The sequence below is a fragment of the Hyalella azteca genome, unplaced genomic scaffold, assembly GCF_000764305.2.
Source record: "Hyalella azteca isolate HAZT.00-mixed unplaced genomic scaffold, Hazt_2.0.2 contig10624, whole genome shotgun sequence".
NCBI lineage: Eukaryota > Metazoa > Arthropoda > Malacostraca > Amphipoda > Hyalellidae > Hyalella > Hyalella azteca.
Window position 1 is genome coordinate 1 of NW_025940656.1, and position 54,612 is coordinate 54,612.

General features: G+C 36.2%; 3 protein-coding genes and 1 long non-coding RNA gene across 4 annotated transcripts; 2 read left to right on the top strand and 2 right to left on the bottom strand.

Annotated features, from left to right (window-relative positions):
- The first annotated feature begins 5,628 nt into the window (after positions 1-5,628).
- On the top strand, positions 5,629-14,041 carry LOC108670163 (X-ray repair cross-complementing protein 6-like). Its single transcript, XM_018157617.2, has 15 exons — positions 5,629-5,860; positions 6,247-6,460; positions 6,618-6,714; positions 7,211-7,391; positions 7,815-7,932; positions 8,265-8,328; positions 9,059-9,140; positions 9,423-9,500; positions 9,913-10,048; positions 10,592-10,710; positions 11,087-11,159; positions 11,553-11,649; positions 12,333-12,439; positions 13,060-13,253; positions 13,456-14,041. The coding sequence occupies exons 1-15, from the start codon at positions 5,681-5,683 to the stop codon at positions 13,570-13,572; spliced, it is 1,857 nt and encodes a 618-aa protein (XP_018013106.1). The 5' UTR covers positions 5,629-5,680; the 3' UTR covers positions 13,573-14,041.
- LOC108670164 (thymidylate kinase) lies at positions 13,986-18,688 on the bottom strand. The gene is made up of 5 exons (XM_018157618.2): positions 18,369-18,688; positions 16,196-16,292; positions 15,764-15,863; positions 14,828-15,016; positions 13,986-14,594 (listed from the first exon to the last, which is right to left on the bottom strand). Exons 1-5 carry the CDS (start codon positions 18,505-18,507, stop codon positions 14,457-14,459), a joined length of 663 nt encoding a protein of 220 aa, XP_018013107.1. The 5' UTR covers positions 18,508-18,688; the 3' UTR covers positions 13,986-14,456.
- A 5,043-nt stretch (positions 18,689-23,731) lies between these two features.
- On the bottom strand, positions 23,732-25,785 carry LOC108670161 (putative nuclease HARBI1). The gene is made up of 3 exons (XM_018157616.2): positions 25,107-25,785; positions 24,422-24,583; positions 23,732-24,180 (listed from the first exon to the last, which is right to left on the bottom strand). The coding sequence occupies exons 1-3, from the start codon at positions 25,768-25,770 to the stop codon at positions 23,945-23,947; spliced, it is 1,062 nt and encodes a 353-aa protein (XP_018013105.1). The 5' UTR covers positions 25,771-25,785; the 3' UTR covers positions 23,732-23,944.
- Positions 25,786-47,374: 21,589 nt separating this feature from the next.
- LOC108670162 lies at positions 47,375-50,590 on the top strand. Its single transcript, XR_001930706.2, has 3 exons — positions 47,375-47,485; positions 47,925-48,038; positions 50,194-50,590. It is a non-coding gene; the product is annotated as an uncharacterized LOC108670162 (long non-coding RNA).
- Positions 50,591-54,612: the final 4,022 nt, after the last annotated feature.

The window sequence follows — 54,612 nt, forward strand, 5'->3', positions numbered from 1 at the left end:
AGTGTTTTTGCAGTATTTCGACACGCAAATGTATGACGTCACCATTTCAACCATCAATGAACGCATGGAACTAAAACAAAGCTTAATATAAAGGAAAAGCTGGAGAGGTGACGGAATTACCTACGATGTCGGAATATACCGCGTTTACCCTATGAGTGATGGGGTGAACCTAGCATGAGAACATAAATAACCAGCAGCCCAAACTGGTTTGAACAGTAAAGAATAAATAAGGATACAAGTGATAGACAGGCATGCATTAAAATTGAGTAATGGATGGAAGCAATCAAAAGAAGCCGAAGAGAATCATGGTGATCTATCAATCCATAGTTTGTGAAAAGTCACGGAGGTTGAGGTAGCTGATAGTGAGCTTGGCCTTGAAGAGATGCCAATATCTCAAGCTAAACTGCCTTACTTGAAAGTTGACACTGACAGCCTAGTTAAGGGGAGCATCTGGCCCCTGGGTGGTGAAAAAACTTTTTTATTTACGAACGGATCACTTTGAAACTTGGTACACCTATGTAAAACAGAATTCTAAGACTTTTATTTGTGTCAATTTTTTGAAGAAAAAAAAGAAAACGCAAAATTCTTAGAAAACAGTAAAAAAGTGAGCACTATAGAAATCTATCTCCTCCTAGGATTTTGAAGCTACAACATCAAGGCGCATATCATTCGATGCGTACAGACCATATCCATATCTATCAATTTGTCTTCACTTTTTTCAATTTTGAGTTTTTGTGGTTGGGGGAGCATTTTTTGAAATTTTTTTGATTTTCCCCTCCCCCCCCCTTCCCCCCCTTTTTCAAAATATTTTCAAATCTATAACAAAATTGAAAAACACAAAGACCAAGCTCTAGATATTTTAATTGCGAATCAAATGGTATATGTCTAATCATGACAATAAGTGTGAATGTTCAGTAGAGCCTGACAATGTCTCGCGCGCATCGGAATAGGCACTCAAGGTAGTAAGGATACGAAACTAAACGTTCCTGGAGCTTGATTCCAGTCAAGGATGGTGGGAATGACTGCATGCACAACACCATACGACGCCAGGCGGGTAGCTGAACTGCAGCTCAAGCAGACACTCTATTTAAGTGCTCAGCATCTAATTTCAGTTTTCACATATCTAAAATGTCAACTCCCCCACCCCCCTCCCTTTTGGAATTGATCATGAATGCATAAATAAATGTACAGAGATGGTTTTTGTAACGTTGGATAGCTCAGAATATCAGCTTTAAGATGAGGCTAAAAACTGGAAAAGCCAATATTGTTAATTTTGCTTGCTTTAACACCAGTCAAGCTTTGGGCTGGTGAGGTGCTCCTGGCACCACTAGTCTTCAACCCCATTATGAAAAGAAACTGGCTAGGAGCCTGGGAGATCAACCAAATGATTCTTTCCTGTCCTGGGGTAGTGGGGTTGCATGGACTTGTCTTTAAAGCTCCATTAAAAACCATTAGAAGTAGAAGATTGAGCAATTTGGAAGTAATAAGACATATTTTGTCAGGTGTATTTGTTCTTGCGATAAATACTGAGTCTCATAAAATACTGAGTTGGGACACATCTCTCCTACAGGCTAGCAATATTGTTTTGATTTTTCACCTTTCCATTCTACAGTAACTGCCCCTCAACTTTTGAATCAGATTGTAACAAACTTTAATGCTAGATAGTTTCTGCCTGCACTCTGGCTGCCACAAATACAATGGACTTTACCAGAAGCTTGCTTAAGAGGAGCGTCTGGAAATAAAATAAAAAACGTAGACTTTTCCTGTTTTTATGCTCATCTTAAAGCTGACATTCTGACCTATTCAATGGTACCAAAACCATCTCTGTACGTTGATTTATGCATTCACAAATGATTGCAAAATGGTTAGGGGTGGAAGAGTTCTTTCACATTTAACATAGGCAAAAATTTGCACTTATAGATGGTCTGAAGATGCAGCTCTTCAGTTACCTGGTTGCTGTTGTGCAGGATGGTTCTCATGCAGTCGTTCCCACGATCCTTGACAGAATTTGAGCTCCAGTAATGTCTAGTTTTGCATCCTTGCCACCTTGAATGCCTATTTCAAGGTGCTCGGGACTTTGTTGCGCTCTACAGAACATTCACACCCGTCACTGCAAACCTATCTCCTAGAGATTTTAAGCTACAGCAATGAGAGATATATCATTCAATTTGCAAATAAAAGATCTGGAGATTGGTCATTCATTTTTTTTAATTTTGTTATAGTTTTGATTCTATTTAGAAAAAATCAGGGTTAGCGATTTTTTTGATTTAAAAAAAATCAAAAAAAAATCAAAAATCAATGATTTATTTGATTTTTTCATGATTTTTTTATTTATTTGATTTTTTGATTTTTTCAACTTTTTTGTCTATTTGGAGTGTTATTTTTTTATGTTGCAGTTAGCCCACTAACAATAACAGTATATGGATCATAATGGATGGCTAAAAAGGGCACTTATTGCCTTCAATAATGGCCAACAGGCCATGGTGGTGTTTACCACTTAGGGATTTTTGGGTAAACCATTATTGGTAAGTCTATTCATTAGCTTTGTAAAGTTTGTATGGAGCAAGGTAATGAGTTAAATATTGACCAATTAACTGGCTTCAATATACAAAAACCCTTCAGGAATGCAGATCTTCTAAACATTGAAGAGTCACATAACAGATAGGTAGCTGATAACACAGTGCACAGCACTATCAATAGATCTTCTAGTTTTATGTCCTATAAATCTACCAGACTCTACCCTCTACAGCAATCCCTTGATTAGCACGGTTTTGAATACCGCGGTTTTGATTAACGCGGAAAAAAATTTGCGACCTACCCTTAATCTACGCGGTGACAGTTTTGATTAGCGCGACTTTTTTTTCACAACGCATCATTTTCCCGCCTCTAGCCAGAGGTGTTACGTTCGTAACAAAAGTGTTACTTTTTGCTTATTAGATCTTATGTTGTTACTTTTGTAACGACTTTTGGAAAAATTCGCCAAATGTTGTTACTTTATGAATTTCAGCCAATGATTCTTTAAATAAGGTCCCGTTCCGTAGGCACTCGTGCCGACTACAGAGTCGGTTTAAACGCGCCTTGTCTCGTTCGTAACTCGAATGGTCGAGTTCGGCAACGTTCGCCGGTGAGTGCGCCATGCCGGTGCTCTAGTTACTCGTTAGCCTTCAACTGGTCAAGATNCCAAAAACATTCAATTTATTTGAACCTAATACACACTAAAGGCAACAAGTTTATATACCAATTTGTCATTCATAGTACATTTATGCTAAACCATGAATAACAATACCTCAATATAAATTAAAGACTGCTACTCAATATATTTACATATATGAAAAAATCGAAAAAATAAAAAAAAATCATGATTTTTTTATAAAAAAATCAAGTGATTTAATCACATGATTTAATCATTTTGATTTAATCATTGCCAACCCTGGAAAAAATATAACTCAATACTCACTGCAGTGAGTGACAGAGCGCACATTTTCTTGTCAACAAAAACGTGAAGTCATGATGAGCTCAACAGCGCCTTTTTTTCCATAAATGAGAAAATTTGCTAAAAAGGAGGGGGGCAGGGGGTGAAAATCAAGAAATTTGCAAAAAATGCCCCCCACCCACAAAAATTAGAATTTAAAAAAAAATATTGACCAATCAATAGATATGGTCTTTACGCATCAAATGATATGCACCTCAATGTTGTAGCTTCAAAATCGTAGGAGGAGATAGTTTTCTATTGTACCTCCGTTTTGGCTGTTTTCTAAGAATTTCACATTTGCTTTCATTTTGTTAAAAAAATTGACATGAATAAAAGACATATATTTTCCCATTTTACATATGTGAACCAAGATTCAAAGTGATCCGTCTGTAAATAAGCGAAATAAAATTTGACCCAGATGCTCCCCTAATTAAACAATGGACTAGGCTGCCTAGTGTGCTATTGCTTAAGGAACCTCAGGCATTCCTGGGTTTTTAAGAAACATCATCATAGTGGCAAAGCAGAGAGTTTTTAGACTTGATTTCAAGTTCAGTTTTAAGTCCTATAAGTAGACCAGCAAACATCATGGACAGAGCTGGACAACAATTAACAATTTTAAAATAGGCTCGTTTTACAGGTATAAGGATACCCTACCTGTTCTTATGCGATCGTCACTAGTTTACAGATAGAGTTGTGCGCAGTGCGCATCAGCGTACGCTGGTATGACGGCACGCAATTTCTACATTAGGCTGGCTGAGCATAAGGGCAGGAGTTATAGAACGGGGAACCTACTTGCACATCCACTTCATTCTGCTGTACGTGTTCATGCTGAGCAGTGCAACACTTCTGTATCTGATAGTGATTTCAAAATTCTAGCTTCCGCATCTGGTGTTAGTGATCTCCAAATTTTAGAATCCGTGTATATATTCAAACAGAAGCCTAGTCTGAATGCTGCTTTTGGCTCCTTTCCTCTTGAAATAGTGAATAGATAGGCCATTTACTAGTGTTAATTTCATGTCTTATTTATTTATTTTCTGTTTTGAAACCTGACAGTGCATTTTACTTTACTAATTGATTTATTTGTGTTTCTAGGACTGGCCTTTTTTTTGAACAGAATTTTGTGTTATGAACTGACAATGGAACTGGACTCCAAATCATTTTCTTTTATAAAGATATGGTGAATTTTTGTGGTATTTTCTTTGCTTTTAAATTCCTGGTTAAATTGTGATTCAAGCAAACAAGTGATTTTAATACTTATATACAATCAAAATACGATGTAAGAAGAAGCTTCACTTTTTCATCCATTATCTGTAGCTTTTACTTTCTTTCTTACGGTTGTCCTACTTATTGCAACAAGAGAAGTCTTTATAAGACTTCCATATTCAAGAAAATGTGAGATTATCAATTTCAACATGACTGGCTTACACGTTTACATCTCTTCATCTTGTCTATGGCAGCTATTATCTTATGTTGACATGATATATCTTATTTTTATATACACTGAGGCAAGTGGTTTTCTGTTGTGGTCTGGCCATGTCTACAGGTTGCAACTAGTTAGGCCAACAAAAAATGAAAAACATACTAGGAAATATTTATTTGTTCAACTTTCTCATTTGCAGATTGGCTTGTACATACTGAAAGGCATGCCTTGACCTGAAAAAAAAATGTTGATCAAATAGGTGTTAAACTTCCAAATTTGTTATTGGATTTTTAATTTTGTAATTGGAATTATTTGAATACTGATTTTTTCAAATGGTAATGTATGGTATATGAGAACTAAGACCACTACCACGGCAATTATGTAATTCTCACTAATTCTCTCTCACTGTAATTCTTGCTAAAAGCATAAATCTCACTCATGTGCTGGAATTAAAATTATAAAAAATGTTTGTGCAATAATTCTAGCTTGATATAGTTGTATGAATTTAAAAATATTTTGCAGAGTTCCAACAATAAACTGTTAACAACAGTTCATATTGCTAAAAGTGGGTTTAATAGGATCAAGGATACAAGGAATTCTAAATGTTGGGGATTATCTATCATGAACAGTACGGAGTCATGCTGCTAATTTATCAGTATAAATAAAAGATAGTGCAAATCTTTCTCTTGATGTCTGTATCTATGCTTTTTAGTACTGATAATATTTACAGCTTCCTGATACCATTTCATATATGCTAAATTTTATTTCTCTTCAGATAAATCAGTCAAATGGAAAACATAGATTTTAACTTTGGTCTTGATGGTGAAAATGGTGAAGAAGATGCTGAAGAGCAATGGCAATGGGAAGGACGTAATGCCACAGTATTTCTCATTGATGTTGCTCCAGCCATGTTTGAAAAAGATGCTGCTGAAGAGGAATCAGATATCCCATTTATTGTGGCCATGAAGGTTAATTATTTCTTCACTTCTTAATTATTGCTTCTATTATAAAATATGATATATGTTGTACAGGAGAGGTTAATTTCGGGCTAAATGTGATAAGTTGTTCTATTTCTATATTTGTTTATTTGAAAAATACATTATAAAAGTTTGAGGGTATTTATCATTGGTAATAGTATACCGTAGTTCAGACATTATTCGTTGATTGAAATGCAGGTGGCCATTTCTATAAGATATAATAACCTTAATCAATAAACAGAAGGTAGTCATAAATTTTTGGTGTTTACTTTTATGTGTACTTGTTTGATTTGAGTTTACTCATCAAACTATCAAATTTGATAGTTTGATGTGAGTATAAATTACCATCAATTGCCTGAATAAAGCTTGTTTTTCAGTGTGTACATGCAAGTGTGTGCCGTCAAGTGGTGTCCAGCGATCAAGACCTGACAGCTGTTGTTTTCTTCAATACGCTGAACTGTACAAGTGCTTCACAGCAACCCAGCACCAGCAGCACCGCCCTTCTGGCCACATTCCCACACGTTGCCATACCTCTTCCACTTGATCGGCCAAGTGCAGACCGAGTTCTGACCCTTGAATCCTACTTACAAGGTTACTTTCTGCTGACAATATCTCATAACTAATATCATTAATATTCTGTCTCGTGCTGTACGTTTGTACTCAATCAAATGTCAGAGCATAAGTTTGTGAATAACATATGGAACTTCATTTCAAGCGTCATTGAACATTGATCAATGTTTATTTTTAGACGGACGTTCAAAAGTTACACGAGAGTTTGGTGGCATTTGTGAGGATGCCAGCCTTGGGGATGCATTATGGGCCTCCAGCAACCTCATAACACAATGGTAGGCACATGACTGTATTAATTTATAAATCTACTCCTGGAAAGAAAGTTTAAGTGAGTGCTAAGTACCTAGTCCCTCTTGATTTCAGTGCTGGCGAAATGGTTTTCATTATAGGATATTCTAGTTTTGTATTTGATATTACCACCTTGTATTTATATGCTTTTTTATTCAGAGGTCACATATAATTATTTGATATTACCATCTTATTTTCAAATACTTTTTTATTCGGAGGTCACTTACAATTGTTTTATATTACCCTTTTGTATGTATATGCTATTTTATTTGGAGGTCACATACAATTATTTTGTATTACCATATTGTATTTATATGCTATTTTATTTGGAGGTCACATACAATTATTTTGTATTACCATATTGTATTTATATGCTTTTTTATTCAGAGGTCACATAAAATTATTTGATATTACCGTCTTATTTTCAAATACTTTTTTATTCGGAGGTCACATGCAATTTTGAAGTATTTTTCTGTGTTGCAGCAAGAGCTCACTGTCAGGTCAGAATGTGCTGCTGTTCACATGTCGCGATGAGCCTCACTCCAGCAATGCGGTCGACCTTGCCAAGAAAGCCAAATGCAAAGCCCGTGACCTGGACGATGCTGGCATTGACTTAGAACTCCTTGGCTTAGGTGCCAATTTTGATGCCAGCAAATTTTATAAGGTGTGCAAGAATTTTAACTTGACAGAATTAAATTACATTTTTTGTCAATCTTGATAGTTGATAGTAGAATGATTAGCTTTTAATAAAGTGCTTCACTGCAACATTTGTTTGTATGGCTAAAAGGATGTTTGTAAAATGTTTTGTTAAACTTTTAATGTTATTCAACCAACCTGATCTCTTTGAATAGTCCTTTTCTATTTCTTCAATCTTCATGGTTGCAGTACCTACTATCAATTTTTTTTACAATTCTGAATAATGCCAATATAAATTTTTTGCTGTTTGAGTTTATGCTCACTTGATCTCCTGAGCTTTGTTGTTTTGTAGACTTTTTTTCTACTATTTTTCAGATAAATTTAGTTATTTTACACCCTGTATTTTAAGATGAATCTATCAGAATTTGGTTACATTAAAAATGCATTGCAGGCTCTGATTACTCTGGATGGCCAAGCACCAGACCGCAGCATTGCTGGTGCCAGCAGCGCAAGGCTGGAGCAGCTGCAAGAGCGGGTGCGCAGGCTGGAGCACAAGCAGCGAGCTACTGGTCTGTATGAAGCCTATTTCTTCCTATTCATTATTGAATTGACCAAATTTTGTGACATCGCCAAAAGATTGAACAAAATAGCAAGTTTTATGTACATAAAGGTGCACAGTTTTTCAAACTATTACGTTAGAATTGCTCAACAAGGTAAAGATGTAATTGGATTTAGAAATGAGGCCTTGAAGCCTCGTTAGTTATTATCATCATGACAAGCTTCCTTTTCATACAATTTAATAAATTGCCTTGCTGGCTCGTGAGATAAGGATGTTAATTTTATGATCACCCAGGCTACTGAAATTTTCCTGCTATTAAGCCCCATTTAATGTTTTCTACAGGCCGCGTACCATTCACTTTGGCTACGGGCTTGGAAATATCTGTTGGCTTCTACACAAGTATCAGGTACAGGACAATGCATTTGGATTCGTTTTTCTGTAATTTTTTATTAAATACATAAAATTAGATACATCTTGGTTTTCTGAGCCTGTTTCAAATACCCTGCGCTACAAAGGAGAGGGGTTCTGACGCGTGTGTCCTGTCAGAAATCACAGTCATTGAGTTCTTTAAGCCATCATTTATTGGCACATCACCACGAACTCGGTGTATCTGACTGCGGGTGTCAGGTGTAGGGTTAAGTTGTTCTGTAGGAAGAACCCACTCTGCTACCTTTCTTTTCTCATGAAGACGAAAATGGCGTCTGGTCTAAGTGACATGTTGTACGATTGTCTTCACTTCTGCTGTTATTCACTTTTCTATTTTTAGTTTTTTGTCTCTGAGATTCTCATTCTGTTACTTTCTCGTATGCTCTGAAGCGCTCGTCATTTGAGATCTTGCTGCTCTTGTGGTGATTTTATGACTTGAGCTTTGCTTCATAGTTGCTCTACACTGTTAGAAAAAACGGTCCCACTGGCGTTCTAGTGGCCGGTCGCCCCGTGAAAATAAACTGTTTCGCCGTTTTTATCAGATGTTTTATAGATTTCTAGTGTTAAATTATAATAAAAACGGCGACACAGTGTTTCTTTTCACGTGCCGACCGGCCACTGAAACGCCGGTTATACCGTTTACGGGAATTTTTTTAACAATGCACCTATGAGTCTTGTTCCCGTTACCTTCATTTTTGTCCAATGCCCAGCACTGCCCGCAAGCCTGCCTCCGTGAAGCTGCACCGCTCAGGCAATGACCTCATCAAGACCATCACCAAAGAGTACCGCGAGGTTTGTACTTTATTTCTCAAGCGATGATCTTGAGTGTGAGTGTGGCTGACTGAACATCCTAAATATCTAAGCGTCATCTCGAAGAATTGAGTTCAAATCAGTACTCGATGATGGAATATGAAATCGAGTGAGTTCATTTGAATTATAAACTAATGTAACTGGTATTAGTCTGAAATTTGGTTGCTGGAAATACTAGCAAAAAGAGCTAATTTTACTGTGCCTTTGCTTGGTTGTCTTAGAATATTAAGATAACGTTTGTATAATTTTACATTTGCGTTTCAGGATACCGGCGAGTTGCTTATGACGTCTGACTTCTGCAAGTACCAAGAATACGGAAAACGCAAAATCAAGTTCACTGTCGTACGTTGTGGGCCGTAATGTTTTACCCCTTTTAATCATTTGTCGTTTCACATTAGGAAAGTGGAAATTTAAAAAGTTTACATCTTAAGGTTTATTGATTTTTTGAAATAATTTAATTTGAAGTTTGTATATGTTTGTTATTTGAACATTTGAACATGTTCATGAAATTTGTATATGTTAATTTGTACGTTATAGTAGTAGATGCATCAGTTATTATAAGAACTATACATTTAAATCCCTCTCTTGTGTACGTATGTATTTGTTTGTCCGTTCTGTAGTCACTCAATGACAAATCGGGTGAAAGGATTCTGCGAAATCGGACGCCTAGATTACCTGATAATGAAATTTCAGGAAAAGTTATGAATTAACTATGCTGTGTTATCATGCTGTATTTATGTTTCCATTTTTCCAGGAAGAGAGCCGAGAACTGAACAAAGTATACCCAACCGGCATCGAATTGCTGGGCTTCAAGCCGTCTTCTGCCATCAAAGCATTCCACTACGTGAAACCTGCCAGCTTCCTGTACCCTGACGACAAGAATATCAAAGGTGGGCCTTATTGTGCAAAGGTGGGTGCAGTAGTAACAAAATTTTTCAAGGTGGGCCTTACTGACCGAATCCAGGGCTTTCTTAAGGTGCTGAGGTGACAAAATCAGTCAAGGTGGGCCTTGTTGAGCCGAATCCAGGGCTTTCTTAAGGTGAAGAGGTGACAAAATCATTCAAGGTGGGCCTTGTTGAGCCGAATCCAGGGCTTTCTTAAGGTGAAGAGGTGACAAAATCATTCAAGGTGGGCCTTACTGACCGAATCCAGGGCTTTCTTAAGGTGCTGAGGTGACAAAATCAGTCAAGGTGGGCCTTATTGAGCCTAATTCAGGGCTGTGTTAAGGTGCAGAGGTGACAAAATCAGTCAATGTGGGCCATACTGAGCTAAATCCAAGCTGTGTTAAAATTCCGGGACGATTGAGCTGTTCTGTTCACAGAGCGCTGGACAATAACTACATGATTGAGATTGAGTACTACCCTGTTTGATGTTCCCTGAGATGTACCGCCTGCTGGTGTTGATGCTTGGCACTGACGAGGTGCTGTGTGCAGGAAGCACAGCGGCGTTCGCAGCGCTGCTGACGCGGTGCGTTGCACGCGACGTCGTCCCCATCGTGAGGGTCGTGCCCCGCACCAACGCCAGCCCTTCTTGGGCTGCGCTCCTGCCGCAGGTTTTGTGTCACTAATAACACTTGCACCCGTGCTAGTCCATAGTGCAACTTGCACCTGTTTCTAGGATATTATTAACTGGTTGCGCTCAACAGTGAAGTTGCCATGTTAGCTTTTTGGGATCAATTAATCATTACTGAATAACGCTGGACTGAATCGGAAATTCCAGCAGTTTTTTTTGTAAACTCACTGCAAAGTTGACCGCTAAAGTTAATTTAGAATTTTTTTCAAAATTTGAAAGAACATGCAATTCCACTGCATTGTGTTAAGCCTATGTAAAAAATCCTTCGATCTTAGATCTAGTAATTGTTTGAGCATAAATTTTTATGTCGTACAGCGGTGTGAAATAATACTAACGAACAATTCTTGCTGGTGCAGGAGGAGGTGCTGGACGACGATGGCTGCCAGCTCAGGGCGCCGGGATTCCATGTTTGCTACTTGCCATTTGCTGGTGAGTCTTTTTTAAAGCGGAAGACGGATGAAATGCCTCAAAATCGGCATGTTCTATGCCATTTATATGTATTTGAAGTCGCAGTAAAAGTTAATGTTGGCATTATATTCTCAATCATGAAATATCCTTATTGTTCTGCGAGCACCCCCATCATTTATTTTTACGCTCTCTTAGCTATTCTTCTTGTGACTTGAGGTACAGATTTACGATTTCAGGTGTATCGAAGTCACAAGCTCTAATTTCCGCGTTAGAAGTGTGTTACATAACCGACTGAGAAAAGATAGAACTAGTACAATTTTTCATTCGTTCCTCAATTATATTTTGTGTTCTTCCATTAACTTCATTCGTTCCCAGTACTGCTGATAGTTTTACACCTCCGTCTTGATCGTGCAGACGACTTCCGGCAGCTGGACATGACAGTGGGGCGAGCTCGTGCCAGCAACGAGCAGGTTGATGCCGCTAAGTCATTCATCAAGAAGCTGCACTTCAGGTCGCTGTATTTGCAGTCAATTCTCCATTGTATTCAAAAGCATGGCAAATTTTGCACAATTTATGCTGTGCGTTTGATGGCTATACAGCATCATTGCCCGGAAAATACGAATCAAATACTTCTTTAAAGTGACGCAGCTATTGTCCTCCATGCATTCATAGATCTGTAACTTGTACTGTTGGGCAGAGCCATTGATGAGATGCAAGAAGTTCTGTAATAGCAAATATTTCTTTTTCAAACGAGCCTGAGTATGAAAGTGCCCGCTCGTGAATGAGCTAGCAGCTGCTCTTCTTCATCGCTTTGAAGCTATAGAAATGTTGCAACTTGGCTTGAAGGATTATATTTTATCTTAAAGCATTATATTTTTGATACGGGACCTGCTGCCTGTCCAGGATTATTTTTTGAACATTGTTCACTATTACATACCTTATCCATTATTTTTTTAACTAAGACTATCCTGAAACTTTGTAAACTCATTAAATTTCTCGCGGTATTTATTTTCTGTCAAAATGGCAGAAGGAGCGTCATGTTGTTCGTTGAATCGCCCATTACTCCTGATACTCTTCACTAAACAAACATACCTCCTCCATAACGTCGGCATTATGACATCACCATATATTACGGGAATCATGTAAGCAGAAGAATAGCCTTGTGTGTGCGTCATCGCTGCTTACATATTGCAGGTACGATCCTTCGAGTTTCGAGAACCCAGACCTGCAGACGCACTGGCGCAACATCGAGGCACTCGCCCTCAACAGGCGCGACCTGGAGCCCGTCACCGACTACACCGGTGCGTGCAAAGCTGAAGCCGCGCCAGTCGGTGGCAGTGAATAGAAACTTTATCAATCGTGGTAACTTAATTAAGACTAGATATTCCTAGTAGGATTAGATAGAAACTTTATTAATCTTGAAAATTTAATAAAAAAATATTCCTAGTAGGATTAGAAGATTTTTACTGTGTTTTTATCTCACAAGAACACAAGAGTTTGAATTTTGACCGTTATTGTTTTTGTATTCATTTGTACTTCATTTGCTGTGGCTACTTTTGTATCAGAGGCGGTAGCTGACAATGTAAATCTAAGTACCAAGCTACTAATAGTCTTCAAGTGTCTTGGAATTGGCGACAAGATTCCCTAAAATTTATTTTATAGTGCGGTTGACCTGAAAAGTTTATTATCATGCTCAAGTCGTCCGTTTTCAAAATGAGGCGAAATTTTCATGACGTGTCCACTGTCCAGTTCTTCAGCGTGCGTCAAAGATAATGATGGCCGATTTTATCTTCGATGTGCAGTTGCATTATACCAAATCATTTCAACTACTGCCTAGGAAATACAGCTTGCTGCCGATTTCATGTATCAGCTTATCTATAGCTACTAAATAATGTGATCATTTTAACTGCAATTTTTCCAGTGCCGGACTACGCGCGTATCCGTAAGAAGACGCAGGAGCTTGTGTCCGCTTTCAAGGATCTGGTTTGGCCGAGCGGATACGATGCGACCGCCGCGGCGGCCAAGCGGCCTCCGCCCAAGCCTAGAGCGACAGCTGGCATAGCTCCCGCTGCTGCCGGCACTCCTTCAGTAGAAGACATGGCGCGAAACAATACTGTGAGTCTCAACGTCATAACGCAAATCCATCTTTATGCATGTTAATCTGATTTGTTTAATATTTCATTTGGCTCCAGTAAAATAAAATAATCGTTAACAATAGAATTTGACCATTTATTACAAAAAGTCTCATGATGACATTTCAACACGGAATTAATTCATTGAGTTCTTCACTGATGATAATTGAGTAATCTGCATGCAGGTCGAGAAGCTGAACGTAGCCACTCTGAAGGAGTGGCTCTCAGCGCGCAACATCAAAGTGACGGGCAAGAAGAAGCCGCAGCTCGTCCAGGACGTCTACGATGTCTTGTCAGCGTAGCGCAGAGGCTTTCCAGTCATTTTATTTGAAATAGTTCCATTTGATGCCTTTAAAAGTTTTTATGCCTCTCCTCTGGTTTGGCAAACTCTCACCTTGAATTCTCTTTGTGTGCCTTGTAGTGAGAACTCATTATAATTTTATTCTGCAAACTCTCTACTAAAATGATTGCGTCGTGATGATCGCATGTACATTGAGGGTTCTTGAGGATTGAAAAGCCTGTAAGAGCTAACAGGAAGTATTTTTTTCAAGACGTGCCGCACGGAAAGTTTGTGAATTGCTTTACAAATAGATGTGATAGTAGTTGTTATTGTGTCACGTTCAACGTTCAATTGATTGTTGAGCATGAAGCTTCGTTCGTACAAAGTTGCATAAGTTCTTCATACACAATTTTTAGTTAATAAAACTCAGATCCATATAGTTTTCGATGAATTTTGTTTACTGCATTAATAAAATAGCGAATAAGAACTGACTTGTGATCGTCCTTGCCTTGTGTGAAAAAAAGTTTAGAAATAATTATGAGCAATGTCTCAAGAAAGAATTAGAAGCATATTATTCGACGTGCTATGGACAATGTATTCCTCGAACCGATAATTGGAAATTAAGTGTTCATGTTAATACTGTATAAGAAAATTTTTTTACAAAAATTTAAATTATGAAAAAAACATCTTACGACGTTGTACTCTAATTGGTACATTTTGTAAACTACTAAGATGATAAGATGATAACTTTCTAGCGGTCATGATGTGCGTGTCGAATGATTCTTTGGGAAGACTCGCACCATTTTCTGGAGAACTTAAATTAGATTCTTACAATAAGTATGAGTCTTATGAAAATGGGCAATAAAAATAGAGTTAGGTCACGTAACAGACGGTACGTGATGAGAACTATGTCTCTGGGTTGTCAGCTTTGGGCCAGTCCAGCGTCAGTAGCGGTTTATCTTCAGCGGCCGCGACGGCGGACGTTACCAAGGGAAGGAGTTCCGAATGGAGCTGCTCCACGCTCTTCTCATCAGCATTAACGACCTGAACATATCATTCATTAGTATTACTTACAAATGTAAACCTTCTTCAAATATAGGCCATACTTTTTGAATTGGGTGCACGTACTTCCACTAAGACAATAGGACTAATAATAAGTACCGCTAATGGATAAGAATCTTCGTAAACAATTAATCCCAACGTTCATCTCTGGCAGGTGAAATATCTATAAATAAACATTGAAATTTACAATTTTTTATATCAATAGGACTACTCACGTTCCAGTAATCGCGCTTGAGTTCATTATAATTGCGCATGACACGCTGCTGGAAACTGTCCTCCTCGTATCGCTCCTGGCCATAGCCTCCTCTGGAGGAGAGCTCCGTGCCGCCTAGCGTGAGGAACAGCACGAGATCTGGTCGCGGCAGTCCGCTGTCACTGGCTGCACACCACGACACAGGCAAACCCTGGGGAAAATTACGAACATATCTACATTAGTGACGATGCTCACAAATCTTTAAAAATTAAGAAAACATTTTCTTGTAAATTATCGTTATGACTGAATCCATTTATCAAGGAAGAAAAGCTGAGATGGTGCGAGTTCACTGTTGTCATTCAAGCTTTATGTTTTAACTCGAGAGTTCACTTATCCTCTGTATTGATAATTTCTAAAAAAAAATTAGCACTGTAAGCACATGCAATTACTGAAGCAGTTTACAACAGATTTCAATGCAATGGTTAGAGGAAGCCTGTAGCTCCTGCAACTTATTACTGATGCCATGAGAGATGGGAAGAACCAGAGCAGGTATTAAAGATCAATCAGACAAACCATCTCATAAGTCAGGAAAGAGAGGAAGGTAAGCCTTAACACTGTACCCATACCATAAAGAAAATTTCCTGACAAGAATGGATTTCCAATTTATTTCATATCCATCTTTCTGTTCAAATGCCGTCGCAATAATGCGACAAGCTTGACCAATACTGAGCAGTTTTTAATTATCTTACTCTGCCTGTATATTGACCATTTTCAAATAAAAATCTCTCAATATTTTAAAAGTTGGAAACCAGATACCTCGACATCAACATTCAGCTATCACAACCTCCCTGTCGCAGGTGAATTTTTAGTTGAATAAAATAGATTTAAATTTGTATTAACCTAAAGAAGATAAAAAACTTATATTAATAATCATTAATATCATTAAACAAACTCTAACCTTTGCAGCACTAAATGCAATTCCTGAATCAGAATAGCGATCAACAACAAGGGTTGTCCCTTCTTGTAGGAGCTTTTCCATGCTACTCACGCACTCCCACCTGAACACAATCATGGCAGAAATTAAAAATAAGCAAAAGATGGCCCCATTATTAATCATGGCAGAAACAATGAAAGTAAAAGATGGCCCAAATCCCAATCACCATTCATTAAAATGAAAAATTTTATGAAACTGGCTGTTGAATGCTAATAGAGTTAAAAATTTATAGTTCATGCAAAAATATTTAATTTTAAAAAGTTTATAGTCAAAATCAATCAAACTATATCACAATTCAAATGAAAATCATGAGCAAGAAATATAATTACCAATCATTAGCATCATGAGTACAATAAACACTAAATACAGTGAAAAACAAGTGCATTGACACATTACCTATTTGCTGAGAAAAGTAAGTGAACCGCATGGTCATCTAATTCTTGACTCTGTTTGAGGTACTGGTCCAACATTTTTCCAATGGCAGTGGTACGATCTGCAAAAAAATGTACATTACATAAAACAATTTTATACCATCTTGCATGAAGATTCTTTATTATTTAATTTCTTATCTGATATTTAAAAGCATGAAGCACTGTTAATTGGCACTGGCAGCTGCAATCTTTTTAATAAATAACTCATTCTTAGCCTACCATTGGAATTAATGCCTCAAACTACATCACTTTATCATTAATGTTGCTCTCAAAATCAGGTTATAAGGTTAATTTTTGCAATTAAAATTGATCATATCCTGTTTAGCATAAATTAGGTTGCAACCCCTTTATCTAGATAAATACTATAGGTATATGTGGGTACAGAGTATAGGTATATGTAGGTTTGTGAATTTTCATTAAATAATCTCAACTTAACTTTTTAAGGGACTAGTCATGACCTAAAAATTGGAGCGACATGTTTAAAATTTGAGGATGCAGATAGCAAGTCCCAGTACAACAGAAGTGCCATTAACTTGTGAAAGGTTGGTTATATTGATTTCAAATAGTGCTATTTCTTTTAATAATCTATATACATTTCCATCTGAATAGAAACTATATACATAGCAATTTAATAATAAAAAAATTATCATATTATTACAATAAGTGTAGAGAGGAGTTATAGAATGCCTATAGAAAAACCAAGTTCTGCAATTTTGCATCTAGTCCTACATTTACCATATATTCTGAACTATTAAGAATTAAATAAAAAAGGAAAGTCAGTACAATTTCACTATCAAAATAATTCTACATTAATTTCAATGAGATATATTGTTACTGATTGGTTCAAAATTTAAACTCTGACTTGATAAAATAATATGGCACTTAACATATAATAAATAAAATATACAAATTATTATACAAGGCCTAAATTAATCAGAACTAATAATATATCATACTACATTATCAACAAGTGAAATAAAATTTCAATCCAAGGAAATTAAGAAGCTCAAAGGCTAAATTTTAATAATTATGTAAAGTTCCTGACTGCAAATGAAAGGCCCTAGGAAAGGTCAACTCAAATCCAGTGAGAGGATTTGTATTGTCTAACCCACACAATTTTTATGTGTCAAGAAATGCACAATTCTTGTCCAGTACACGGCATCCAAAGCAAACAGAAATGTTAACAGTACATAGTAACCAAAAATGTTTCCAGTTGTGATCAAATGAACTAAAGTTCAGCTTGGTTTTTGAGCGTTTTTTTGACGTTGAAATATAAGCAGCAAGGATTAAGTTATAATTTTTAATAGATTTTTCATCTCAGGATTCTCTTCTGGCAGCTTTAAATGGCATTTTTTTGGTAGCAAAGTATTAAAATTCAAGATTTTCCCTACTTATTTTCCTCTCAAGCATTTAAAAAATGAATTCCTTCTTTTTTAATCACAAAAATACAAGACACAAGTGCTCTTTAAAAAATACCAAAACCACTCTCACAAACTTGGATGCTGAAACTTACTGCATGCAACAAATGACTGAAGACATGTGCATCAACGACATATGAATGTAGAGATACTACACTTTCTCACAAGCCCAAAAAGACTAAATATCCATTTGCCAATCAGTGCATGACAGCAATTATGAGTGGCTATACAAGTCAAGAGTAAGTTAAACAATGCCAGTTAATGGTATAGGCATAGTGTTATGAACTTCTAGGCCAGGGCCAAGCATTGTGTTGCAATACTTATGGCCAATATTACATATATATTTATATTAACCAAATAGATTGTCATCCAGTGTCGTGAATTGTAAAATATAAACTACATTTATTACAAAGTATTTTTAGTAAAATCATGGTTATCATGAATTTCATCGGGAAAAGGAAGTCATTTTTTTGGAAACTAAATAAAATGTGAATTTCATTTTCATCATCTAAATTTGTCAATTGGAGAAAAATAGAACATTAGTTACAAGTTACAGCCTTGATAATGAATTGTTGAACCTATGTTGGTCACATGACAGATTCAACTGCATTTAGAAATGGAATAAAATTCAAATCAATCACTACAAATTTAAAACTTGATGACTATTGTGCCTGAAAATTTTGTATAGTCTTGTTAATGTTTATGGCACAGCAACCATACCTGGGAAATTCATGAGTTGGGCTGGCTTTCCATTATTTTTCAAGCTTTCAACAAGTAATTTAGCTTGTGTAGTTTTCCCCACACGATCACATCCTTCAAGAACAATAAGAGCTCCTCTGCAGGCTTTCTTCACTGACATTTTTTCAACAATTTGATTCAGTAATATTTGAAAAATTTTACAATACCAATCAAGAAAGAAAATTAAGTATTATAAATGTTTTGCACGTCACAAAATTGAGTTAAGAGCATCTTCTGCACAGAGTGCACACAACTTGCTGTTCTTCAGTGAAAAATACAATCACCGATACATTTATTTAAAAAAGAAATAAATTTAACATTTATTGTTAGTAACCAGTACTAATTATGTAACATAACTAACATTTACATGTAACTCTAGGGAAATGGAGTTAATTAAAAAAATTGGGTAGCTAATAACTGTAATGTATAGCTTTCATCACATATTCTCCACCTGTTCTTGCATCCAACTGAAAATATTTTACACTCAGAGAGTTGGATATCTTTTGCTGCAGAGTTGCAGTGCACTAACTAGTGCCTAACTCCCTATAGTGTAGATAGCAGAGGCAATGGCAGCAAATTTACATTACTAGCATCAAAAAGAGGACTTCCAGCCTCAAGGCAGCATGATATGCCTGAGGCCAGGACTAATAACTAAGCAAATAAGTAATTGGTTTGGTTGCTTGATAATCTCATTACAGCACCACTTAAAGTTACAGCCTTACAAGCAACTAGGGTCTACTGAAATAACATTATGTCTTGTTCAGCAAGACAGCAAGTCTTGGCCTCCTATTGTGGTATTGTTATCAGCTTATTGTATTGTTGTCAGCTCCTTTTGAAAGTTCAACATTTCTCTTTAGGCTCAGGATCTTTCAGAAGACACAGTAGCTTGCAACCCAGGCCAGGTGGGCTAGTTACAAGCTAGCATCTTCTTCTTCTTGTTTGATGTTCACAGGAGCTTTGGAGATGTGTCCATGTAGCTCCAAGTCTGCAAGGGGATTCAGTTGTTACAGCAGTTCCAACTGCTCGACATCTGCATGGCAATTCAGTCATTGCAGCAGTTCCAGCAGTTGTGTGCACATGGAGAATGTCATTTGCTTAAAGCATTGTAAACATTGTATCAATTGATAAAATAAAGCTCACAAAATTGGGGACTTGTGCATCAAGATCCTGTTCAGGGAAATATTTTGCTGACGGCAGATCAATGGCCAATATATTTAAAAATAAAATGACATTTATTAATGTTAAGAAATGCTAGTGATCTGCTCAAACTAAACAGAGAATAACATTATTAGAGCTAAGCTAAATTACCCCAGTCAGTAGCTAAAGGATGCCCAACCTTGTGAGAAACCAGACTCTAGAAACCTAAAAGACTCTAGATTTCTCACATATGAGAAATCAGACCCTATGTGAGGGTCCAGCCTGGGTGGTGCAACCTAGAGCCTCTTGCAGTCAAATATGGCTAGTACAAACAGCATTTGATGCAAATGTGCAAACAAGAGGAATCTCTTATGGGCAGGGCTTAGAAGGAGGCAAGGGAATATGTTTATCTGGTGTAAACAAATAGTGGCACTCTTCACATAAGCAGTCATTACAGTACTTAATTGATCTGCACCGAGCACCTCTACTTGAAGTCATAGATGCAGCAAAGGGTGCATTTGTTGAATATTTAGGATGAAGTTAGTTCCACCGAGTGTTTTTTGTGGTTAATATACTCACAATTGTTAGAGATTATATGCAGAATTCCAACAATACAAATTAGCAACATTAACATAGGCAAACATACTAGATTCTATTCACTAAAACTTTATTTGCTTCAGGGTATCAATTTCTATAAGGGAATCAGTAGGGGCTTTGATTATCTTCAGCTGTGTCTCAGGTGGGAAAGGGCCTCCTCCAGAAGCAAATTCTTTACAGATTGATAAACAGTCAGCTAGGTCAATATGTTTGATAGATCAGTTTGGGCCTAAGCATGCAGATGGCAGTGAAGCAGCAAGTGATTATTTATCCATGCTGGCTACAGATACACATGGGGTAATCAATCATCCTAAACTTAGCCAAGTGTACTTTCACAATGGCCTGACCCATATGAAGTCTAGCAAGCACCGTCTCTAGAAGTCTGTTTTGGTTCGGTACTCATTGCCAATTACCTACTCTCTTTTTCATTTCAGAGATGAAATCAAATGGCCCTTTCCTGAAGCTTCAGTCATATTAACCCATTCCCACTGCCATTACGCAAGAATAACTTTGACTTTGAAGGGTTGAGGTGTTGAAGGCCTTATTAAAGGCCTGTTCACCAATCATGGTGATATGTTGTATTTAGCAACGCGCATGGTGGGTCTAGTGATAGGGGTCCGAGTCTTACTTAGTGTCTAGGTTAGACCAGTGAGCGTCGAGGCAAGACTTGAATGAGTTGACACTAGGGGCAGAAACTACCAGCTCAAGAAGGCTATTCCACACTCCGACAGGGAATAGCATTCACCACTCTGACATCAACTTAGAGCTCATTGAGTATCCTTTTGAATTCGATAGATGTGTACATGAATCATATTATCATAATATAGAAAAAAAGTGCTTGCATGAGAAGAGATTGAAATTTTCAAAATATTTTAATATCTGTTGTTTTACTTGTCAAGTTGGAGAAGAAGAGCCCAAAGAGGCCAATGACACATGCCTTGAAATTGAGCGTTTGTAAGCAATAGTCTAAGATTTACTGGGGCTGTGACAGGCTGAAGATTTTGGCATCACTGATGCAGGTCTCTCAGCCATTGATGTCACAACTAATACCAAGGTTGTTGTTGTAATTGCCCATCCTGGTAGTGGCGACTAAAGAGGGGGGGTGATAGGTCAGATTTTCCAGGCACTCGGTACCACGGTAGTTCTACAACCATCACTGGCTCGCTGACCCCTCAGAGCCATTTTATTGCATTATGCAACACCCTGGACAAGCCCGGTACTCATTTATCAACCAGAGTTGGACTTGGATGAATGGCTGAGTTGACCATGAGCTGTGCTTCCTGGTAGAACTTTTCCTCAGTGGGATTCAAACCCGGGAGCTGGGTGCGAGAGACAGAGTCTCTCACCAGTCACCACCAAGGTCCTCAATTCTTGTGATCCATTTTCATTTGAGAGGAGGGTCACACCAACAGTGCTTCAAGCTATGAGCCATAAAAAGCCTATGACATTCGACCCTGAGGAACCAGTGACTTCCACCCCTACCAAACCTGGTACTAGAAGGGCCACTGACCTGAGTCATGTGAAACTCGTAAAAGAAAACAGCGCAGCAATGATGCTGCAAATCATACCACGGCTCATGAAGTGTTGAGTGTGCAAACGGAGATCCAAATTCGTGCAAGAAGCATGGCAGCATCACTTTTTGTTGCAGCAGCAGCTGTTGAGAAGATTGCCAGTGCTTTTGTAGTTACTGAGCCTCTCAAAAATCCACAAATGGATGGATGTACAACTTATTCTGTTCATTGTTCAATGACCTTGCATTTGCCAAATGTTTTCTTAGTTTGTGATCAAGTTAGCACAAACTATGGTATTTTCAACATATTCTAGAAGATTTTATTCAAGCCTAGCTCTTATTTCAATTGTGACCAGCAATACATTCATTGGTGTGCCAGAAGAACTATGAGTTTTGTTATTTTCACTCATGCTTTTTCAAATATTTTGTGTTAATATCTGATTGGTCTGCGCTGGTGTTGCCGAATGGTTGTGACGTCACGCTTGTTTGGTCGTGAGATGGCTTTGTACGTGCTGCGCTCTGATTGGTTCGGGGAACGCCGGTAGCCTGCGTGGCGTGGGCTGGCTGTAACGTGACGCAAGTTGGCGGCAATGCAGTTGGGGACAGGAGTCTAGCGTTAACCATGATATGGTGAGCATCTTGTGAGCGTGTGCTATTAACATTTTGTAAAGACAGGAAATATCAACTGCCTTATTGATACTGCTAGACTGCTAGAGTATTTGTATGTATAGGATCAGACTAGAATTGTATCGTTCTGTGCCATTGAGGACCAATCACTAATGACTCGTGATATTTCTAATCTTCTTTGCATCATATCACTATACATGTTCACTCATAGTCTACACTACACACAGTCACTTCTACAGAAATGCTCCTCAAGGCACCCAGTTTGTGTTTAAGACTGCTTTATGCTGCCCGTCAATCATCTGTCTGTTGTACCATTAAATCATCTATGCCACGTATCATCACTCTATGTTTTGGAAAAATAGGCTTTTGAAGAAAAGTGATGCAAATGGACAAGTGAACTTTTTTTTTCTCTAGCTTCTTCACAGAAGAAGCTAGAGACTACATGAAGAGCAGGAGCTTATTAATTAATATTAGTAGAACATGACAAGCCTTTATTCAATATATTATAAATATAACTTCAAACTTGTTCATCATTGCTAATGCTGTGACAGTAAATGAAAGGATCGAGATAAGGGATTCAATGATTTTCATAACCATTTTATTTTTATTTACTAGTACATCTGTTATGGAATATGGCATAGCTCAAAGACTCAAATTTATAGAATTTGGGACCGATTCGACACTTCAGCGAACTCGCGTGCGAACTCGCCTGCGAGCTCGAACTTCATTTTCAACTCTGGCACTCATAACTCCTTCAATTATGAACAGATTATATTCAAATTTGAAATATAAGTAGATAATATCAGTACGCTGCGGAGAGTATTTTTTTCAAATTTTTTCATTGATAATTTTTTTTAATACGGAAAACCTAACTTAATTTTCAACTCTGGCACGCATAACTCTGTCAATAATGGACGGATTTTCTTAAAATTTAAAATATAAGTAGATAATATGAGTACGCTGCGGAGGGTATTTTTTTCAAATTTTTACATTCATTACTTTTTTATTATCACCGAAAACCTAACTTCACGTTCACCTCGCAGGTTAGGTCCTAGTCAGGTCAAGTTTCAGTATTACTCCGCAGCGTACTGATATTATCTACTTATATTTCAAATTAGAATAAAATCCGTTCATAATTGAAGGAGTTATGCGTGCCAGAGTTGAAAATTAAGTTAGGTTTTCCATATTAAAAAAAATTATCGATGAAAAAATTTGAAAAAAATACTCTCCGCAGCGTACTGATATTATCTACTTATATTTCAAATTTGAATATAATCCGTTCATAATTGAAGGAGTTATGAGTGCCAGAGTTGAAAATGAAGTTCGAGCTCGCAGGCGAGTTCGCTGAAGTGTCGAATCGGTGAATTTGGGCATGTTCTGTGATATGTGATTTTTCAATTATGAAAGTTTTTTTTCAAATATTGTATGAAGTAAATAGGATTCAGTATTTTAATAAATACTGATTTGATGCATTTATAATGAATTTCCTTGCATCATAATAATATTCATTACATGCTTTTTCATGTTAACAATTAAAGTAACAATAATTCAGCACAAAGGTAATGAAGAAATGAGGTCAATCATGAAAGTAATTAACAAAATATATATGCCCAGTCAGAACAGAAAAAAGCAGAAAAAGCAATTTGTTGTGAAGTCATAACCTACAGTTTCCCTGATAATTCAATGATTAAAAGAAATTTTCAACCAATGCCCTGCGAACTTGCCCTCCAAGACCTCTTGCCGCTTCACTCTGATATTGTGTTTGGTGCATTTCATCATGATCTTGGTCCTCAAGCTCCACGTGGTCCTCAGCTTGCTCATCAGCAGGATTTGGGATATTTTTTTTAATGCATTGGTTGTGGAGTAGCAGACAGGCTGCAATTATCTTTGCACATTTAAGTGGCTCATACTGGAGGTTTCCACCTGGGGGGATAAGAATACTTTCTTGTTAGGTGCTCAAGATGTGTAGTATGTACTAATTTATATTTTACATTCAGGCATGAGTATTGAATGACTAATCTATACTTAGTACCAATAAATGAACTTATTTCATTCAAAAGTTTACATTTTTAGCAAAGGCAAACCTTGAATTTTACTAGACAATGAATAATTGTTATTAAAAATGTTATATTGTTATTATATGTTTAAATTCGTGAATTCTTACCCGATTTGTGTAAGCACCTGAATCTTGACTTCAGGACTCCTAAAGTTTGTCCAATAATAGCTCTAGTTCTGGTGTGGCATCTATTGAACTCTTCCTCTGCCGGCAGTCCAGGGTTGGCAATAGGTGTCATCAGGAATGGTTCAAGGGGATAACCTCCATCTCCTGGAAGGATATGATACAAATCATACTATATATATTTATATATAATAATCCAAGATGCCATTTAGTTTTTCATTGACAGGTAAAATATGTACACGTGTAATAATCCTCATATATTAGAATTTTGTTGTTCCAGAGTATACAGCATAGGATCATGATCAGATTAGTGTGCTTTTGCAAGTGCAAACTAAACCAAATTAGCCTTATTTAGGTTCATAATGGTTTATAGCGGGTCAGAAGACATTGGAGGTTTTGATAAGTTTTAATTTTTATAGTCAATACAGCTCTCTCAAGAAGGTCAGAAAAATTTGTAGTAATCTACAAGTAGTCACACACCCAAACAGCCATTAAACTTTTTTTTATAGATGCCCCTGCAGCACAGCAGTGTTCAGTATTATGCATAGAATCTTATCATAAATTGTCAACATTCAAAGTTATTAAATTAGAGCAACACTTCCCTGAACTAGCAAGTATTGAATTTAGAGATTATTCATTCAATTTATTACTGAAGGTGAATTTAACTCACCCAAGAGTATTCCATCTCTGAATTCTCCATGTTGAAATCTGGTGCGGAGAGTACTGTTGTTCCAGATGAAAGCATCACGAGTGGAGCCTGGGTAGTTGACAACATAGTTGATTATCACTCTCTTAGCATCACAGACCACTTGGATATTCAGGGAATGGTATTTTTTTCTGTTGACAAAAACTAGCTCATCCTCACTAGGTGCCTTGATTGGTATGTGTGAAGCATCTATGACTCCAATGACTCGTGGAAAACCTGCCACTGTATAGAAATCTCTCATGGTTTGCTGGAGTTGGAGTATGCCAGCAGGCATTTTAATTTCATTTCTGGCTTTTTCAGCTAGAATATTTGAAACAGATGTAATGATTTTGCTCACACTTTGTTGTGAGAGGCCACTGCTGTTTGCAACTACATTTTGGAATGAGCCGCTGGCATAAAATCGCAGTGCAACCAAAATTTGGGTGCTTACAGGTATAGCATGGGATCTTAGGGTGTTCCTCTTAAGCTGAGGCTCAAATTCCAGAATGAAATTGATGATTTCATTACGAGGGAACCGGTAGTTTCTAATTAGTTCCTCATCAGCAATATGTAAGAAATCTTGTGGGTCTTTGTACACCCTCTCTCTCCTTAATGCTCGCTGATACTCATATGCAAAAAGAAGTTCCATGATTTATAATATTGATCTGTAGGAAAGGAAGGCATCAGATTAAATATAAATAGTGTGCACACCTTCATAACAATGGTTTTGGCATAACAATAGTTTTGAAAGAAAGTCCATACTCTATACTGAAATATTGGCATACTATAACAGAATGCAGACTGATAATTCCCAACTCAAATTTTTATTTAATAACCAGGACATTACGAGTGAGATCCGCCTTTGCCTCAAGAAAGTAATTTTCAATTTAGTTACTTAGTATCAGCCAAAGGTTATATGCAAAAAAGGCATACATGGATACAAATTTGAAATATTGGGCAGCTTTGCCAGGACACAAACAAGTTACTTTTATTTGTATATATTAAAATTATGTGTGAAAATGGCCAAATTAGGCAAGGGCCACAATAATGTATGAAATTGCAAGCATTGAAGCAAGCAATCCTCAGTAAATTGGTAATTAAATTCACCAGCTGATATCAACTGATCTGTGACTCACTTTCCTGCCTTTTTGATGTGAGTAGAAATTATTTAATACCATATTTTACCGGCAATTTTCAGGAAAATCTACTCAGACTATCTATTAATTTGGTTTAATGAACACTTAGCCCTACAACCTATTTGATTTTGACTTGATCATTGGAATTTCATTCACGGAGCAAACTGGATTCATGAATCAAGATTTAACGTCAATGCCACATTAGTCGCCACTTTTGGAAAACCTGCTAGAATATATTAAATTTCGAAACACCAAGAAGCTAAAAATTAAACGTAACACTTGTGCAGGGTTGACTTATGTTTAGACTTTTGAGAAAAAAATTCACTATGTTTTTTTTATTGCTTGATCATATAATAAAATTGAAGTTCTTGAGACTTGTCAGGAGTGGCAAAGTATAGTACCTACTATTTAGTTGCCAACAATATTGACAAAAGGTACAATAAAGTCCCCATAGCCTGGCAAGGTTATTGCAGCCTTTGCGTGAAAGCGCCAAGATATTGCATGGTAGATATTTATTACTGTATGGGTGAAGATAAATATGCCAACACATTTATCTATTTTTAACTGATACAAGAAATTCAAATCAGTTTTCATTAAAATGTAAATTCGCGAGCTGAAGAGATCTAGACAGTAGACCCACAAATTGAAGATTTTCAGAGAGAATTTTTTTTGAATTCTAGAACAATAGTTGACACTTGAGAGGTAAATTTTAGTTCTTCTTCAGTATATTTCATTTTTTTCATTTTTTTAGTAAATTAAAAACATTACTACTTCATCATACTATCATGATATGACTTGACACTTTCAAACATCAAACATTTGCTTCCAATTTTTCACACATTATAGAACACAAATAACTGTCAAGAGTCAACACTAAAAAGTCAACACAAATCAAATTGAATCATTGATAGCACAACAACAGTTTACTTTGAAAGAAATAATTAAAAACTATTCACCATTCACTGTAGAGTATATAAACCACATGTTTTCAATAGCTTTACCATGAATTTACAGCCTAGGAGGTTGTGCTAACCCAACTTATGAGTGCTTCTAGCAATCGTTAAGTTACATTGATCTTCGCAGACATAACTTGGTGCAGAAATGCTTTGAAGGTACCATCTTTGGGCGTTATGCAAGCTTAGCAGACTTACGCTGGATTTAGGCCAGTATGAGCACTTAGCAAGGTTTTGAAAGTAACTGCCCTGAACAATTGCACCAGATTCCAGCAATGGAGTCACATTAATTGCTTGTTTGGCAGCAATGTTGGTTGATGGTTCATCTTCCCACTCACCAACCATTGCCAAAAATTCAAGGTCAGATGCCAATACTCCTTCTGGGTCATCCTTAGGTGCATCAACCATCAGATCTGAATTCAAGAATGAATGACGAAAATTGTCATCATCATGCCAATCCAAGGTCAATTTGTACAAATCAAATGATTGCCTAGCATCACTCGACATTATGGCCTCTACTTGCTGAACAATGGGACTCAACTCAATATGGGTATATGAAGCCATAGCTGTGGAAAGCCTGGGAACCTGGGTCTCATTGATTGTCTCAAAATGGCAACCTCAACATAGCCCATGTTGTAATGACTTGAATAATAAAGGGTTTAAAGGCCCACTAGACATAACTGACAAAACCCTCCACTCTGACTGCATATCAGCAGCATTTTCACTATCTGAATGACCACTAAAACCAGAGAATGATGAGCTCAAGTCAGCCTCAGCATCAGATACATGAGGATAGTTGCCATTGCAACTAGGCACACTTGTGACACTCGACCTACAACTTGAAACAGATGATAAATCATCACACATGGAGGCTATTGGTACTCTAGGGTCATGAGCCTCACTCTCCACTGCACCTTGTACAACATTGCCAATTGCCACCCCTCCATCAACCTGATCTCCATGCACTTTTTCTTTGTACACAGGATGATCAGATATATATTTAGGGGGCATCTTATAGCCATGAAGCTGAGTGTGGTGAGCTTGGATCACCTCTCCAAAAATTCTGCTAACTGCCATTAATACATCAAGGGATGGGAGCTGCCCAGCATGGTGCATTAATTAGCCTCAGCTGCTTCCATGAGTTTTGTGCAAGATTGATCTTATACTTTGCACTATTATTTAATAGATCATCAAACAGCAGGGCCCTCAACTTGACATCCCCCACTGGGTAACTTTGCTTTACAACTCATAGCTAGTAATACCCTGAGCAGGCTCAGAAACAGGGAATCCCCTCCTCCAGGTACAGGCGGCCTATTCAACATCAGACCTTGTCGTACAGACAAACCATCCAACACCGCAGGAGGAGATGGAGACCCCAATTGTGAGAGCGCATCAGCTGCAGAGTTAAAATGTCCCAGCATATAAACAATATCAAAAATAAAGTCAGACAATTCCTCTACTGTACGAGCTAACTGGGACATACAATTTTCTTATTATGTAAGGCACAAGAGGTTGATGGTCAGTGAACCGCAAAAATGATACTCCATACAAAAATGGCCTAAATGTCTCAACACCCCATCTTAATGCAGTCAATTCTTTTTCGAGTATGGAATAATTAAATTGAGTAGGTGTGAAGTTGTGAACGTCATGGAAGCAAATCCAATAACTTGGTGCATTTGGGCCAAATAGGCTCCAGCATCATACACAGAGGCATTGACATATAATTCAAGTTTTGCAGCACCACCACTATAATCTGGGTAAGCCAGCTCCAGATCATGTCTCATCTTGTCCTTGAACCTGTCAAATGATGCCAGCATTTCGGCAGTCCAGTTAAGTCGGCAAGATCTCTTAACATCTGTTAGGCATGATGGGGTTTCTTAATTTATGAGCAATTAGGTAAATATTTCCATTGAAAGTGTTCATCAAAGATGGTGCTCATTATCAAAAAGTCATCTATATGAGCAATGACCTTATTAGATGAAAATGAAGTGAGAACCGCTTGGATTTCACTCTGAAATGCAGCTGGGGCATTAAGCAGGCCACAACTTAAAATCTTAAATTGCTAGTGGTTCCTGGGAGTTGAAAAGGCTGTAAATGGTGGCTTTGATCATACATAGGAATCTGGTAATACCTGCGCACCAAATCTAAATGGGTAAAGAACTTAGTACCTTGCAGTCCAAAAATTAAATCAGCATGATTGGGAACCAGAAATTTATCTGGTACAGTTACACGGTTAAGCTGACGGTAGTCAATGCACATTCTTGTGGATCCATCTTTCATCCTAATCAGAACTACTGGGGATGACCATGGGCAATTACTCGGTTCAATAATATCAAGGCTATTCAGTTCATGACTCTGGCGCTTGATCTCATCAACAATTTGTGAAGGATATCTGTGTGGCCATTGGAAGATAAGGGTGTCATTTGTTAATTTATTATTATGCTCCGACACATGCCAGACCAATGTCAGTATCACCACCACTGAAAACACTTCCAAAATTACACAGCATAGAAAAAACTTGCCTTTGCTGATCTGAATTGAGTACAGCAATGCTTACTTCAGTTTTAAGTTGTTCAATATCAATTCCATCTGGCTGGGTTGCTTGATTGCTAGGTAACTGAACTACGGTCAAAACAGTGCCAATAAACTGTCCCTTCTTAATTGTCAAAGCCGAGCCTCCAGTGGTCATTTGTACATGTCAAGTATTGGGGCCAGCAATCCCACTAAATGCCTGAATGTCATTGGACAAAGAATGATCAATAGCATCATCAGAATAAAAGAGTAGATGGTCAGGTTCAATATTTGGTAACAGACAGTTTAAGGGGAGCATCTGCTGTAAAATTCAAAAGTTTTGGCTTTTCTGGTTTTATGCTCATCTTAAAGCTTACATTCTGCCGCATTGAACAGTACTGGAACCATCTCTGTACATTAAATTATGCATTCACGACAGATCCCAAAAGAGTGGAGGGGGGGGGAGCCCCTTCACAAAACCCAATGGCCATTAATTCAAGCTGGCACTATTAATGTGCTCTCAGTCGACCTGCAGCTCAGTTACCTCCCAACTATCATGAATGGAAAGTATTCATGCAGTCGTTCTATGCACCGCTGAGTGACTTAGAAGTAAGATGAAGCTTACTTTTGGTATCTAAGCTACATTACATGCCCTTACATAGCGCGCCCGTTGCCAGTGGGTAGTTTATTGACTCTCCTGAAAACCTCCAACTGCTCTAACGGCAAACCTATCTTCTCCCAGAGTTTTGAAGCTACAACAATGAGACATATATCAATTGATTTGCAGGGAAAATATCTACAAGCAGTAGTAAGCGTTTGTCCAATTTTGTTAAAGTTTGAATTTTATTTTTCAAAAAGGGGAGGTTGGTGGTGGGGTAAAATGAAAAAAATTTCAAAACAATTTATGAAAAATGCCTGCACATCTACAAAAATGAGAATTTAGAAAAATACCTACTAGCATTCATAGATATGATATTTATGCATCAAATGATATGTGTCTTTATGTTGTAGCATGAAAATCCTTGGAGGAGATAGATTTCTACAGTACCCCCTTATTTGGCAGTTTTCTAAGAATATCAAATTTTCTTTCATTTCTTTGGTAAAATTCATATGAACAAAAAAGGTTCAGATTTCTGTTTTACATGCGTGTATCAAGTTTCGTAGTGATCTGTCAGTTAATAACTGAGTTAGATTTTGGGGTAGACGCTCCCCTTAAGGGCACAGCTTCCACCTTACTCGGTTCAACATGCACATCAGAATTGGCAAAACACTTGAGTCCCACATTACCTGACAAGAATGACCCAAATCATCTAAATAGATCTCGGCAGTCCTGCCAGGGTACAATGTTTAACAATTAGCCATTTCTTAATACACAGTTCAATACCATTATTTTGCAGAAAATCAACCCCCAACAGCAATGCAAACTGCTCTGCATTAACATAATGTTTCTTCAATTAACACTTTTTCTGGTAGTAAATAAGTCAAGGTTATTCATAATGGATAATATGTAATTTACTTATTCATAATGTACAATAATGATGAAAAACCAATCATACATAAATATGCTAGAAAACAATCTAATCTTTAACATGGAATGATTCCATTCATTCAGAATGAATGGGAACATTGCCATTTTACAAGCTTGGAGGGTGCATTTCCCACATTGTTTGCTTCTGATGCTTCCACAGTGCTTCTTATGTCTCATTGCTGGCCGGATTACCCCGTTTCCAGGGGTAATTTGGGACGCTTTTATTTTGCGTCTGGCGCCTCACGTACAGCATGTAAAATTTTTTGGAAATGCTATTCAATAGCCCTTGCAAAGAGCTTTAAAATGAGCCCAAACTTGTTTCTGAAATGTTTCATGGTAAGAAGTTATCAACAAAAAACGCTCAAAACAGTCCCTTTTTACCCCATTTGACGGTGTCTCTCATTGCTGTAGCTTCAAAACTGTAGGAGATAGTTTTCCAGTGACAATAAGTGTGATTGTTCAGTAGAGCCTGACAAAGTCCTGGGCGCCTCGAAATCGGCTTTTACGGTTGCAAGGATGCAAGACCAGACGATGCTGGAGCTAAATCTCTGTCAAGGATAGTGGGAATGTCAGAGCAAGAACCATCCCTCACAACTGCTGAAGGGTTACTGGAGCGGAGAGTGTGAAGACTAGCTATTTAAGGTGCACTGAGACATTTACTCGCTATGTTAAATGTTAAAGAACTCCACCAACCATTGCCCTATCGCGATCTGTCATGAACGCATAAATCAAGGTTTATAGATGGTTTTGGTACCGTTGGATGGGCCAGAATGTCAGCTTTAAGACGAGACTAAAAACCGTAGAAGCCAAAATTGTCAATTTTGAACCCAGACGCTCCCCTTAAAACATTTGAAGCATGCAGAGTGTTCTCATTTATTACTAGCAATAATCTGAAGTCCTCTTTTTCCTTTGTAGATGATTGTAGATGTAGAATAAATGACATTTTTGCAATTTTTACTTGTTTTTTCCTATATTGATATGATATTATCATATCCATACATTACCATATCATTGATGTGTTATTGCCATATCCATGAACATGCCATTGAGCACTTACAATGACCTTGTCCACTGCAAGCTTAATATCAGCAGCCGTATAGCACTTTTCTGTATCTGCAAGCTAACAGGACGGCTTGTAATTTCACACCATTTATATTGGGTCAAGTGATTTCACTATAACAAAAAAAGATCACAAAACATACCTCACACAGAAAGGAATATTCTTGTGACAACAATCATTTTTTTGGAGAAATAAATCATAGTTTAGGTTAATTCCTTTTCATTTTATGTTGCCCAGTGCACAATTCTATCTATGACATTCTCTGCACAATTTTGTGATGACCAATGATGCATTAATTTTTTGACAAGGGAAATTTATTTCACTGAGCAAGGTAATATGATCAAAATTTTTGTTGTCAATTGATTTTTTCATTTACTGGATGAGCCTTTGCTAATTGAGGTTCTACTGTAAATGCATTTTTAGGGATGTACCTTAATACCCCATCCTGCGGAAATAGCCCCATTTTATTTTATTTTTTTTAAGGAAATATGAGAATTCTGACAATCATGGTTTTAAGCCAACACCTGTGTGCAACTTTTATGCAAGTAAAATTTTTCGACATGGCAAATTTTTTTTAGACCTTAGCAGAGGTATGTTTCCAAAATTTCACTTTTCACACTTTTTTCAGGGATTTTTTAGAGGTAGTAAATGTAAGATTTCTTAAATTACTTTGTGCTACATAGATAGGGAAAATGTTGAACTTTACACCACTATTTTTAGTTTAGGATATTTTGATTATTTTAGCTGCTACAGCATTCCAACAAAATGTGGGATGACTGTCCCAATTTACCCCACCCGTCCCTTATTACCACGTTTGATGGTTTTGCACTTCAAGGATCGAAGTAGAAGGGTGCAGTATAGACCCTGGTTGTTTTGTTCAGGGCCTCCTGCTATACTGCTTTTCCTAAACAATCTTCTTGAAAATTCATTGCAATAGCCATTATTTTTTTCACAAATTTTTGAGAAACCCAATAACGCCGAAATATTTATCACATATAATATGTTGGCCTGGGACCAATTGTATCCTATTTATGGGACCAATCCGTGTTCCAGCCCATGAATAGGTATCTTTTTCTATTAGATCCACTGATTGAGTTCAATTGTAGAAAAATATAATCTGATCTATCAGGTGCCCAAAGTTCACACCTAAATCTCACAGGCTAGCCAAGTAGGTATATGTCATAGCATATGGTGGCCATGTCAACCACAGTTGACTTACTCCACTGTCCATTGTTTTCACATAGGGTGATACTGGTGCTACAATGACCATTCTTGGTAGGCAAGCAGAATTGCTAGTGGCTGCATCATCTGAGCTATCTGAATCTCAGTGGGTTTCATCTGTTGCTGTTTCTTTGAAAGGTTCAATAGCAAAAATTTGGTCTTCATGCTATTCTTCTCTTGAAATCTCAATTATTTCAAGTGATGATCTGCCAAAAATACATTTAGAAAAAAGTGACTCAGGATGAAAAATTGTATAGTTTTCAATGTACTTACTTCCTGATATTACAAGCTCTAAAGATAGCTTACAAATTACAGCTCTTAACATAGTAGTTCTCAAATAAATAACAGAAAAACAGTAGATCTAAGATCTAAATAAATAATTTCTAATTCAAACAAGTTTTTGAAATACAATGCATAACTATATCACTAAGTAATCAACTTGGAAAATGAGATGAACGGGGGCCATACTTTCAAAACTCGCTAAATGAACATAAGTACTTACGCTCTATTTTCTTGTCTATGATTGGTGGATTTTGCTTGAAAGGCCGCCAATGATTGGCTGCTGAACTTATGATCTCTCAACTTTTTTTGAAAGTATAGGCCCAGAATGCTTACACTACTACCGAGCAGTTACACTTGGAACTGGGCAAAATATTTCACGATCTTAATGGCTTTAGAAACATTATATTACATAATACCATATACAGCAGTAAAAGTACTTTCTTTATTGATAAAATTCTGCATCTAACTTATAGATAATATAATTTTAGTACCAACTAGTTACCTTTCTCTGCAAGATATCAAGCCCTCCTGTCTGACACCCACTTCTTACAATCTTTCAATGTTAACTGAGCAAGGAGTAGTTGGCACAGCGGAACCAAACATTGCCAGAACCTGTACAATATGTGCATAAAATTTAGACATCTACTTATATATTTATTTGACCATACAATTTTATTAGGAATCAATTTTTCTCCACTGGTTCCAAAATGGACGGGTTAATGCACTTAGAAACCTGTCCCGGTACCGGGTAACTATCTAATTGCTAAAAATGTCTTAATCTGACTTACCTAGTAACTAGTATGCCCAATTAATTTTACTCCAGATTCTCTAGAAATGAATTCAATGCTGTGGTTCCATACCGGGCTAGAAAAGTCCTACTTTTTTCAAAATATTGCGGCTATATATATATATAGGTATGAAATCATGCAGCTCTAATATCATAGGTATAATTTAAGTAGGTATGAAATCTTGCATCTCTAAGACTCTATCATGTTTTGTTTGATTGATAAAAATTGTGGTTTGCACTTCGCAAAAGTGTCATTTTATAAAATTTTCAATTTCTGCAAGTTTTCTTGAATATCACGTAGTTGCGGTCACGTCAGAGCAATCAGCCTGCATTGTCAGATGTTCCAGGGTGCAAAAAGTGGATGAATATCACAAGATCTTTGGCAATGCATCAGCAGCAAAATGTATGCCTTCAGAAGATCTTGCAGACACATTTGGATTAAAATTGTTGCATTTTATATATTTGCTAGTCTTTGGCCAACTATTTAGAAAATATTTGAAAATCTGAAAGACCGCAAGTGGCAGATGCAGTGAATAATGAAAACTATAATAATTCAGTGTGGAATTCTAGAGGGATATTAAATTAACCAGTACACATAGCATATTGGAAAGCAGGACCTGAAAGGTTGGAAAGTCCAGGAACTTTCCACTTCCAGTCCATTTTATTATATACATTATACATATCCTATCACTTTTCAACTGTGATTGGTTTATGGGATTGTGATTTTAGCCCCTTCCAGCTTTCCAGCTGTGATTGGTTAATGGAGTTGTAATGTTATCTGCTTTCTAGCTGTGATTGGTTGCTGGGGATGCTTTCAAGCTGTGATTGGTTGATGGGGATGCTTTCCAGCTGTGATTGGTTGTGCCCATAAGCCCCGCCCCCAAATATGGTATATGTACTACGGTACTGGTTAACTAAATACTTAACTTAAACTTGATCATTACAACCAAAATGCCTGGAAAGTTTAAAAAAAAAATCCATTAAATAAAAGAAAAATAGAGAATATCTATCAAACAAGAGACATTGAAACAATTTTATAATAAATCTGAGGTACTATACAACTGAAACAGTTTGTCCACTTTTGATCCTCCTTTTCATTTATAGTCAGTCACCTGGCAGAGCACTGTATCTAAGGAAAGCATTCCACCTTGGGTGGAAAGCTTTTTTATAAGTGAACCTCCATTTCTAGAATTCCACCCTGATTCTAGTAGCTAATAAACAACAGTTGCTAGGATGTAAGGTTCACAATAGAAGTCTTGATATGAGCACAGCACCATCTCTTGGCAGTCTGGGCACAGGCTGAGTGCACAGTGGTTTGAAGTTAGCCTATGTTCCAGTTCATGAGTGTTATAATTTTTATTTAGTCTATTCTTTTATATCCCTCAACTCCTTAGATTAGAGATTGAGGGCAGAATTGGTTTATGTTTGGCCTGGTTGGTGGTTTGCAGGCTAATAAAAATCCAACTTTGCACTTTGCAGTGCAGTGTGCACTTTATCATTAGATGCATCCATCCCCTTGCTTGGCAACTGTTTCATCTTAACATCTTTCTGAGTTCTGACAGTAATAAGCTTGACTGCTTGACAGTCCAAAGGCACAAAACACAAAAAGTAAACAAATAAAATTTTTATTTTTAATACCTACAGATAAACAAAGAAGAGAAAAATATAAAAATAAGGTAGGTAAATAAAAAATTTCAGCAAAGCAGACTCGCAAACCTCTGTGTCTGAGGGAGAAAGCCAGTTGTGTTTAAAAGGAATCAAACTTTAAATTATGATTATTTTAAGTGCTTATCCTTCGACAATAAATTCACCGGTTCTTCGGAGAGCACAAATAACACACGTGACACGTGCTTTCGCCGCGAACGCAACTGCCTTTCTCCCGCCCTGCGGGGAATAATCACTGCTGAAGCTGATTCGAGCTGAGAAAGCCGAAATGACGAACGAATGATCCATAGAATGACGCGGCGGGACGAATTCCGCGAATGCGGGAGGATTTTTGTAACGTTTCTGACTATCATATTACATTCTATACGTGATTAGAAATATTTAGAATAGAAGTGTCGGCACTGAAAAAAAGCACATGGCCTGTTGCCGATTCTTGTACTTGATTCACAAGGGATCCGGCCTTTGGAAGACGATCTATCCATAACTGACGATTGATTGAGATAGCTGCTGGACGTATTGCCTGGTCCGTAAGTTGCTAGGCATTTCAAAACTGAACATATGCTCCTGCATAGCTTCGTCTAGTCTGTTCTTGAAGGCGTTCATACTCGGAGCGTCAACGATGCTATCAGGGAGGCTTCGACGAAAACTTCACAAAGAGACTCCATGTGCAGAAAGGTCCTGATGGTATATTAACAGTCAATACGGTGATCATAAACAGCGACGACAAAGATGAATTTCGTTATCATATCCAAATGCCCGGAAGACATGAGATAGTTCGAGAAATGATAAGGGAATGTCACCAAAATTGTCACGCAATATTGGATTTGACTTAACCGGACTAAATCAAACAACCAACGAGAGAGTAGACCCAACCAAAATAAAAATGGTTTAGAGGTCAAGATTTAGACGGCCTTTGGTTTCACATAATTTTATCTAATGAAATTATAATGCAGTTGTGGTGAATTATTCACGTAAAGTTCATAATTTGGCAGAAGGATGTGAAATTTTGTTGTGTTCGAATTTTCTTAGTTTGTAGGATTCAATTTGTGTTCGATAGTTTAGTATTCCAATATTTATTTGTGAGCTCTACATTTTTAATGCAACGCGTTTGCGTAGCTAGTTTACCGCCAGTAGCTTTTCTTTCGAATCGAAATAGATTTTCACGATGAAAAAATTTAACATTGAAAGCGATAATAATAAATTCAATCGTCAATTTCTGGGGAGCTGAAAGATTTGAGGGAAATAAAGGAAATAATTCGTGAAAATTCAATTTGTATACTTATCGACTGACAAATTATAATATTGAGATTTTTAGAGTCGGATCAAGTAGAAGAGGTCAACTTTTTGTGGACACCGGAATTGCGAACTTAGGCCGGGTAGATCTTGAAGAGTAATTCAAGATTTATCGCTGGTAGTGCTTAAGCAGCAATGACCGCGTCACTTCTCAGCGGTTCAATGCTTATATCCCCGGTAGTCGTACTTATATAAATGATCAGAATCTCCTTCGCAGCCCCCATCAGATACATTTACCTTGTAAATTTAATTACTCTCTTTTGCTAAAAATCATGTTGGATTCACGCAAATATTGCGTAGGGAATTTTCCTACGCTTGAGGCAAGCCTCTATTAGTATCCTCAGTTGACAAAGTTAGGAAGGGCTAAAACGATTAAAGGACGTCAAATCAGATAATTTTTTTCATCTCTGACGCTGCAGCTGCCATGTATTCGTAGGTCGAAAACAGAAATAAATTTTTCAAGCCGTTAATTTAGTTCACTCGTTGTGCCTCCTCCAAAACGCATGAATGACAGCATGATGCTTGTCCAAGAGTCGACCTTCAAGATGTATACTAGAAATAATAACATACTCTAAGAAAGGAATATTAATATCTCAAATAATAATATATCATAATAAACTTTGAATGGCTGTAACTCAAAAAGTAATTGAGTTAAAAAATTGGAAGGTCAGGATTTGTTCCCTATGTTTTTCTGCGTCTCTCCACCAAAAATCAAACGGATCGATGTAGCTATAAGCGTTTGAGAGAACTTTCAGTGACATGTGCTAAAATCGTGCTTGCGCAAAGTTTTAGTAAGATCATTTTGCATAATCATTACGTTGTCTTGACATGTTTTCTTTTCGTTGTTTTATTTTTTGTATCTTTGGTGAGACACAATCATTGCAATCTTTGGTGAGAGACAATCATGACAATCTTTGGTGAGACAAAAACATGGCAATCTTTAGTGAGAGGCAATTTTTGGTGAGAGGCAATATTTGGTTTTGAAATTCTCTCTCACCAAAGATTGCCCTGATTGTTTCTCACCAAATATTGCCATGATTGTCTGTCATCAAAGATTGCCATGATTGTCTCTCACCAAAGATTGCCATGATTGTCTCTCACCTAAGATTGCCATGATTGTCTCTCACCAANTGCTGAAGCTGTCTCTTATACACATCTAGATGTGTATAAGAGACAGGTCTGATTTTTGGTGGAGAGATGGAGAAAAACATAGGGAACAAATCCTGACCTTCCAAATTTTTTTAACTCTATTACTTTTCGAGTTACAGCCATTAAAAGTTGAATATATATTTTTTTTAAACACCCGGTATAGTAGCACTTTAGGTGGGCAATGGATTGGATAAACGTAAAATTTTAAGAAATTTAAACTGCTAAGTGGCAAGTTCAACGTCGCCAAGGTTAATTGAATACAATGGCACTTAGGGTTATGGTTTATCTTAATCATAGGTTAAGAGAGTAAGTTTAAGGCAGGAATCCGACTTAGTACCGCCAATTAAAGTCGCTGGATAGCGTTTACAAGACTAGTGAGAGGCAATTTTTGGTGAGAGGCAATCTTTGGTTTTGAAATTCTCTCTCACCAAAGATTGCCCTGATTGTTTCTCACCAAATATTGCCATGATTCGATTGCCATGATTGTCTGTCACCAAAGATTGCCATGATTGTCTGTCACCAAAGATTGCCATGATTGTCTGTCACCAAAGATTGCCATGATTGTCTGTCACCAAAGATTGCCATGATTGTCTGTCACCAAAGATTGCCATGATTGTCTGTCACCAAAGATTGCCATGATTGTCTGTCACCAAAGATTGCCATGATTGTCTGTCACCAAAGATTGCCATGATTGTCTGTCACCAAAGATTGCCATGATTGTCTGTCACCAAAGATTGCCATGATTGTCTGTCACCAAAGATTGCCATGATTGTCTGTCACCAAAGATTGCCATGATTGTCTGTCACCAAAGATTGCCATGATTGTCTGTCACCAAAGATTGCCATGATTGTCTGTCACCAAAGATTGCCATGATTGTCTGTCACCAAAGATTGCCATGATTGTCTGTCACCAAAGATTGCCATGATTGTCTGTCACCAAAGATTGCCATGATTGTCTGTCACCAAAGATTGCCATGATTGTCTGTCACCAAAGANTTAGATCTTCTGTGAACAAGGCACGAAAAGGAAAAGAATCGGCGACAGGCCACATCAGGCCTACACTTCAGCGCCGACATCACTATGTTATGTTATAATACAGTCGCCAGTGGCGACTGAGGTTTGACTGCTGTTGTGGAATAGCTTAGTCATAGCTAAAATACGCGCGTGCTCAGTCATGGCGGATCGGTCTGCACGAAGATCCCACGTGTTAACTAATTTCTTAATTTCTGAACGTAAATATTTTTGACGCTCCTAGAATGTATCTTTAAAATTATAAGTGCGGAGCGTAGATAGTATACACTTGTGCCCGAATTCATTCATACAATAACGTCAATTCGACAAATTACGGGAAATAAACCAAAAAAATAATTATCTTAAACTTTAAAGCAGATGTAAACCATTTATGAACCATAAAACATGTATTTAGCAACCAAAAAACATTATTTTTTTCAGTTTTGTAAAAAGATTCAAAGGAAACATGAAACTGACTCACGATCAAATTTATTCGTACCCTAAATCAATAGTTAATATCATGGCCTTTCTACTCGTGATAACATGTAAACGCTTTGGGTAATGTCAACAAGGTTCCTGCATGTATCGACGCTAAGTTTTGTCCACTCTTCCAAGGCATACTGTTCCAATTCTTTCAAATTTTTAGGTTGTCTCTTTTTCATCTCTATTGTCAGTACGCGCCGCAAATTCTCAATTGGATTGAGATGGGGAATTTGACTAGGCCATTCCATGACATTGATGTGAGAATCATCGAACCCCTTCTTGACTATTTTCTATGTGTGCTTCGAATTATTATCCTACTGAAGAATCCAATCAGGACAAAGAAAAAAACTTTCTGCATCCTGCCTGATGTTATTTTTGATAATATCAAAATATTGTTCTTTTTACATGATTCCGATTACTTTGATCAGACTTCCAGGTCCCCTGGCAGAAAATGAACCCCAATAGATAAGATTCCCACGGCCATGTGTAGCTGCATGTGAGGATTTTTTTCTTTGGAATATGAGCCTCCCCTTTTTTCGCAAAGCGTAAGCAGCATTCATATGCCCGAATAATTTTATTTTAGTCTCATCTCTTCACAAAATCTTGGAGAAAAATGAGGTTTGGGAATCGACAGGAGTTTTAGGAAACTTCTGAAGCGTTTTCACATGCTTTTTTGTTAGCAAAGGAGTTTTCCTGGGTAGACAACCCTTCAGTTCGTTACGAAGCATTGTTCTTTGCAATGTTTGTCTTGATACCTTCATATCAAAAGCATCCAAATTTGATAGAATTTCCTTACTAGTGATCCTATAATTGCCAAATGGAGCATATTATGTTTCTAGCACATCTACGGGAAATTTTTCCTTTCCTTCTTCGACCAACCAGGTTATCCACCGTCATAAATGATTTGAATTTTTTATAATGCTCTGTATTGTATACGTATAGGAACATCAAAATTCTTAGATATTGCTTTATATCTCATCTCTTCTTTGCGGGAATTTATAATTTTGCTTCCGAGATCATTACTTAGTTCTTTTTTCTTTGCCACCTTCAAACTTTTTAGCAAAATTAAGCTTTTTCCTAAATTGTGAAAAAATGATATTTTCAAACTTTGCAGAGGAAAATATTACAATGCTTAGTAACACCAAATTTTGAAATACAATTATTGAGTATCTAATACTATTTTCATTAATAGTTCTTCTTAAATATTATGATAAATGATCTGGAATAAGAGGGTACGATCAATTCTGAACGGTTAGTTACTCACAAAATTCAAAGTAATTACTATCGAAAGTTATTATGTACATATTTTAAAGCATTAAATTTGTTGTACATAATAATGATAACCCTTCCTAAAAGAATAAGTGGTAAATGATCTCTATTGTTCATTAAAATTGGAATTTTATTATATTTCTGAAAGGGTATGAATAATTTCGGGCACAAGTGTAATAAGAATTATGTTGTATTGTTTCAATATTGGTGGCAAAACCTGGTTTTGCCTGTGGAAAATAGTACATAAGATTTGAGAATTCCGCTATTTTGAATCCCACTATTCCTGCATCCCATGAATATTTATTAATTACGTTAAAAATTTTCAAACAATTTGATACTAATATGAGGAGACCTGGTAATGCCCACAATTAACATATCTTACTCATTTAACTCCGTTTTGAACATCTAAAGTAAAATTAATTTTTTAAAACGTAAATAAAACTGCCATAAATATGGAATTAAGATTTTCATCCCAAACATCATCCACGTTTCGTAACTAAAAAGGACGGTCCCTCCCTGTAGTTTGCCATGATCCCACCACTGTAACGCATGAATATTACGTAATTTATAGTGTTGAAATTTCATTCCTGTTGTCGTATTATGTTTTAAAAGTGGGAAGGCTTGAGGATGAATTTCATAATTACAATTTTAATTTCACCTGAGGGTGAACTTCTCAGGGGGTAAAATTTTTGTAAAATTGCGGAAATTAAAGTTCATCCACGAACCTGAGAAAGGTTCATGGGTGAACTTAGTAGCTCGGTAACTCGGTTTATCTCTAACTTTAAGTTTTGAGAAAGCTCTGATACTTTTAAGAAAATTAATCTTAGCAGATAATGTTGGTATTACTTCTGCCATTATTTCAATCATATGCCAGAATTAGCAATCATTTTTTAAACATTGCCATTGGGCAGGTGCGAAAAATTCCTTTGCATAAGATAAACGAATTGTAAAATAAAAATATTTTTTCCGTATATTGGTATATCTTCAAAATGTTTTCTTCTGACGATCAGAAACTTCTTTCTGTGGGCTACTTTTTTGTTTTATTTCATCAGTCCCGCAGTTTTATGGGACATTCGTGATGTATACCTAGGAAAGCAAGCATGTATAACAAGGAGGAATACGTAAATTTTAAATCGTTTACCAAAATGTAGGTAAATAATTTCAGAATAATACTTAATTTCCTTAAGAAATCCTTAGCTGAGCCTGAAATAAAGACGAAACGAATGATTCATCTCTTTTATAAGGACTTTAGAGCGCAAAAAAAAAATAGAGAATCAAAATACATTTTTTGCAAGTGCAGTCGAAGGTTTCATTGCCACATTAACTGTGTTGGGGACTAGTCAATAAATAAATAAGCATTCTCTGACCCAGAACACTTGGCCAATGATCGCAAATAAAGGATGAAGAAAACTGATCTTTCGGGCCCTTGCCTATCAAATCGTAAAAACGTCCTAAGTTCGGAGCCCCGCTGAAAAAGCACGAATAAATACAAATCAAGGACTTGAATTACCGGAACTCTAACAAATGAATATAACACACATAAATAAAACTAATATAAATAATAATATTAAATATCACAAAAAAGGCCACCATTATATCAACACGAAGATTAACACACGATAAACAATGCAAGTACTAACCTCTGTGGTGGATCACGTAGCAATGGCAAATAAGTAAACATTTATTTGCAAAGTCATCGGTGGTGAATCAAAACGGATATGACAAATTTAACGAACCTATTGTAATCCCTAACAACTGCTTAAAATGGTTTGAAGAAGGAAAGTAATAGGTCTATTTTGTCAGTCTTCCAAACTTCAATAGATTATTATAAGCTACTTTCAACTAATTATTATAAGCTACTTTTAACTAATTACTTGAATTTATGCTAAATTATAGTAAAATGAGCCCATAAAAATGTTAAAAAATTTCAGCTATTCAGGTGCCAAATCTCGCCCAACTCTATAATATCCACAAACAATAAACTAATAGTATTGATCTTTGGTGAATTAGTATTGATCTTGAACGTAAATTCTTCGTCATTAATCGATTTTCCACTACACTTGCGAAATAATACCTATTCATTCGTTGGATTTTCAAACGGAAGTCCATCGATTTTTTCCTAGTGAATACTTTGCGACAATCGCTGCTCAGGTGTTCGGAAGTTTTAGTTTTCAAATGAAGTTACGGCTTTCTGTATAGTTGAATAATAAAATATCAACGGTAATTAATCCTTTCATTTTAGCGAACCATAATAAATTAAGATAAATTTTCGTGAACCACGATATCGTAGTTCACGCTTGCGTCATTACTACTCCGAAAATTTTTACCAAACCAAAAAATTATTTGCTCCTTCTGTCTAAAAACTAATTTCGTTGTTAATGCAGTCGAATACATGTAAGTACATTAAAGCATGTACATCAGTATAAGTCATATGACGTTAGTTCAAATAAAAAGGCACACTTAATTTTCGCCTCAGTAATTATGCATCGAATTTAGAAAAAATTCCACGCAGTGTTGCAGGGTTTGAACTAATAATAATTTTTACAAAATTGGATTATGAAATGCGCTTGTTATAGTCAGAACCAAGTCCTGGCATGTGTTCGCGTAACAAAATAGAATTATCATCAATATACTAATGGTCATAACAAGAACTAACTCGGAGGAAAGTTCATGTTTATTTAACGATATGAAAATGAATCATAATATAAGACCAATTCAGTGATACAATATCTACGTTTTTCCTTCACATATTCGCAAGTCCTCTTCTATGAAGAATTATGCAGACAGCTCTTCTAAAAATGATTTTATTAATGTGACTTGGGGACACGGGTATTGATTTCATACACAAAATATGGTGAGAGCGAACACTTGCTGTACTTTAAATGATCTTTCTTTGATTCTCCAGCTATTGAAGATTCTTTAATTATAAAGACACGAGCACCGAGAATCGATACTTAGATCCAATGTAAAAAGTGAAGGCAGCGAAGTGGTTTTAATTTTAATAAACAAACATTATTAATTTTTATTTCAAGAGTAGCCAATGGTATCAATGTCAAGCAATTATTTTCACTTTTTACTTTTTGTTTAAAAAGCTCCTACATTTTATTATCTTTTCTGAAAAAATAAAATTTTTAACAGAAAAAGGTAATAACTCCTTCCATTCTGGAACTACAATATTGTGAGCAATACCATTCGATTTCGCTTTTTTTTTGGTTTGATTCATAGTAAAAATTAAGAGTGTTTTAGGAGGAGAGTCGAAAAGCATTAAAAGTCAATAAAATAATAACAATAAATAAAATAAGGTGCTCCACAGTAGATAGACGTATGTTCTATGAACAAAATAAAATTTTTGCGAAATTTAAATTCTAAATCTGTTCTTCTACCCTTTAATGCCCCTCGTTTTTTCTTATTTTTTGCAATTTTACATCTTCTACCCTATTTAAGCAAGAATTCAGAAGAAAGCGTTTGTATTAGTGTTTTACTCATGTGAACAAAATTTCAGAAATATCGGGCCATTAACTAAGGAGTTAGTTATTGACGAAGAACTTCCCATTAACTTTAATCAGGTAGACTGCAGAAAAATACAGCTAACATCATAATATCAGCTTATTTAATTAAACACACAGATATTGGCCAAACATTAATCGTTTCTGGCTTACATATAATGGTATTACAAGCGAGATTGGTTCTTAAAAGTTCATCTTATCCACTAAATTTCTAATGTATATACCGGTACTAAGTGTATGAATCGAACAATACGGGAGAACCACAAGAAAAGACACACGTGAAGCAAATGAACTCAACGATTTTTAAAGAATCGATATTTGGCTCATTAAAGCCATCCAGCTGTGCCATCCTGTACGTAACGTTTCATTACTCTCTAGTATATAAGCAATGGCAGGCCCTCAGACTGAAGATAAACGTACTTCAGTTAAAGTCTGTCCGAGCAAGTGACGACAACAGCTCTCAGTGAACTCGAGTGCCATTAACTGAAAATTTACAGTTTAAAATCGTATAAAAAATTTTTTCGTTCAAGCATAATGATTCACACGATATGCCAGTTTGTGCTGCCACCTAATCGCCAAGTCGCGGAAAAGCTTTCATTTGACATGGTTTCTGATCATCAACCTTGAGTCATAATGCACGTTAATCTCACTGTCGTTAGATGCATGCAGACAAGCGTGGCAGGACTAGCACCCTCCCATAAATATTTTGTTAAAGCACAGAGTTATTACTATAGTTGCTTTATAATCGGTGCCGCGCTATATATTTAGTCTCCCATTCACTATTGATCAGTTTGGCCGGATATTTGTTGAAGCCCAAATAGACTCGAATAAAAATATTCATTATATTCGTGGCGTACATTTAATATTTCAGTAGTCATAATCCAGTATTAGTTATAAATCAAACAGTATAATTTTAAGACTTCTGTTAATACAATCGAGGAGAATAGAACGCTACAAATTTTTTAAATGAAGTGATTGATGATTGCTGGCATTTCATTTGTTATGAATTATTATAACACCATAAATTTTATTCGGAGATGATATCATTAAAGCATTAATTGCTCCTGTTAACGTAATTTACAGTCACGTGCTACCATGGTAATGCATGCTGGAGTGCCGGTGCAGAACGGACGTCTGTATAGGGCGTCATCTGTAATAATTTAAATAATAATTGTAACAAATAAGCCTGAAATTCAATGCCAATAACAAACGAAATAAATCAGATCAAGTGAAATTTATTCATGGCAATTAGTATTGATTGCATTTGACATGAGATTCCATGAATGACATTCTCTAATTTTTCAGAAAATTGTTTTGATTTAATTAACAGTCGTTGAATTAGCGGAAATATCATCAGAAATGTTGAAGTTCGTGTTGTTGATCATGTGCTTGCTGAGCATTGCCGCGCATGCGCAAGTGGTGTACCCTGGAATTTGCCCCAACCCGTCCGTGGTGTCGAACCTCGACGCCAAAAAAGTAAGTAAACTGTTATTTATTTTATAATATTACTGATATATTAATTCAAATTTGTTAATCGGCTTATGTTCTTTTCCCTAAGGTGATTGGATCCACATCATTCGTAATTAAAAAACCCAATCATTCAGTTAGGTCTCATTGGCCTCACATTTAAATTTGAATTCTCCTTTAAGAAAGGGTGATACAAAAAGTATAATACAATTAGCTCATTTCCGCTTGACCTATGGGTCAAGCTCGAAATTTAAATAAATCGGTAATAAACCTCGGTAACCCAAGTCTTCCTCTAACTGTTTCCTAATTGTCGAGCAAGTATTTTTTGCATGAATCTTTTAAGCAAAATAATTGTAATTCAATACTGACTCTTAATTTGTTATGTAATATTCAATCACACATGATGGATAAATTACACTAGCAAGTAATTGGCTTTGATGTTGTTCTACAAATTATAGAGGCTAATACCAAACAGCCAGCAAATTATGAATTAATTCATCACACTGGAAGCTAAAATTAAACAAGAAGCTTCACTACACAAAAGGGATTTTTTTATTTTTAGGCTTTCTTTTCCTTCACTTCACCGGACTATTTCTTCTAACACGTCTCACAACCGACGGAACGTGAATCAATATGTAAAACAGAAAATAATAAACTGTAAATATTTCAATTCCACATTTAGAACCGAATGCTTAGTGCTCAATTAATTCACTGATATTTTACTCAAGTGCGAGTGCGTCAAGGCTGGTTTNATTTTTCGTCCGTTTTTATTGTTATTTTATTATAAATATTATCTATTTCCATTAGCTTAAATTTTCAAACTTAATTTTTGGTTCATGGCCTAAATTATTTCCCATGTGCTATTTTTTTTTTGTTTTACATTGTATCTTTAATATGTTTTCATTTTTAATTAACTTTGTGATTTGTTTTCATTTATCGCAGCTTCTAGCTGGACGCCCAGCGGCGTGGTAGGGCAGGCCAAGTTCGCCAACCCTAGCAACAAGGAAGGGAAGCTCTCAGTTGCCTTCTCCTCTCCGACGCCATGTCAGTATCTAGGAGCTCACATCAGCCTATAATTATAGTGTGATGGCTTTTTATGCGTTTATAATCTTGAACTTTATTCCCAACAAATGAACTTTATTCCCAATAATTTATAACAATTTAAATTATATATTAGCAGTTAAATTCTTTAGATTTTCCAATTTCAAAGCTTTACTTCGCATAGGCATATACTGGTTTATTCGACCGTGCAATAACCTCTCCTTCATGCATTCTCACAATCAGTCAGTCATATGCTGTTAATTCTCTCACTGCGTTCATCATTCTAAAATGGAAATTTTTAACTCAAGCTAAATCTTTGCATTGGGCCTAAATTACCATTATGTTTATCTTGGTTCAATGCGCTCCACAACAAGCAAGTTCAAATAATAACTTTTAACTTTCCAACATTAGATAATTGATTAAACTATTTGCGTGTATGCAGTTGCCAACAACTACAACGCAGTGACGGACTCTAACTACTGGGTGCTGGACACCGACTACAACTCCTACGCTGTCGTCTGAAGCTGCACCAACTTCCTCAACTTATTAAGTTATCGTACGTCTTTACTCAATCATAAATGAACGCCAGACTAATAACATCTTGCTTCCTTTTATATTATTATAGTCCACTTTATTATAGGTGTTCTCGCATTCGCTAAAAAACGTTTTTCTATTAACACGTTGACTCCAAAGAGGTACATAAGCGTACCACGAAATGTATTTCTCCAGCACGTAGTGGTTCATGATTCAAGGTTACAGGATGGCTCAAAAACGACCAAATCCGCGAACAAAAAAGGCCATAAAAGGACTTTAATTCAATATATACTGGTTTATTCCTAGTTTCCGTTGTAAAAATTTAATTTTTTATTTATTTAATTAGGAAGAACCCTTATCATAAATTTTAGCCGGCCAACGCAGTTGAAAAAAAACTAAAATCGCGGAATTTGTCCGGAAAAAAGACCTTATGGCAACCCTGTTTCCTAATAGTAAAAAAATGAAATAATAGTGCAAGATGAAGCAATCGGTGTCGATCTGTTAGCCCTTTACGCCCTGAATTTCTGGGACAAAAATCGTAAATTCACTTTTTCGGTTTTAAGTCTCACTTCGAAGCTGACATTCTGACCTATCCAATGGTACCAAAATCATCTCTGCACGTTGATTTATGCCTTGACGACAGTTCGTGAAAGTGCTAGGGGTGGGGGAGTTCTTTCACATTTAATATAGGCGAAAATTACTGGTTGGGCACATAAAGATGCAACCTGAAGACGCTGATCTTTAGTTACCCGGCTGCTGTCGTGTGGGATGGTGCTCATGCAGTCGTTCCCACTATCCTTGACTGAATTTCGGCTCCAGTAATGTCTAGTCTTGCATCCATGTCACCTTGAATGCCTATTTCGAGGCGCTCGGGACTTTATCGCGCTCTACTGAACATTCACACTTATTGTCACTGCAAACCTATTTCCTCCCAGAGTTTTTAAGCTACAGCAATGAGTAATAAACCGTTCGATTCGCAAATAAAAGATCTAGAGATTGGTCGAAGCTTTTTTTCAATTTCGATAAAGTTTTGAAAATATTTTGAAAAAAGGGGAGGGGAAATTCGAAAGGGTGGGGGGAGAAATAATTTTTTTCGAAAAATGCCCACCCCACCCACAAAAATCAGAATTTTGAAAAACAGCAAGGACCAATCGATAGATATGGTCCTTACGCATCGAATGATATGCGTCTCGATGTTGTAGCTTAAAAATCATAGGAGGAGATAGATTTCTACAGTACCCCCTTTTTGGAGGTTTTCTAAGAATTTCACCTTTTCTTTCACTTTTTTCGAAAAATTCCTATGAACAAAAAAGTCTTAGATTTATCTTTTACATATGTGTACCAAGTTTCAAAGTTATCTGTTAGTAAATAACCGAAATAGAATTTCCATCAGAAATTGGACATTGCCATTGGAAATTGGAAATTATATATCGGTTATTTACTGACAGATAACTTTGAAACTTGGTACACATATGTAAAAAATGAATCTAAGACTTTTTTTATTCATGTGAATTTTTCGAAACAATGACAGAAAACGTGAAATTGTTGGAAAAAGTAGCTAGTCCCTGGTGTGACGAATTCGTCACGCCAGGGCGTAAAGGGTTAATATCGTGGTTTATTTAATATGAGAGTTGATTTAATTGTTCACTTTATCATTATTGTTCTGTCATTGATTTATAAAGTCTCACTAATCTTGTTTTATTTTATGTGCCAGTTAACTGTAGTTTCTACTAAACTCTACGTGTTCTCGTATTCAGTTTTGAGCGCCTCATTATTTAGAAAGTGGTCATTTTAAACGTCTTATCAGTGGAGTTTAGTGATGATGATAAGTTAGCCTTATTGTTTGGTTGCATTAAGAGGTTTCATTTAATTGTGGATCTGTGTTTAGAGATGAATTTAAAAATAATTGATATCAGTCCGGTATAATTAATATTAAAAACTACCAAACATATAAATATTAATCTCAGGTTTTGTTAAAAACAGATGTCCTTCAATTTCTCCCACAATTTGTCCAATCATATTGGTATCAATTCAAAATTATGGGTAGAAATAATTTGCAATAATCTTTCTAAGCGTACTCGAATGGGAATTTCAATCAATATACCACACTCGAAAACTATTTATGAATCAACATGACATTTTTATTTGATGAATTGAATTGGCATGTCCTCCCGCAGAGTTTATGTGGGTGCTCACGCGCGACCGGCAGCCGTCAGAGGAGCTGGTGAAGAAAACTCTCACCATCATCAGGAACAAAGGCTTGGACCCAACACCTCTCTTGACCACCGAACAGAATAACTGCAAATAGTGATGGCGCACCGGAACTGTAGGGAATAGCAACCAACTTCATCACTACTAGCATCAGTAACTGTAAGCAGTGACGCGACGAAACTGAAGGAAGTAACGACTTATCGCGTTGTTGTACCGTAGTATCATAGGAAGCATAAAGCTGAGATACACATTGACGTGACCGCGACGCGTAGTTGTTTTCCTAAGTAACGGCTCTTCTTGTGTTGGCCTCTAACTGAAATAAATGTGTTCCCCTGATCTAGTTTCACTACCACGAAGAGTCATACAGTTGTACCAGAAGTGAAAACTGTGATGGTAACGTGAAAACGTAATGAGTAATGCTGAATTTTCAAAAGAGATAAAAAATTTCGAGAGATAAAATTTTTAGAACAAAATTAAACGAAATCTAATATAATGATAGGAAACAAAAAAACAAGAACTGACAATAATTCAATAATTTACTACCTCAATGCTGCATCTTCCGTTCCAGCTGGAGCTGAAAACAACCTAGACTTCAATAATGAGATATAAATAGGAGAAAATAATTCGAATGATCTCAGAATAATAATGGAAACCTGAATAAAACGTCAAACAACCTACGCCAATCAACACGAAACTGCGAACAGTGTCAATAAATCTATTAACTGACGTTATTTTGATCACTACTCTAATTATGAACAATAATTTGAGAGCGAAACTACAATTCCCAAATATTTCTGCTCACGGCCCTTTTACATTTTTCTGGATAAATAATATCCATGTATCTATAATATTAATGAGCTACTAGCCATCCAAAATGTAATCTTCTAGATAACATTTTATATCTATTCAGTAGAACTAGCACCATTTAAAGCTAGAACTACGTATATTCGGATGCGAGTGATGAAAATTTCATGGCGACATTAAAACAACAAATTATTCGATTATATCGGTAAAATGGAATTAATGCTTGTAAGCACACCACGTTCCACTTAAGCCACATTTTTTCAATGCTAAAATTTAATAATTAGTGGTTGACTTTCGATAACCAGGTTTAAACCGTAACCTAAAATCTCATTTTAATCAGCATACAAAAACTCCTACAAGGTCTAACAAAGTTTCGCTGGTGTTGTGGATTACTGATTCAGTAATTACTTGAGCCTGCTTCTTCGCTGTGCTATCCAGGATTTTACCTCGTTAGAATAATTCTTCAAGTTTCCGTTGAATCGTAGAGTTTGGTGTAATTTCAAAAATATTTCATCGATGTTGAATAACAAGTTCAATAAGAGGTCCGAACTTTTTAAATTTTTAATTACAATTTTTAAAATTCATGGTTATGGCCGCTACAATGTCAAACGCATTTTTGATACCTTCATCCAACTTTCACTTCTCGTCATTAGTCGCATTTAAATGCAGGTAAACAAAATACGCTCATCAACTTGTCGCCTGGGAAAAACTTAAATTTTTTTCAAATTTTAAAATGCGGTGCTAGGCTATGGATAAATTGTATATTTTTATGCTTTGTTTAAATTTGGTAACGTAACTTTTTGGGCTCGACATTGTCAATTTTAAAAGTCTATGTATTTTCATATTCTTTGTCTTTGTAAAGTCATTGTATTTGTAAAATCATTATCTTTGTATAGTCTTTGTCTTTGAGAAATCTTTGTCTATGTGAAGTCTTTGTCTTGAAAAGTCTTTGTCTGAAATTACTAAGATGAAAAGAGAAATTTTACTGCTGGACTGACAAAGCCTTCTTATGACAATCATTAATGTTATTAGAAATTTTCGGTAAAACTTACGAAAAACAATCGAGTAAACGTGGCAGATGCATTGATTACACGTGTATCAATACAATTATCGACCAGCCTGATCTATCATTGTAATGCAAGTGAGCTGTGAGTGTTCGGAGCTCCAGACACACGTGTCCACCGCATCAATCCAGAACGAATAAAATTTCAATATTCATCGCACTGTTTGGTATTTTAATGTTCTTAAAATATTAATTTTCTATGTTGTCTTCCAGTCTCTGAATTACTTCTACACAATTTTTAGAGTAAAGTGACTTTATTAAAAAAATTTTAATATTGATTTTTTTTAAATAAATATATGCGTAAACGTTCAAAAACTGCTCAACTAATCTCATGTACATAAATAATTGAAAAATAAAAAGATGAGGCCACCTTACTAGAATCGTGTAGTAGCTAGATTGAAAATGAGTATTAATTAGCTATCCAACAGGGAAACATATGCGATATAAGTAGAGTCCGATGAGAACAAGTGATCTACAACACAAAACGTAAATTCTACAACTGTAAGAGAGATGGGTACGCCTCTCTTTTCATGAAATAAATAGACGCAAGTATAATTCAGCGTTTTTAATGTTTAATAATTTTCTATATGATTAAGTTGAATACTGTTGAAATTGTTCATGTGTTTAATACTGTTCAGCGCATATGTTTTTTTCGTTCTGAAAGTGATCATAAAGATTATATACGTAATAATTTTGTGAGCTCGAGCAACAAAGTAGTGTGGTGAACGGTAATATATGAACAGAAAAATATTGAAAGGTAAAAAACATCCATTCTCTCATAGAAAGAGTATTTTCTGTGACCATCAATAGAGTTTATAGTAAAATTTTGAGTCAAAAAATTGATTCAAGAAGTTCCAAAATGGTTGTGAAGTTCGTTTATCTGAAACATCAAATTAGAAATAACGCTTGGTCCTCAACACTGACATACTCTTTCATGCTCTTCTAATGTCTATGTTACTGCAGGTAAAAAGGCGCTCACAGCTTCGAACATAATTTTTTTATATTTTATATAAGTTTTCATTGAATTTTCTCTCCATGGTCTTCAATGTCGTCTTTCATAAATAATATTCTCGAAACAAATTGTGAATAATTCTCGTACATTCGAAGTAAATTCAGAGAAAACAATATATTGAATTACATTTTTCTTTCTCGCTTTTAGTAACCACTAATGAAAATTTCAAGTTAAACTTCCTCAAAAATTCAACTTGCATCGTCTTTGTTCAAATAAGTCTTTGTTCCAACAAGTCTTTGTTCAAACAACTTTCTTTGTTCAAACAAGTCTTTGTTCATTCTTCACGTTAGAAAATTTGCTGTGATCGATAAGATGACACATGTTCGTAGTTATAGCTTCTATTGAACAGTTCGCACACTTGTCTTTGTTAACAAAACCTCATATTTCGTTAGAGACACAGGTGTACGTCTCGTGAACACATGACTAAGTTTCCATTTAATACGTTTGAAGTTTTCGGCGGCATATCGCTGGCCAATCATCGTCTATATGTGGCCTGCGATCCCACAGCCATGGTGCTGTTGCTAGCTGCTGCATGTATTCACGGAAAGTGATGAATTTTCCTCATGGTTCAGCTGAAATTTTACTGAAAAATAAAAATGTTTAAATTGTCGAACTCTTAGATTGCCGAACTATTTTTTTAAACAGCCGAACCTTTGCGTCATATTTATTAAAATGTGAAACGTTTTATGAATAAATAAGTATGAGCACTAGCGTAATTGCAATGCAAAATTTTCTGTTCACTTAAGAGGGAAATGGAAAGTGACTCACTTTTTCTACAATAATTTGGATTACTACATCGAAAAATGATATTTATCAGTTATTATCTGCCGTTTATTTTATATATATATATATCTTTATTTAGAAATCTTTAGCAGATTTTGAGTTCATCTTGATAAAGCATTTTTAAACTCAGAGCCTTCATTCCTTCGTTTAAGCCTATTTATTACAACACTTCTCTTTAACTTCACTTCTTGTTGTTTGTTTGTGTCTGCCACAAATCTTATAATCGCTATTTAACACACTTCTACTTGTCCAATCGATCTGAAATTTGGCACACTTGCATAAAGTTGGAGACAATGCATGAATCAATTGACAGAATAAATAATTTTACAATTTTTTTTTTCATTTTAAAAATTAAATTGTAAACTATTTTTTTCATATTTGATAATAAAATTAGAAATTCATTGTACATGTGTAACATCTGTGACACTGGATTCTTTAGATGAGTTGTCTTTAAAAATTTTTAAACGCATATTATATGATTCCAATGACTTTTAGATATTTCCCTGTGATTTTTTCTTCTCTAATTTTGTGAGAATCCACTTAATATTTATTAACAACCTTCGTTTCTTGTACTCGCTCCGATTGTTAATCAGGTTTCTTTTTAATAACTTGTTTTTGATTTGCTGTTTCAGTTTATCAAAGTTTTTGCTATTGCAGTTTATCAAAGTTTTTGCTGTTGCAGTTTATCAAAGTTTTTGCTGTTGCAGTTTATCAAAGTTTTTG

Coding starts and splice junctions, on each gene's coding strand:
- LOC108670163 (XM_018157617.2), top strand. CDS start 5,681: ATGGAAAACATAGATTTTAACTTTGGTCTTGATGGTGAAAATGGTGAA. Junction 7,392..7,814: donor ATGCCAGCAAATTTTATAAG/GTGTGCAAGAAT, acceptor AATGCATTGCAG/GCTCTGATTACTCTGGATGG. Junction 8,329..9,058: donor GGCTTCTACACAAGTATCAG/GTACAGGACAAT, acceptor TCCAATGCCCAG/CACTGCCCGCAAGCCTGCCT.
- LOC108670164 (XM_018157618.2), bottom strand. CDS start 18,507: ATGTCAGTGAAGAAAGCCTGCAGAGGAGCTCTTATTGTTCTTGAAGGA. Junction 16,293..18,368: donor CCAACTCATGAATTTCCCAG/GTATGGTTGCTG, acceptor ATTTTTTTGCAG/ATCGTACCACTGCCATTGGA. Junction 15,017..15,763: donor TTGCATTTAGTGCTGCAAAG/GTTAGAGTTTGT, acceptor AATTTTCCCCAG/GGTTTGCCTGTGTCGTGGTG.
- LOC108670161 (XM_018157616.2), bottom strand. CDS start 25,770: ATGGAACTTCTTTTTGCATATGAGTATCAGCGAGCATTAAGGAGAGAG. Junction 24,584..25,106: donor CAGAGATGGAATACTCTTGG/GTGAGTTAAATT, acceptor ATATCCTTCCAG/GAGATGGAGGTTATCCCCTT. Junction 24,181..24,421: donor CAGGTGCTTACACAAATCGG/GTAAGAATTCAC, acceptor TTATCCCCCCAG/GTGGAAACCTCCAGTATGAG.